Below are 72,089 nucleotides of genomic sequence, written 5' to 3'. Positions count from 1 at the left end.
GATATAGAAACAATATGAAGTATTTTACATTTGTATCTTGCCATTTCGCGGGAGATTGAATACCGTCACATAATCGCAAAATTTTTATATGAAAATCTTTCCAATATCCACTCTATATAATCTTAGAACTCTTTGATTGAGTGAAATCTAGTTTTACCATTATCAATACTTTCATCACCAACCTCTTTGTATTTTACAAGCACATCATTTACTATGAAAAATAAATATTTTCCTCCAATATCGGAATATATATTCTCCAAACGCGTTAACTACATTGTCGCCCTACGACTACAAAGGCTTAATGTTTCCGTCACCTCCATAAACGTTACAGTTCCCTGTTACCTCTATAATCCATTACAATGTACTTTATAGGTGTACTTAAAACATGTTTTTTTAGTATACTCGTATAGGTAGGGATTGAAATTGTGGTCTGAACTTCCTTTGCTGTCTTTTTTGGATTTTATTTCTAATAACACATGTACACACTCATGCTTTTTATTGTCGAAGGGATAGGCAGAGGCGCAACTGGTTTACAACTTTTCGCCAAGCGTATTTCGTCCCATGATGTGATAACAGGGCTAAACTATTGCCACAACGGGAACAGAACGAAGAAGAACGAGAACTAGACATCGGGCTAAAACTGAGTAAATAAATCTAATATCAATTCCCCGACTCTAGAATCGACCAAGTAGAAACACCTATATTCATTGACGTATAAACGCGAACGTCCATATAAACTATTTGTTCAAAATCTGAACTAAAATAGCAACCAAAACGTCACTGTTATAACCTATTTATTCACTTTAACGATTAATAATTTTACTTATTTGACTAATATTTTTTATTCAAATCCAGGTTTACACGTAGACTCGCATTTTTATATTATGAGCGCTCCGTACACAACCACAACATTGACCATCCTAAAGTCAGTTTAAATGTATTGCAGTTCAATTCAGTTGAACACAGTGAATGTTCGGAACGCCAAACTTAGTACGTGCTACATATAAATTGATGCCTACATCATTTTGCCCGACCCGGGGATCGACCCCGAAACCTGAGCACTGCAGTCGTACCGCAAAATAACTACGTTAACGAGAGAGTCTAGCTATAACACACAAATATTTAGCAAATAACATTGTTGCTATTTCTAAAAACATAAATTCTGAAATGGTCACAAATTCCATGTATTTTTTCATATATACTCCGAAACCTGTGACTGCCTGTTGGCTGACTGACAATCAGTTAACACTGAGCTAGGGTCCGAATAACTTGCGCTTTTGAACCCCAGCCAAAACCCGTACCCATTTTTGAGGTAGGTACAATTAGGGCACGTGTCACGTGGTCTTTGTATAATACAAAATTTTAAAAATAAAATTATAATAACATTTTCAGCATAATTTTTCCTGTGTATATAGACTTTGATCTTGTATAAATAGTATATAATATTAGTTACGTATTATGTGTATACTGTCCTACTGCTGGGCCTTAGTCCACCACGCTGGTCTAGTGCGGATTGGTAGACTTCACACACCCTCAATATTCCGAAAGAGAAATTTTAGGTTGCAGGTTTCCTCACGATGTTTTCCTTCACCGTTAAAACAATCGATAATTATTATTTAGTACCTACCAAAATAAACTAAACACACATATATGAAATTAAATAAATTGTATGTAAATAATAATAACACTACACAATAATATTTAAATCTAAAAATAAATGCAAATTATCAGAATAATAACATAAAACCAAATTATGTAAATTGAACAAACCAATTATATTTATTTACATTTTGCTCACGGCTTTCAATAAAAATTATAGAGTTCCAAATAATTTAATTCCTTAGACATTATTTCATCAGTTTCATAGACAAGTGACTGAATGAAATTAGGACCTGAATCTAGAAATTAAACTATTATTTCGTGAAATAATCACATGATTAATGTTTACATAATGCCTGTTAACATCTCAAACTCCCTGAAAGATATAGAGAATTATCAGACAAATCTAGAATAATAAATACATTAGAAATCTATCAATGAAATAATATCTCTAAAAAGTAGTAGTTAACTGGTCTCTCTTATGTGAGAGTACGCCTGGACAGGTACTGCAATGTCTATTTCTGCCGCCAAGCAGCAGTGTGTAGTCACTGTTGTATTCCTGGGTTAAAGGACATAGTAGCCAGTGTAACTGCTAGGCAAAAAAGAGTTAACATCTCATGTCTCAGGATGGCGAGCGCAGGGGAATACCAAACTATACTTTGCAATTTGTTGGATGGAGTTTCTACTGTTTATGGGCGGTAGTATCGCTTACCATCAGGCGAACGACAAGCTCGTCTCGTCATTCAAAGCAATAGAAAAAAGTAAATATAATTCTCAATTAATAAATATATCCAAATGGCTATTAAATGGCTTTCAATCGAAGCCAAACCAAATACTAGACATTTATTAATTTTTACTGCTGAATACAATTTATTTTTAGTACGAACCAATTTCGTTCACAATTCTTATTCAGATAGTGTTCTCGTAGTAAATCTGCTCCAGATTGTATCTGAGATGAATGGTAATCCATTCTATTTCAAATAACCCATGAAAATTCATGAGATGTTAAGTGTGGAAAGATCGTGTACTACACCACACGCGACTGCAAGCGACCGCACGCGACTGTAAGCGATATTATTGTACATGAGACTAGAGCCACGGATTCAAGTAAGCTAAAGAGCTCATCACCGCTCCATTCAAGAGTGGTTTAGAGTGATTCATCTTATTTAACGCCCTCTGAATGGAATCATTAAAATAATTGCAGGCAATGACATAGTCTTTGCAGTTACCCCATCTTAATTAAAGCTCTCCCCTCCGTCTCAAGGGGTTAGAATAAATTATTTTTAAATTGACGTATTACGCTGTAAACCCGTTGTTGCCATTTCTAAATGGCATTACCAGTTCTTTAATGTCTCCAAACAATAAATGTAAAAATGTAAATGACACTTTCGCTCTCAAAGGATTTTTATATGTTTAATTCAATGCTTGTTTTATAAATTATAATTTGTGTTTAAAATTTTAATGGAAAATGAACGTTTAACGAAATTGTCTCGATGCGAATTAAGCGATAGGGACAATGAGGCTTTTGAATTTTATTGTGTTCGCGGCGGCTTCAGAATTTTAAAATATTGCAAATGCAATTTCGTTTATATAATATTGCTAGTATATTTTATTGAATGGTTTGACCGCATAGGATTCCGTGGTTGAACAAAAGGCGTTTATAGAACATAACTGGCGATACGTCTCTTATATGCGAGGAGACGTCTAGGTAATCGGAATGTCTATTTCTACACGCAAGCACCAGTACCCATGCACTGTTGTGTTCTGATAGTCAATCTATGTCTAGGCATTATGAGACATCTTATTTCAGAATGACGAGCGCAGTGGAGTGCCACGCTGTATGTAATTCAAAGTTCTATTTGGTGTTGCTAGTAATTGGACGTTCGTATCGCTTACCATCATGGCATACTTGTTTTGCCATATAATTCCAATATAGAAGATCCAGAAATCAGCACTTTGAAACAAAAACTCCAAACAAAATATCTTTAAGGATTAAACGATACTATTCATGTATTTATCTAGGTACTATCACGTCGTTAATTCTACCTTTAAAGCTCTATTGTTAGATATAAAAGTCAGATTTTGCACTCGTATAACAGTTAAAAAAATATATATAGTATTTGATTGAACTGCTCTTAACAATAATTAAATTGGAATGATATTTATTATCGTAAAAAACAGTATTTTTATTTTTCTCTACATCATGCACTGATACCTTGAACTGATTTTGAAAAGAGCAATACTAGATTTTCCTAGCCGTTCTCTGGTGAGGACTACTTTCCGAACTAGTGGTAAAGTTAATATTGATAGAATCTAAATAATGTATAACATTTTACAGATTCATATCAGTCTCATCTCTAGTCATGGGATCATCATAGATTACACAATCTTTAATTAAATTCTATGACTACTATATTGGCAGCGGCACTGTCAGGCGAGCAACTGTCTCGTTATTCACTGAAGCCCGCGGAAACCAGCTAAATATATAACATTAGGTCATTGTCTAAAAGCTGCAAGGTGAAATAAACAATGGCGTTTGTGGGACAAACCTTCGCAGTTGGTATGACTCAGTGAGTCAGGGAATTTAAATCGTAATATTTGTACACTAAAATACATTTTACGATGGTAGATTTTTGTCGAAAATGCAGATTAGTTTACAGATTAAGTTCTGCGAAGATTCTAATTATTTAGTCATGTATAATTTGTGTCCGTTTATGTTCTAATACGACTGTTATGAAGTAAAACTGTCTAGTTTATATAGAATGCTGCAAAGATTTGTTCTTTTCAACATTGCCATCATAGGAATCGAATCTATTTCGTAAGTCTTTGATATAAGACACTGTAACTGGACCAATAGTTTTTTTTAACTGCTTCGGCAAAGTAACCCCAGTACACCTGATGGTAAGTGGAATGGGGTCCAATAGAATGTCGACTGACGAGAGATCATTACCCCTCGACAGTCGACACTATTATGCCGGCCTATTGGAACCGGATATACACAGGCTGATCCCGAAAAGCGACACACTTACATGAGCCACTATGGCGAGTTTTAACACCCTGTGTACGGTGGTCGATATTCCCGCGGATATAAAATATATCCTACCACCAGCAAAACAATGTTGTATTTCTAGTAAACAATGTTTTCTTTTTACACTATACAGGGCAAACGGTTTTCCAAAAATCATCTATACATAAGGTTATCTTTGAAAAACTACAAAGAAAAATTCCTCCCAAAGATTCGACACATACAAAGTTTAACCCAACCTGAAAATCGAACTTTTGTTTCCTTATAAATAGTGCAATACTAACTTTAAGCATAGCAAAGTTAAGACTTGAATACAAATTCGATATCTAATTAGAAAACTTTTCCAACTCGCGCATCGAACCTAGCTATTGCTGCCCAAAGTCTTACCCATATGATCTTTATAGCAGTATTTCTTAATAAACCGATTGAGTCAAAGGTATCATTTCCTTTTGATAGGAATTGACCACTGCCCGTTCAAGCGAATGTGAACCTTATTGTTAAGTAATTAAGAGTGATGGCGACGTAGGGGATTCTTTTAAAAATTTTCATTACTCCTCGGCTTCATTCTGGAGCCACGTTTGTTTTAAATGCGGCGTAAGTTATAAGAAATGTGGTTCATATTTTATTTCTAATTATAAAGTTGAAAGTTTAGGAAGCAGTTTGTTCGTTTGTTTACCAGATGTATTTGAAATTTGTCACACATATAGACCAAATCCTGTACTATAAGTTCTCAAGATCATGCCTTTCTCATTTAAATTTTAGAAAAAGGTGCATCCTCAGTTTGCCAACAGTCAAACTCCATGAAGTTGTTTGTTCAAGCTGGAGTGGCAGTAGGCGAGGCATATAGCTCGCAGAACTGATGATGCACGAAGGCTCAGGAGTGAAGGCCATAAACTGGCAAGCGCAACGTTGGACGTCCACCCACGAGGTAGACAGATGACCCAATAAAAGTCACAGGAGGTTACTGGACGCACGTCGCTTCCCATAGGTCGAAATGGAAATCTTTGGGGGAAGACTATATTCAGCAGTGGTCATCCTGCGGCTCACGATTATGATGATGAATCGGAAACCTTACTTTTCCTTCATATTATGGGCTACTTTTCACTCCGGGAAAATATTTTTCATGAAACTTCACTCAGGCAGAGATGGGCAATAACTAGTCGGGAAAATATTTCTCCCGGAACAACACACGGGCAGAGCTGCTGGCAAAACCTAGTTTAATAAACAACAGCTCTCGCCCATCACTTCGTCCACGCACTGTTGGCCGTGAGCCAGGCTGACCGAAGCGCTCCGAGCCTCGTCTTCACTTCATTGATTACTCACAAGTATTTTCGCTCCGGGTATGATGGAACAACGTTTTTCACGAATACTAAATATTTTAGTTTTCGGGGCTAACGGTTACCGACGTTTATCTCTGAAGGGGTAAGCAGAGGCGTCCAGTGCACCCTATTTCGCCGCGTCTATTTCTAAGAATGTCAGCCCTATAAAACATAAATTCCAGACTTCAAGCTTCTATTTTGCAGGAAAGGAAGTGTCTTAAATTGCAATTGAAAGTAGAGTCCCATTTGAAGTAACAGACGCATGGTTTGGTGTCAAAGCTCGTGAAGGGGTAGGTATCTCAAATGTGAGAGTCCGCCTGGATAGGAACCACCGCAATGTCTATTTCTTCCGTCAAACAGCAGTGTAAAGTCACTGTTGTGTTGCGGTTTGAAGGCCGTTGTAGCCAGTGTAACTACTGGACATAATAAGACTTAACATCTCAAGTCTTAGGATGGCGAGCGCAGTGGAATACCAAACCATACTTTGTAATTCATGGTGTTGGATGATGTTTCTATTGTAGTTGGGCGGTCGTATCGCTTACCATGAGGCGCACGACAAGTTCGTCTCGTCATACGAAGAAATAAAAAAAAGAAGTGGCACCCTGCTGCTACACAAAATATATGGAATTAACTAGAGATTTATTGACCGTACACACGATTTGTATTATTTTGGCCTACGTAAGTTTTGCGAACCGATATCAGCCTGCGTTTACCTTGTTTTGAATAGGCCAGCATGGTGGTTACTGGCGAGGGATAATCATCTGCCATCAGTCGATTCTCTGGACATCATTCCACTTACCATCAGGTGCACATTCATGTTGCCGAAGATAGAAAAAAAACCGGCAAAATGATATTTTTATCCGATAGATACAGATAAACGACCTGGGAATGGAACCCGGGACCTTAACACAGTAGTCATACATTTTATACGGTACACAATACAACTACGCCACCGAGACAGTCTTGAGTAGTTCCAGAAAAATCTAAAAAAAATATGTTTATAAGTATAAAACGAAAAGTAGATAATGAAAAGGTTTCTCGTTAAAGTTAATTTATTTAAAGTACATACTCAAAACATTAATAAAATTACTTGGCGCAAATTAATGTATTTTTAGGCTGGTATTAAAAATTATTGAGTCATACTTTTTATTTAATGAGGATCTGAAGTAACTTAACTAAATTCATTTGAAATTAGAACTAGTATTTAAGTATTTTTTCAAATCGAGAAGAAATACTTTAATTTTAACACATGTAAAAGTTTTTCATTCGACTTTTTCACTCAGTATGTCGTTTTTTTTTATTGCTTTCTATGATCAGACGATATTGCCGTTCGCCTGATATTAAGCGATACCACCGCCCAGAAACAGACGAAATACTAACACCTTGAATTATAAAGTATTGTTTGGTATGAGACACCTACCACTAGTAAAGAAAAGTAGTTTTTTTTTTTTAATTAAAATACGAGTAAGCCGCTCCCTTCGTAGTCAGCGACATCACCACCCATTAACAATGCCAACACTATTCAATAATCTGAATCATGAATATCTCTCAATATAAACGTACGTAACGAAATAGCTTTTACGAACTACATATTAAAACTAAATTTTCGGCTTCACATTTTTTTGTTTAATGATTCTAATACATTTAGTTTATATATGATTTGATAGATCGAATGTACAAAAACAAACAAAAGAAGACAGATGAGACAAAAAAAATATATTTCATTAAAAAAGCTATATCGTTATGTACATATATTTTGAAATATACTCTTATAAACCAATGTCACTTGCTACAATCTGAGACAAGAAAACAACACATCACGCCTTTATCCTCTAAGGCGTAGCTTGAAATTCAACCATGGCTCTTACATTTCCCCATGTTTCCGTCCCATTGTATAATGGAGGCCGGGCCTGTCGCTATATCGGGCACTAATCCAGACTCCGGGCTGATACTGAGTAGAAAAACCTAATATCACTTTACCGAGGACCCGACGCCATTTTGCTAGTAGTAGGATATATTTTATATCCGCCCAGATAGCGACCACTGTACCCAATATGTTAAAACCCGAGTGGCCCACGTAAGTGTCGCGTTCCAAGATCAGCCTGTGTATATCCAGTTTTAACAGGCCGGCATAATTATGTTAACTGCCGAGGGGTAATCATTTCTCCTCAGTCGACATTTTATTAGGCATACTCAGTTACACTGGGGTCACTTTGTTGTGCGCGTATAAAAAAGCATGACATGTTAAGTCTCATAATGTCTAGAAGAATGAATATGATGTCCACCACACCTCCAAATAGCTTACCCACTGCTACCTAACATAAATAAAGTAATGGTATCTACCAAAAGAAACCTACCATTTACCAACTAAAAAAGAAAGCCAGTCGACGGCCTATTAAAAGTTTTATTCGTAATTTGATAAATATTTCACTCGACAAATCCGAACCCGGGACACGGGCGCCACAAATGTCAAATATTTGGGGCATTTAAATAAATAATACCAAGGCGGTTAGCGTCAAAATAATCGTTCGTGGAAGCATTCGAGACGCAGCGTTTATTTATAAAAGGCGACCTACTTCCTAATACAACGCTGAATGTTTTAGTTGATTTCCAACATGCATTTCATCCGTGTAATGAGCAAGTCGCGGTTTGATGTCATTTTATGTGGAATAAAATTAATATTTAGTAACGATATTTTTTTTGACTTTACCCTTATTATTATAGGGGTCACTTTCCCGTGATATAAAAATGTGACGTCATCCAGTACGTCATTTGGACAAATCGGATATCTCAACTTTATAAATACTTAGACTAAAAAGTCTACAAATATTATTATCATACCTAACTACATATTTTTACTTCTAAAGGGATAGAGAGGTAACTGATGCGTTCGTGATTTTCTATCTCATTTTCATTAAGATTTTAAACTTATTTAATAATAATAATAATATCAGCCCTGTATTATATACTTGCCCACTGCTGAGCACGGGCCTTCTATACTACTGAGAGGGATTAGGCCTTAGTCCACCACGCTGGCCTAGTGTGGATTGGTAGACTTCACACACCTTCAAAATTCCTATAGAGAACTTCTCAGATGTGCAGGTTTCCTCACGATGTTTTCCTTCACCGTTAAAGCGAACGATAAATTCACAAAGAATACACACATGATTTTTTAGAAAAGTCAGAGGTGTGTGCCCTTGGGATTTGAACCTGCGGACATTCGTCTCGGCAGTCCGTTCCACACCCAACCAGGCTATCGCCGCTTACTAGGCTGTCGCCGCTTATTTAATTAAACTTATTTAATTAATTAAAATTCAAATTCAAATGACTGTTGAGGTTAAGAAACTACCTATCTATGAATTATTTATTGTTTTTATTTTAGATTTAAGTGTTTTTTTCGCAATAATAACTCTTAAAAATATATTATTTATATCGATCTAAACATTTTATGTAAGTTGTAAATACATTCAAAAGGTAAACCTACAAAACATACGCTCTTATACTGAATACGTTTGTATGAAAAAAATGTACTGCATGTATTATGTAATGGCATTTCCAATAAAAAAATTAAATAAAAAAAGATAATTATGATAATATGATAGGAGATCCCATCAACAAATCTAGCAATAATACCAATCCACTCACTAAGTAATTTTTCAATTAAATCGCCTTTAAATATTCCTTACCGAAAACCCCACAGGTAAAATAACACTCCCTTTCACAAACATTCACCACAAAGCACATATTTTGACTTCTGATCATCGTACCGCACGAAACAAACACTTCTGTGTAACCCTGTACCCAATCGAACTCTGTAGACATGCGTCTAGTCTACAGAACAAACAAAGGTTTCGTATTCACGCGTCAATGATACGATTCAGAATTGGAAGAAAATTGAAGGTGATGGAATACGTAAAGGCCAGCAAAGCGAACTGGTCAGTACAGTTACTTGCGCAAGTTATGCCTCAGTCAATACACACACACACACATCACGCATTTATCCCCGAAGAGGTATGCAGAGGCGCAACCACGGCTCCCACTTTTCGCCATGTGTGTTCCGTCCCATGATGTTATAGGGGGCGAGCTTATAGCCATATCGAGCACAAATTCTAGACTCCGGACTGACCACATACAGTCCACAGTCATAACATAATATTGAAAGGTTTTTTAAAGAAACTAGGTATTGCTCGCGAGTTCTCCTAGGTGAAAAGCCTTTCCCGCTATACCTAAATCACAAAATTGATCACGCGGGCGGAGTCACAGGCAAAAGTCAGTGTCTTATATTTATAATAGGGTACGAACCAATTACTATTTATTGGCAATTCCCGACTCCAGGTGGATACTAAGCAGAAATCTCAATATCACTACCAGACGCTGAAACTTGCGACCTCAGCACGAGATAATAAAAAAAAAATGCAAAAATCACACTCCCGCAAATCTACCTAAAAAAAGTCCCTAAGCGACCCAAATTTCCGATGACATCACATATAAAATTTCAGAATTCATTCATTTGAGATATTTCCACCGCGATGACGTGAGGCCTTGGGTTATATACAGATCGCGTCATCTACATTATTGGGAATACGACATATTTCTACAATATTAATATCACATCACGGTATTACATCAATGTTGGCAGTTTAGATTTTCACTCCAGAGTCAGGAATTTGCACCCCATATGGTGACAGGCGGACAGCGATAGCCTAGTTGGTTGTGGAACGGACCTCCAAGACGAATGTTCGCAGGTTCAAAACTGAGGTATTTTTATGATTGAAAAGCCCAGTCACAATATTATTGGGTCGACTGGGATTCGAACCCAGGATTTTGCGCGATAGTCCTACTCGTACCAACGCAGCTACGCCACAAGAAGAACGAAGAATTAAAACAGTATTTACTAACAATTCTATTCTTAAGCAATTCGTGTAACCGACATAATTTTGAACGCCATATAAGTCGCGAGGGCACTGGCGAAAGATCCATGTAACCCAATTCCTATCAGCTTCACTTTCGTAATTTTTATAAAATCTAATTATCAGAAGAACTATTTGCCACATTTATGCCTTTTAGAACCTATAAGTTGTATAGGGTTCGCATTCCAAAAAAAATCACACTTCGCCACTGCGCGACTGACTGCTTTCCTGCCGCGATCTGACCTTGTGCATTTGTAGATTATAGAATATAAATGTCAAACTATCGTACACATGTGAATTTTGTTAGTTTTGAATTTGATCGCATAGTTTGTATCTAAAAATCAATCTACTATAAAATCAAAGTTCCACTCAAATTCAAAACAATGTTGAAATAAAACAGCTCTCAGAACAAAAAGGATTGACGCAAACAAATTCAAAACATCGAAACTAAAACTGACATCAATTTAAAGCCGACCATTCACTAGCCAATAATAGTCGCGCCAATCATCAACTTTACAGACAGCTTTATTCCGTCACTACAATGCCACTTTAAATGTACAACGGATACTTTTAATTAAATCCTTCAATTTGTGATGGTTCGGTATTTTTCAGTATTTTTGAATGTAAATTTGTAATATGAACTTTGAAGGTTTGTTCTCAAATTTAGTAACAAATATATCGCACTCTTAATAAAATAATAACCCATTTCAAAATTGACAATTTGTGGGAATCGTCAAACAACCAATTTCTGTTTGCGACCTTTTAGTTTTTTTCCTTTTTTTCATACTAAAGGTTTCATTTATTACCTATCTTTAATAAGCTGAATTTTATAGCAACTTCAAAAAAAAATGTAGCAGACAATAATTAGTTTTCCGACGACTGCCACAAATTAACAATTTTGAAATAGGTCATTATTTTATTAAGAGTGCGAATTATTTTCTTCATGTATCTTTTTAATGTATGTTTTTTTAAAGACCGGAGTAATCTAGATTATAACAAGTTGAAGAGTTTATTTGTTTTCTGAAACGAATGACTTAATTCTGAGTTAGTAAGCAACTATATAGTTCTTAAACGCAATTTACTTTAAATTAAGCCACGTATAAAAGCCAGTGACAGTTGCATTATCGAAATGAATAATATGAATAAAATTAATAATAATACGTAATGGGGATGTTTTTACGCGGTCTTGTGATGAGTTGCTTATTCCTTACCAGTAACCTGACCAGGTTAATAAAAAACCTCGCTATGTGGTAAAAGCTGGAATTAATTTCTTACACTAATAGCGTTATCTTTACAAGTGAAATTATAATAGTGGTGTCCTCAAAGCAGGTTTCCTATTTTTTATTGATTCTAGATACACACCCATTTAGATTAATGGTATAAGAATATAATAAATTTACTAAATTATTTTTTAAAATTTACTAAATTAAATTTGTCACAATAATTTTCAAAATATTTACTGCGTAACTTTCCTAAACATAATTTATAGTAAGTAAAAATCTGTAATAATCTTGGCATCAGTAAATTTTTTGATCCCTTAAAATAAATTTAAATAAAATCATAACTGAAATAGAAAAAATTGTTTTAAATTTTAATCTTACTAGTATTTATTATACTACTGATTTATTCACACAAAATCCACTGAACTCAAAATGAAATATACATTACTGGACCGCAAGCTATTTGTCTAAAAAACACAAAAATCCTGTGAAGATTTTACTCTTTCACACTGACCGCAAACCGTTGCCCACTTCACTCTCGACCCATATAGCATTATACTCTGCTGACCCACTTACGATAATTAAATAGGCTGAGAGACATTGTCTTAGGAAAATCAATCTTACGGGTTTAGACTTATGGATACATTTATTATGTTTTAATTAGAGTAGAGGTATAAAAGATTGATAAGTTGGAATAAAATTAAGAAATTATTTCGTCTTAGATTTTTATTCTAGGAAATTATGAGGCATACGGATATTAGCTTTTCTCATTAAGCCCGGAGTCTGGAATTTGTGACCGATTTGGCGACAGGCTCGCACGCTATCACATCATGGGAAGGAACTCACGTGGCAAAAAGTAGGTAGTCAATTATATAGCGTCGTCAACATACCCTAAATAAATTAAGCCAGTTTATTTATATCTAAATCCCTATAATACCTACAATCAAATCCTATAAGCGTTTTCTGGAAATACTAAAATTAAACAATAAGAAAAAATATTCCATCGAAAAATATTTTCTACAAATTCATAGGTCAAAATAAGTAAGTCACGTCTAAATTAAAGTCAATAATTGGCATTCTTAAAACGTCGTCAGCAAAGTGGCCCGTTTCGACAACAATTAGATTCTGTTAATTTCTCAACTTAATTACCTAATTTATGAGTTTCACAAAGTTCGTGACACGCGAAGTATTTTAATTTGTTGTTTTGTTATCGAAAATTAGTACAATACGGCTATATTAGAGTTTTTAAATAACAATTCTTACTCCGTATACAGGGCTATTTTACATTGCATTTATAAATTAAACCAAGTATTCTTTACCTTTGCTACCATTGCCAAAAATCATAAATGTATAACCAATAATTTCACCAAAAATCCCAGTTTAATTTTCTGATTTCCTATCATTTTCTAGTTTAGTGTGAATATGGCGTGTGCGTGAGTCTGTTTCTGACTGGAAGTGTGATGTTGCCGATGCGGCAAATTCTCTTAGAGTAGTTAGTGGAAGGGACAATAGGGTGCGTAAAATTAAAATGATTTCTATCGATATTTGTTTTTTTTTTTAAAACGTACACTTCTTTATTTTACATCTACGGTTCGAGTAACTTATTGTAAAGTTTTATATTCAAGAAGATAAGTATGTGTTTTCATTTAATAACGCGATGTAAAAATGACCCTTTATTCGGAGGTTAAAATTAAGCTAAAACATTATGTTTAGCGGCGATAGCCTAGTTGAATGGGGAACGGACTGCCGAGACGAATGACCGCTCGTACAAATCCCAAGGGCACACATCTCTGACTTTTCTAAAATAATGTATATTTTTTATGAATTATAGCTTGCTTTAATGGTTAAGGAAAACATCGTGAGTTTACCAGAATACCTGAGAAATGCTTTATTGGAATTTAAGGGTGTGTAAAGTCTACTAATCTGCACTAGGCCAGCATGGTGGACTAAGGCCTAATCCCTCTCAATAGTAGAGGAAGCCCATGTCAACAGTGAAGCAGTAAATACCTACAGGGCTGACGTTATATATATTTTTTATAATAATATTATGTAAATCTTGATAATATGTTAGGGACTTGATCTGTTAGTGTTTTTCAACCAAATCAATTCAGTGGATTATGCGCGTGCTAACAAAACGATGTATCATTACTCATTATACGAATGTAGTCTCTTTTTCCTCTTTTCATAATATTACAGACAACACACACACACACGCATACATACACATACACATTTGCTATTGGTAGGATATATTTTATATCCGCCCGGATAGCGACCACCGCACACAAGGTGTCAAAACCCGCCACAATGGCTCACGTAAGTGTGTCGCGTTCCGGGATCAGCCTGTGTATATCCGTTTCCAACAGGCCGACATAATTGTGTCGACTGGCCAGGGGTAATCATCTCTCGTCAGTCACATGCTATTGTGACCCTGCTCCACTTACCATCAGGTGCAGGAGAGTCTGCCGTGGACGTAAAAAAAAACATTCATCTATACCACGAAAGGGGAAGGCAGATGTGCAACCAAGGCACCTACTTTCGCCATGTGTATGCTTATAAATATTATAGTCTACTTAACCAAAACAGCAGGCAGGAATCGAACAAGTGACCTCCCTTTAATACGCCTCAAATGCAAACCATAAAAATTCCGATAATTAAAACTTATAAATACATTTCCATTCGAAATTCAAGATACCATTACAAAATGACGAAATGCGCACAAACATCGTACATTGCGTGCCAAACATAACATTTGCGGAGGATTATCAAAACAAACAGCGCTATGTATGCGTATATGTACCGCCCATTGACCTAGTTATATTTTAAAATGATATCTCATTTTACGACTGTATTATAAGATGGGTTTTTGATGTGGGGATTCTAATCATTGATGAAGACTATTTTATCCCTCCTATAGTTATAAATTTCATAGCTGTCTCGATGGTGTAGTTGTATTTTTTTTATTTCTTTGAATGATGAGACGAGCTTGCTGTTCGCCTGGTAAGCAATGCGACCATAAATAGTAGAAACACCATCCAAAACCTTGAATTAAAAAGTATTGTTTGGCTTTTCACTGCGCTCGCCATTCTGAGACATCAGATGTTAAGTCTTATTATATCCAGTAATACTGGCTACAATGTCCTTCAAGCCGGAACACAATAGTACACACTGCTGCTTGCCGGCAGAAATAGACAGCGGTGATACTCACTCAGGCGGGCTCTCACATATGAGAAACCTACCAGTGAAAAATTAATACTTTTGTCAGGATCTGGAGCGATTTTGATTTAAAATAGAAATAACTTTCACAATTATTTCACCAACCAACCGACTTATACTTGTCAATGACCAATGCCCAAGTCTGTCTAACGCTTAGTGATTTAAAGCAAAAAGTATAAGAAATACCCTAATATTATTAATGACGTCAGTTATATTTTTTGCATTTAACACATCAAAATGTAGTCTTTTTCCCTCCTAGAGAATTCTTGTGCGCTCGGACTCTCCACACCGAAAGCATGCCCATGCATAGTGGTCCTAGGCACACAGTTCAGTGTATATACCTCATGGTTGCCAAATTACAGAGGTCTATGAGGGCTCGCAAACATTTCTTGGCCTTCTCCCCGCCTCCCACCCTAAGAGGGTTCCTTCTCCTCCCACACACTTTCTTCTCCAGATATCCCCTTTCAACTTTCTTCCAGGGCCCTGCAGTCGCTAAGGCAGGAGATTCCAGTATTCCATTCGCAGGTTTCAATAAAAAAGCCTAGTGTTTTTAAACCAATGTTAACTCCAACAAACGAATCCACATTAACATTGAAAATGCAACTCAACTAACCGGCAGTTTCTATCGAAATATTGTTTTAAACTTTATTTATTTAGGTCCACATTCCGGTCACCGCCCGCAGGAAAATTGTTATAATTGTGCGAAGCTACTGGAAATTGCGTTCATTATTTAGTTTAGCAAAAACATAGCGCCTATACCTTGTGGGGTGGGTAGAGGTTTTAACCACATTTCGCTAGCTATGTTAGATTTCATGAAATAATAGTTAAATGGCACAATTCAAATACACTATTAATATTGATAATAATCTAATATTGTTTCACCCAACCAGGGAATGAAACCCGATACAATACGACAGTCATAACATAATACAACTATACCGAGGTAGTCGTTCATAAGGCAATGTTTAAATATAATAAAAATAGTATGTATTAACTGAGTGCCTGCACATTACGTATTTCATTCGCGTCTACAAGCATTTTCGATATGCGTTCTTTGCGCCTTTTCAGCGCGCAATTGCAGAGCTTTTGGACACATGACCTCACCTAGAGGAGCCAATGACTAAGTATAAAACAACATGAATTAATTTATGTCGTTAAAATCATCAGACCTCAAGATAACTTTAAAATACAAGTATGATTTTTTTTATAAAATAAAACATTGTTTACAACAAATGTTAAGGCTTATATTGGCTACATTGTCCTTGCTACAATGTCCTTCAAACGGGATCCTGGGAGAGTCCCGAGGCAATTGGGTTTTTCTTCTCAGTATCACCTCGGACTCTGGAATTTGTGCCTGATAAGGCGATAGGCTCGCTCCTTATATCATAGAATAGAGCACACGTGGGGAAAAGTAGTGTAGTGTTTTTATACTGTCTACAATGTGTTTGTTTAATATCGCTCAGTAATTTAGCGGACATACTGTCCTCCAAACTGGAACACAACTGTACACTGCGCAGACGCGGCAAAAATATACACTGCAGTAGTATCTGACATACTTTCACATTAGAGTCCTAACTAATATGTACATTGCTCTACAATTTCAAAAATGAAAATTAGGCACTCTTAAAAAATACACAATCAACTTTCAATTTTATTTCTTAGAACTTAGTACTCAATCTGCCAATTTATTCATACAGTGGCAAAAAAAAATCACCCCAAAAAACCTAAAAGTTCAAAAGTGGCGTTATTATTCAAACTCGATGTTACGGTACATTAATCATTAATTTTCACCGTCCGGGCTTTCCACTGCCCGGAGTTTTCAAAAGAAAAACTTTGTTTTCTTTTCGTATAATTTTTACATAAATTTTTGTATCGGCTGTCGATTTTGAACGTCACAACTTTTCTATTGCGCCCTTGATAACAATTTCTGTCTGATTGTTAAAAGTTTTGGGCCAATTACAAGTGATCATTTATAGTTGAGTGGAGAAAATAGGTGATATTGTCTATGACTTTTCTGTTAGGACCATACTAAGGTTTAATGCGTTAATAATAATATCAGCCCTGTATTATATACTTGCCCACTGCTGAGCACGGGCCTCCTCTACTACTGAGAGGGATTACGCCTTAGTCCACCACGCTGGCCTAGTGCGGATTGGTAGACTTCACACACCTTCGAAATTCCTATAGAGAACTTCTCAGAAGTGCAGGTTTCCTCATGTTGTTTTCCTTCATCGTTAAAGCGAACGATAAATTCACAAAGAATACAGACATGATTTTAAAAAGTCAGAGGTGTGTTGGGATTTGAACATGCGGACATTCGTCTTGGCAGTCCATTCCACACCCAACTAAGCTATCGCCGCTTCAAATTGCGTAAATTAAGGCATAAATGCTAAATGCCAGCCCGAGCTGGCTTCTTTGTTTACTTTGTAGTCTTTCATTTGTTTCATATCTAATATAAAATGTCTGTATATAAGCGACTTAATTGAAGTAATAATTAAACATTCTCATGTACCTTGACTTATCATAAGCGCAACTACGTTCGCCTACGTGATGAATAAAGCATTTTACTTGTTTATTTATATTTTAAACTTGTACAGCAAAAATGTAGTATTATATATATTTTAAATACAGCTGAGAATTACCTTTTCTATTGTCAACAAAAGAAAACTTCACGTTGCGAAACATTTGTTAAATTCCACACTTTAGCCATAAATGGCAAAAGTCACATATCCCTAATATTGTTAGCGAAACTTGTCACGCGACGTGACGTTTGCGTGTAACGTGACAACGACTTGTAAAAATATTTGAAAACTTAAAGCTAACAGCGTGAATCTTTTTAATAATTATATTTACTCAGTACTATAGTTTAAATTTATCTGTATTTTATGGAAGTATAAGAGATATGGGCGCAATCCTAGGTACAATTTAGAGTTGGTAATTATTTTTTTTGTTTCGTTAAGAAGGTCCCTTATTACTTCCGCCCAGCCTTTGCGGGGGGCGACTGTGTGGTTAGGTAGGGGTTAGGGCAATCAAAATTTTTGTTGTTATTAATAAAAACAATCCAATATTTGTGACCAATATTACATTATGTTCCTACACACACTCGCGCATTTTATCACCAGAGTTACGCAGAAGCGCAACTGAGACACCCACTTTTCACTGTGCGAACAAAAATGAGACCAAATTTGCCCGACCCGGGGATCGAATCCGAGACCTCAGCACCAATCGTACCGTAAGACAGGTACGCTACCGATGCAGAGGCAATATATTACTATTCAGCCAATTATGAGTATTTGCATCTCTACCTACCCGTCTAAAATTAAACCAATAATTCACAGACATATATATTATTTATGTCAACAAACAATTAGCGTTTTCCTAAACAAAACAACTAGAACAGAATGTCAATGCAGTTAAAAGGCACAAATGAGTGACAGTATTACATCAGTCACAATCACTATGCTGGACTAAAAACGCGCTGGACACGCTGGCCGAACGCCAACGAAGCGAGCCACCGAATGTTATATATAATACCGCCACTATCCAGTACAGTAAACGGGAAAGATTTTGCTAATAATATTATTGTACTGGCTTTGCCAGTCTTGCGAGTCTTTTCTCAGGATAAAAGGTCTCCTTATCCCACTTATTGGGATACGTAGAGCACTTTTTACGTATGTTGTAATGTGACTTAGTTTTTACGAGAGGTCTTACGTCAATCCTGTGGAAATCACCAAGCGATGATATCAAGAGCTTTAGGTGATCACAAAAATCAACTCACAAACCCTACACAAGGAAAGCCACTTTGAAAATCGAACCTTGGACCTCGCAAACGCTAACGTCACTAATACTATACGTATAACAAAGTAATGAAACGCCCACTCATACAAATAACACGGCGTAACATTATTTTAAGCAAACAGAGAAATTAATATCAACACATTAATGTGGGTTTGCATCGCATGGTCGACTCGTAGTCGTGGTTTTGATATACATACATAAAAACAAATGCTCACGCCTTTATGCTTGAAGGGTTAGGCAGAGACGTAATTAGTACACCCATATTTGGCAAAGTTTATGCCTGTCGCATGTGATAGAAGGTGAACTACTACAGGTAGTTCAGATATGGTTTTTCAAATTAAATATTACATAATTTTTTGTTGCTCATTTGGGGATCGAAATCAAGACCTTATTTCTGATGAGCTACGATCCAGGTTAGCCGGTGTACAGTAAGAGATATGGTCGCATTACTATACAAAAACAATAATAATATACGAAAGTTTAACCCACCATCATATGTGACCCGTAGAAGGAAAAAAACTAATGTGTATTATATGACTGTTTATAACGCTTAATAAATCGTTGTACAATGCCTGTAATGATCTAATAAATTGCATTCAATGGAACCGTGTAACTGCAAAACAGCATGATATTTGTCTGTAGCGTGACATCAACTCATAACAATATATTTTACTCCAAATACGATAAGCACAAAACTCATAACACGGACTTCCTAAAAACTTGATAGTAATGTGACAAAACTTCCCAATTGACGTGTTTACGAAAAGCGTGACAACTCATAATAATCGATACTTAAATTGGCCACACATTTCCTCCTATAAAAAATATCGTGCCAAAACTTGCCAATCGACGTGACATCGACTCATAACAATCTATTCTTATAGCCTACTAAACGTGATCACTTTGTTAAAATATAAACAAAACTATGTATCATGCCTAACAGCGTGATATTGGCCTATAAAAAAGTTTTAAACATGAGAGTGATCTTTGCAACACGATAGAAAATAGAAAAATACCGTCAACAAAATGTGTCACGTAACTAGTGAAACAGCGTGACGTTGACACGACATATTTCTTTTATACACCGAAGTGATCTTTTCTTCCTTTATATAGAAGGATTTACTCCTACAAATCCTTTAAAATATCTTCAGCAATACCTAACTAGTAAAATAGCGTGACATTTTCACGCCCTAAAAACGTTCTAAAGATTGTTAATTATCAACTTTTATACCTTGATATATCACTGAAGTAATACATATCGAACTATATAGATTTAGTCCCAGGTTGACTTCATTAGCCAAAACTTAAAATAGGAATATAACAGTATAATTACAAAAGCAAAGTAATTAATTATAAGTACAGTGTTCGGTGGTAGATCTGGTAGAGCGTTTTTTATAATGTAGTATTAAAATAAACGGTTTCTTTAACTATTTATTATTTGATTCTCCTAAAGAAGAAAATTATAATATAAAAACCGTAATATAATCCGCCAAATAGTTTTATTTTAATATATAACAATCGCGTTCGTAAACATAAAAAATCATTATTTGATTTACATTTTATTGTAGCACCCTTCTCCTTAAACGCAAAAAGTAAAAATAGCAAAAAGTGTCACGTAAGCATACAGCGTGACATCGTGACATCCGCACATAAAAATAACTTCTCATAACATTATGCTAATACGACAACGCAGTTCGCAAAGTGTCGTCGATATTGTCCACCATTATTATTGATGAACAGTTCCATTTTCGAATAATGTCACGCTGTAGACAATTTTGTCGACAATGGGCTGCCTCTACCCGTGTCAAAAAACGTGCCATTTTTTAGATATAAGAATCATATCCGGGACTAAACCCGTGCTAACCTTACTGACTAAACTCGCTTTCAGGACGGAAATTAACAAACTCGGCTTGTTGATCTGCCTACGCCTCTAAGAACAAGCGTGAATGTATGTAATGAATTATCATTTCTGTTCTCATAAAGATGAAAGACGTCGTCGCTACAAGGTCGTGTGTAATACGCCAGTGGAACGGTCATAAAATCAGTTTTATGAAATTATGTACAGTCAAACATGAAAATAGCAACAAACTTGTTTTTTCAATGAAATAAACTATAAATTAATATAGATTTGATGTTCAGCAGCGAATAAAAGTTGAATAGCGACGATAGCCTGGTGGTTTATAAATCGGACCTCCGAGTCGAATGTCAGCAGGTTCAAAACCAAAGGGCACATACCTTTTTTAAAATTACGTGTGTATTCTTTGTGAATTATGGCTTGCATTAATGGTGAAGGAAAACATCGTGAGGAACACATACCTGAGGAGTTCTCTACAGGAACTTCGAGGGTGTGTAAAGTCTACCAATCTACACTAGGCCAGCGTGGTGGACTAAGGCGCAATCCCTTTCAATAGTAGAGGAAGCCCGTGCCCAGCACTGGGACATTATATAATACAGGGCTGATATTATTATAGCTGCTTCGCAGATCTGCATAACTTTGGATTACTGGTTAATCATCTCTCGTCAGTCAATTATCTGAACGCCATACTTACCATCAGATGCAGTGGAGTCACTTCACGCTGTAAAATGTTTTAACTGCAAAAGTGTATTGGTGATTAAAATATGTATGTCAAGCTATTTTTGTTGCTGACTATACAGATTTATGTGCTATTGAAATTCTCTAGTAACTGAGATCAGGTACAGAATTACAGAAACATGTTCGATTTTAGAATTTGGAAGCAGTAAATTATTTCTATACTTGAACTAGATTTTACAAGGAATCCTGGCAGTTTTGAGATTGGCATGACTACCCAGTAAACATAAGTTTGCTGGTAGGATATATTTTATATCGCCAGTGCATCTGATGGTAAGTGGAGGGGGAATGTCTACTGCCAAGAGTCGACAGTCGACACAATTATGCCGGCCAGTTGGAACCGTATACACACAGGCTGATGAGGCTTGCGACACACCTACATGAGCCACTATGGCAGGTTTTATCACCTTGTGTACGGTGATCGCTATCGGGGCGGATATAAAATATATCGTACTACGAGCAATAATAGTTTCTAAAATGTATGTTTCATTAAGAAATATAAGGTTTTATTATTTTATTTATTAGTAATGATAATGTGCAGAAACTGTAATGTCCTTCAAACCAAACAGTGATTGATATATCGCTCCGCGGCAGAAATAGAGGTGCTAATGTAATGACCAACTTTTGCCCGCGGCTCCACCTGCGTGAACAAGTATTTCCGGGATATCCCGCTTTATATCAAAGATAAAAGTATCCTGTATCTGTATTCCCCTATAATTATAACCTGGGTATCTTCAAGTGAGGAGAGAATAGGTATCTTCTATCCAAGCTTGCTCTTTAGACCACCTTATCACTTACCATCAGGCGAGATAGTGCTCAAACGCAAGCTTATATAATATATAATATCAGCCCTGTATTATATACTGTCCCACTGCTTGGCTCGGGCCTCCTCTACTACTGAGAGAGATTAGGACTTAGTCCACCACGCTGGCCTAGTGCGGATTGGTAGACTTCACACACCCTCGAAATTCCTATAGAGAACTTCTCAGGTATGCAAGTTTCTTCACAATGTTTTCCTTCACCGTTAAAGCAAGCGATAATTCACAAAGAATATACACATAATTTTTTAGAAAAATCAGAATTGTGTGCCCTTGGGATTTGAACCTGCGGACGTTCGTCTCGACAGTCTGTTCCACAACGAACTAGGCTAACGCAAGCTTATATGCAATTAAAAAAAAGCACTCGGGAAAAATCTAGGCTATTTTAATAAAAGAATTTTCAAAATCGTGTTAGCCTAAAAATATTTTTGTAAAGGTATGTGTGACACTTTTTCCTATAAGAACAGACTGGGGCAATGGGTCGTTGACAGTCATACTGGTCGGTTGGTTGGTGAAATATTTATGAAAGTATTCATGTAGTCAGTGATATTTCTTTTTATTTTAATCGAAGTAGCTTCAGTATCCTAACAATCAGTTCAGTAGTTCTCGAGATTAGCCCCTACTTTTTCTTCTTTATAATAAACTAGTTGACCCGACAGACGTTGTCCCGTCTTGATTATGAATTTGCAGCGCGCGTTCTGTCAATCGCTGACAGTTATTTCAAACAATTGACAGTTATATAAAATTCATATTTTCGTCGTTTTTAAATTTTCTAATTTCCGCGCAATTTTTTGAATTTTTTCTTTCATAAGAACCTTCTCCTGTCAATAACAAACGCAACAAAAAAGAAATAGTGAAATCGGTCCAGCCGTTCACGCTTAATGGCGTGACCAAGGGAAATAGTGATTCATTTTTATATATATAGATATAGATTTGTAAAATTCAGATGCTTCCTAACCTATGATGAACCGTTTAACACTTTTTTATTAAGCCTACAATGGGAAAGAGTCCATATAACTTCATGTCGGCTTCCCATTCAAAATTTATGTAAAATCTCATTATCATTAGAACGATTTGCAGACTGCATTGATGCATATGAGTACTTATATGTTGGGTTATCTTTCGGAAGATTCCACCCTTCGCCACTTTAAGCGCCGGGAACCTTTTACGATTATTTATTAGGTTTTCGCTGTCATTTATCATTATTTTTTATGCGTATAATTTATTGACAAATTACTGCCGTGTGTTGAAATAGGTCCCTCAACTAAAAATACATACTGAATGAAAAAAAAAAAAAGATTAAATCAGGTGGTAGGTCTCTAATATGTGAGTCCGCCTGGATAGGTACCTCTGCAACGTCTATTTCTGCGGCCAAGTAGCAGTGTGTAGTCACTGTTATGTTCCGGTTTTAGAACATTGTAGCCAGTGTAGAAAATATATAGCTATCACGGAAAACTCCTTCACGCGGGCAAAGCCACCAACAAAACCTAGTTGTTGAATAAATATAGAAACTTAATATAAAGTCTTTTAAGCTTGTTTAGTCATAGGTCAGAGGTCACTATGAAAGGATTTTAAAATATTTCCAATAAGGAGTTTATAGAATTAACGTGGGTGAATCTGTGCGCAAAAGCTACTTTTCAATAATTAATGTTACTTTAATATTTACTTATATTTTAAAAAGTCAAATACTGCCTGGGTGGCGTAGTTGAACTGCACGCAAGGTACAGCAGCGCTCTGAGGTCTTGGGTTCGAATCCCGGGTTGGGCAAAGTGATATTTAGGTTTTTCTGCTCAGTACCAGCCGGGAGTCTGAAACTTGTGCCCGATATGGCGATAGGCTCGCCCTATCACATCATGGGACGGAACACACTGGTCAAAAATGGGTTACCTGGATGTACGTCTGCATACCCCTTCGGGGATAAGTGCGTGACGTGTGCGTTTAGATTAAAAAGATTATATATATTTTCTAAAAACACGACACAGAAAAAATATTCTATCAAATGTATTTTCGTTTTTCAAATCTCGGTCAAAGAGTGACACAAATGAGTAAGAAATAGACACAACAGAATCCAACACAAAAACATCTCTATAAAGTCACAGAGAAGCAAAATACGCAATTCCGTTTACTTTGATGACGAACTTATAACAATTAATTTAATTTAAAGACATAATCACCTGAATCAATTTTGATAGGAATCCTATTGAAATGTGTAAGAATATACTTACAAAAAGTTTATTATGGAATTCCGAGGTAAACAAACATAAAAAATACACTAAGAATGAAGAAACTTTCCCCCTTTTTTAAAGTCACTTAAAACCAAGAATAATATAAATACTTGTACATTTAATCGAAATCGAATTTCCACAAAATTAAAGTATTTTAATTTAAAAAAATCTAAAACTAACTAAAAGACTATCATCAAAGTTCAAAGATAAATCCATTGTGTTGAGGTAAAGTTTACTTGTAGGAGTAATCTTAGGAACAACAAGACTGATTCTAAAAATAAATTAACTAATATTGTACTACAAAAAAATCACAGTGAAAACAATAATATATTTTAAATATATATGTTTTATTTTGAAAAAATTAAAACAATAATTTATTTTATACATGTGTTTTATAATATTATTCCGAAATTGTTTGCAAACGGACGCAATCTCAAATATTTTAATTAAAAATACATATTACCTAAGAAATCAAATCTTGGCTCTCATTTTAGAACGGCAAACCAATAAACAATAAACTTGTAGAATAAACAAAGCATTTGTAAACATTAGATCGTTCCTAAAAGTAATTTACGAAGATATATTTGAGTCGATTGTCACTTTGCATTATACGTGAAAATATATTTAGTAATCATTGTTTCGTACGTTTTAATTTATATATTATGAGCACTGTACTAAGTCTCAATTCCGCATGGAACGTTTCAAATGGTATATCTATTATGCGAAAACCTTCGAAGATATTTTAAGAATCGAATCTCGCTTTCTTAGAAAAATTGTAGGTAATAAAGTATCTTTTCCTATAAATAATTCATGAAAACAATTTTCACAAAATCCAAGAATATTCTATCGACACACGTGATATTTACGCGAAATGAATTTCGTGAATGCGAAACGAGAATTTTAATGTTTAGACGATTATAGCCAGTAAAGATTTGCACACGCCACGTCTGCACTAAAATCAGACTTTAATGCCGCTTTGTAATACGAAATTGGAGTAATATGTATTTTATGCAATTGGACAAAAATAAACGGGTCCAAGAAAATTTGGAAACCCTTTATTGACCTTGGCATTATGAGACATTATCTCTTAAGGTAACAAATATTTCTCTCCTATTTCAAGGTTAAATAAAATTTGGAACATCCGACGGTGACCACTTACCACCAGCACCCACACTGAAACCTCAAAAACAAGAGCAGAAAAAAAAATCATCAACGGGACATTACAAGAAAATACCAGGATATCATAAACATGAGCCGTCATCCAATCACATACACTTCACAACACAGCACAGAATACTAACAGTATGCACGAGGTTATGCGCTCCTGGTACTGAGGCGACGCGTGTGCTCGCCACGGATGCCGCGCGGTTACTGCCGTCCCAGGGTAGCTGGGGTGTGTTAGGTCACGAGATTTCGATGAAGACAGCGACGGCCCGTTTCGGCCTTTAATTTAGGTAAGTTTTTGTTCTTGCCACGTGGGTATGCCATAATTATGTTTTGTTAGTTTGGACCTTTGATACTGAATACATAGAATTATTGATTTTTCAGAGAGGCATTAAATGCTGATGGTATTGCAGTTCTTAACATTTTGTTATATTTTATAAATAATTGAGGAAAATCCATGAACTCTCATCATTTTACACTTAACTATTCCTGTACTGATTTTTCTTAATTTCTGCAAAACATTACGGTAAATAGAATTTGTAAGTGAAATTATTTATAATTTATACGATACAGAATTGCTTCTAATTTGTTGAGCAAAAATAGCCTTTATTTTACATTGATTTCATTTATATGTAAGCTTATACGTGCTAGAGCTTTTCAGGCGGCTCCGCGCGTGCGAAAACTTTAGAAATAAGAATGCCCCTTGAACCTTGCTTTCGCCATTTGTTTTTTATTAGCTAAACATCTAAACGTTTTCACTAACTTTTACATTGCTTTAATTAATAAGATAATAGTTTATTTTCATTAACGGTGAAGGAAAACATCCTGAGGAAACCTGCTCATCTGAGAAGTTCTCTATAGGAATTTCGAAGGTGTGTGAAGTCTATCAATCCGCACTAGGTCAGCGTGGTGGATTAAGACCTCTCAGTAGTAGAGGAGGCCCGTGCCCAGCAGTGAGTCAGTATACAATACAGAGCTGATATTATTATTATTATAACTCTTGAGACAGAGCTTTTATAGGTTTCGATGGTGTTTTTAATGCTTTATTACGTTACTATGTATCGAGTTGATGAAACGAGCTTATGTTCTCAACTTTGCCTGTATGACAAGCCCTTTCCCGTAGTAAATTCAATAGAAAACTTATTCGTAATTAAATGCTTATATATATTGTGATACGTAGATCTTCGGTGATAGAAGTTACATCGAAATTTTTCCAGCAGTGTTTGCGTTTACATCTAACTAACATACGTAGTATCACGCTATCCCATAGGGGTAGGCAGAGACAATGGATTGCCACTTTGCACGATTCTAGTATACTTCTCATACTTCCTCCACCATCTTTCATGCATTCCCGCCGGTTCAGAGTAATTTTGACCTGGCTTTTACTAATAATGTCAGATATCTGACATTTGAAGGTTCGACCGACCCCTACCGGCTCTTCCATCTACATTCGCCTTATATATCCTCTTTGTCAGTCTCCTATCATCCATCCTCTCCAAATACATAAACCACCATAGCTTTCTAAAATCTGTTTGTATGGATTTTGTTTGAAAATACTGACAGCTCTTCGACTCAATTTTTATGTTTTATACAAGCTCCTTGAAGCAAACAGCTCCAAGAACTAGCAATATCACTCCATCAAACCTTATTAACTCATTGATTGCAATCCCTAATTACAATAATTATGCCTTTGAACCCCCCACTAGTTCATAATATAATTAATCAAACTGTTTGTGAATTTACGCGTACGAGCTGTAACATTACGTAATTGATATTACGTATTCACGGAACTAGGTTATTGGGTAAGGGGGATCTGTAGGTCTATGACCTAGGGTCCAATATATGCGAATACTATATCGATACAATCTATCTAATATTATAAATGCGAAAGTTAATGAAAATGTTCGGATGTTTGTTACGAGTAAACGCAAGATTCAAGATTCTTTATTTGTTAAACATGATTATACACACAAAGCATGCAAGTTGTTCAGTATTATACTTATATATAAAATGATCTGTCATGTTTGGCCTTTATGGCGTACAATTTTTTTTGTTTTTTGTTAGTCTTTAATTACAATTCAATATAAGTTTGCAAAAACGGCTGAACGGATTTGGATAAAATTTAACACCCAGATATATCATGTCCTGGATTAACAAATAGGTTTTTCATCCCGGTAATTTACTCCTATGATAAATTATGAGATTTTTAATCGTGTTCTTTAGAGAGACGGCGCTGGTGTCGTAGTGTTTAAGGGTCTTTTGTAACAGGAAAGGTTTTTGACAAGACCTAGCTAATTATAAAAAACAAAACCACATATCACAAATCATGCCCTTATTCGCTAAGCGATAGGCAGAGCTGTAATGACGCAACCCACTTTTCATTAGTGTCTCATGATGTGATTGGAGCGAGCCTATCGCCATATCGAGCATAAATTCCAGACTCCGGGCATCAGCCCGGATAGTGAATAAAAAACCCAACTCGACCAGGGGATTGAACCCAAGACTTAAGCACTGCAAACGTACCGTAGTACAACTAAGCCACCGAGGCGGTCCAGTCAGTATTTGTTACAAATATATGACCTTTAAAATTGAGATTTAAATATAAGAAAGTATGGTTGAATTTCGAACCTTCGTTGTCCACTAGTATAAATAAGTACACAATATACTAACACAGGCATCTTTGCAAATTTCCCACAAAATAATGGTGAAAGTGAACGCGAAGAAATTCTGCGGCACAGTTCACGCGTGACGTCATACTCGAACGTAACGCCATACGTTACGTTTCGTACATGACTTGGCATCATTTGAACATGCCGGCATGGTTGTGTCCACGGGCATAATCATCTCTAGCCACCTCACTTTACTTGGTGCAATGGAGTCTTTGTCATGCAGTAAAAATTAATTCATATTGATCATTGAAGGATTAAAGTTTCGTTATCAGAAGTTATTGTGGGATTCACGAATGAGACTGAAGATTTTTTTATTGCTTTGAATAACGAGATGTGCTTGCTATTCGCCTGATGGTAAGCGATACCGCCCATAAACAATAGACACCATCCAACACCTTGAATTACAAAGTATTGTTTGGTATTCCACTGCGCTCGCCATCCTGAGATATAAGATGTTAAGTCTTACTATGTCCATTTACACTGGCTACAATGTCCTTCAAACCGGAACACAACAGTAACAAAACACTGCAGCTTGGCAGCAGAAATAGATATTGCGGTGGTACCTACCCAATCGGACTCTCACTGAGAGACCTACCACTAGTAAATAACCAATATTATCGTGTTTGAAACTCAAAACGCAACGTCACAATAAATAAACATATTCCAATCCCACATTCATCCCACAAAAATATCATCTTACATACCCTAGCATCTGAACACTAATCCGCCTCTACAACAAATGAACCCTACAAGCGATCACGTCTCACTCCCACAGAGCCCGCAGTAAACGGCAGCTCATTGGCTGCGGTCGGTGATTGACACATCCATTTGCGAGCGTCACAACAGTGCAGTTTACAGTGGAGGCTTTACAACTATTCTTGGGAATCAACTTTGATTTTTTTGTTTAATGGAGTTATATAAATGCGAAAGTTTTTGAAGATATTTTGTTAATTGAAAGCATTGGTGTTACTGTACACGCGAAGGCCTTTAACAAATCCATGCAATGTGAATTATGGTAAATTCTAGCGACGTCTTTGTTAAGGCCACAACATTTTTTGTGTGCACCAAAACTTATCTATAAAATAGCCTGAACGCCGAGCCGGTGCTCTTCCTATAAGGAATCACTCGAGGCAGTACCCGTGATATTTTGCCGTCACTCTATAGTTAAGGCCTTAAAGTTATCAGCAACCAACGGGTAGATATGGGGTTGCAAACAGACCAGTATTATAGCGAGGGTAATCATGTCTCGTCAGTCGATAATGTCTTGAGCCTTCTCCACTTAAGTGCAGTGAGCTCATCTTATCATGCCGGATAAAAAAAAACATAAATTATTTTTATTCTGAACAATTGCAATGCTATTTTTACCCCAGTAGAGAGACAACTAGAGTTGAAACAGTAACACTAAAGATACTGCACTCTCTAACTCTAAAGTTAACGTCTATATAAAACTGACCCACTTATTTGCCACCCAATGCCATAAAAATAGCCCAAATTAAAATAACGGCGAACCTAATCTAAACGAAATTATCAAAATAAAAAAGCACATGACCCCTGCCTTGAGAGAGAGACAGCGCTATGCCCCGCTAGCGCCGTCTCGTTCACACACACCTGTCTAGCAGGTGTTGTGACAGTTGGCTCGCGCTTCCCGCATGTTTTACGGGCAGTGAATTCTCTACTAATAAATACATTTGTCAGTTTGTACTTTTAACTAATATATTTTTTTTTATTACTAAATTAGGTGTTGCTTACTTCTTCGACTGCGTAAAAATCCTTTCCCACAATTTCTCATGGAAGCAAATTACTGGAATAACAAGATAGCCTATGTGTTAATCCAGAATATGGTCTAATCACGTGCCAAATTTCATTGAAATCCGTTCACCTGTTTCTACGTTAAGTTGCCATTTAGAAATATTAGATTTTTCTATAGAATATCAGCTTGAAGTCTGTTATTTGTGTCCGATATGGGAATAGGCTCACCTCCTATCACATCACGGGACGGAATACACTCGGCGGATAGTGGGTGCACCAGGAGCGCCTCTGCCTACCCCTACGGGAATAAAAAGTGTTCGATTGTTGCTATTTAAGTGCAGAAGATCAAACCTCATTGACCGCTTCAAAAATATAATACAGGTGAATCCGCGTGCCGAGGCTAAATGAGTAAATGTGTTAGCTTTTTTTCTAAGACATGTGGCGCGTGCAGTCATGTGGAATAGTTTTTTTGACAAAACTATTGTTATATTATAAGACGTTAAATAATCTTAGTATCTTGTGTAGTAAAATGTATAGTAAAAATAATACTACTTTTCCCGCTGACGAGACATTTTTTATGTTACAAAAATATTAATTATAATGATTTTTTATGTTTATGCAAATGTTAGATGTTGAAATTATACTATTTTATGAATTGTATCGTGGTTTTTTATATTATAATGTTCTTCCAAAGTTGAAGACTTTAGTGTTCATGGTTGATCGATAAGGCGATAGGCTCGCCTCCTTAGACATCATGGGACAGAACACATATAGCAAAGAGTAGGTGCACTATTTGCATCTCTATCTACCCCTTTGGGATACTATAGTCTACCACAAATCACACAAACTAGTTAAATATAACGTTCATAAAATTGCTTAATTCGAGAATCGAAGCCCCTATCCTTCGATACTTGTTAGGAAATGGATTTAACTGCAATACATATTACACCGTAGCGCCACCATACGGACGTCTTGAGAAATAAAATTAATTTAAATATATGTTACAGCGCCATCTCTTAATGATTATTGAAAACAAAAATTTGCAGAGAACAACGGGAAAGTTTTCAATAGCTTTTATTCATCATTATTATTTTAATTACGAAAAATAAATAAATAAGGGATATATACGGGGTAAGATATTTTAAATATACAGTACGGAATTATAGTTTATATGCGACAAAGCTACGCGAGTTAAAATTTTCATAAATCCTACATGAAATTATGGACACAACACGTATTAAGTAACAAATAATATGTATAAAGATTTCTTATGTTTACGCGAATGTTAGACATTAAAAACTATTTTTAGGATTTGATCGCGGTTGTCCACCCCGTGACCACGAAAGCAGCAAAGTCTTCAAAACGTAGAGAGAAAATTAACATATAGAAACCGCGATAAAATACAAAAAGTAGTAAAATTATAAATAATATGTAGGTCCCACTTCAAGAAACGATTATTTAATGAATATCAAGACATAGTAAACATTATCAAGCCGAGAGACCATCCACCTAGCAGGGACCCGACTAACTTAATGCTCGAAAGCTCCACTCCTTAAAACCATGTGGTTGAAGAACGCCCATGACCACAAAGACATTAAAAATATATAACTAATTAAAACTTTAACTGCCTATTAAAATAATGGCCATGGTTTTACAAGCCAGCGTTTCTGGCATCAACTGTTTTGTTATTAGAATTATATATAACTTACAACATAAAGTTAGGGATAGCCTCCAGCTATAATTTTGGCTAAAAAGTAGAGCAAAAAGAATAAAAATGTATAAGCTGCTAACCAAATATTGTAGAGAAGACAAGGTCATCTTCACTTCCGAAATACGATCCGATCTCTCAATGCGACGTCACGTAATGTTTTCTTACAAACGACCGTCTATTTGCCTCTCAAATTAAACAAACAATTGACAAGATTGAGATTTCGAAATTGGAAGTATATCCTAAGGATAGGCAGAGTTTATTCCCGGTGATTCTTGTGCTATGATGTGATAGTCTATTCGTTAAATAAAACATCACTTACTTAAGTTAAACTACTCTTTTGTGTTCAATTAGATTTTAACTAAACATTACTCTCCTTATAAATATAAAGTATAAGTATTTTGCCGAGATTAAAAAGTAGTTCATGTCAATCTAGGTTTAAGTTTATGTGTAACATATCTTTCAGTCGTTTAGGACTATCGCCTTGGCATTCCGTTCCATTCCCAACTAGGCTATCGTAAAAGTTTTACTCAGTCAAGTTAATAGTTTTTTTATACTGCCACGACAAAGTGACTCTACCGCACCTGATAGTAAGTAGAGTGGAGTCCAACAGAATATAGAGTGACGAGAAACGATTACCCCTCGACAGTCGACACAATTATGCCGGCCTGTTGCAACCGGCGGATATACACAGGCTGATCCCGGAACGGGACACTTACGTGGGCCACTATGGCGAGTTTCAATATCTCGTGTACAGTGGTCGCTATCCGGACGGATATAAAATATATCCTGCCACAAGCAAATGTATGTTATAACAAACCAGTTGTTAGGTATTAATTTAAAATTGTTGGTATTTATAAATTGTAATTTAGAATTGTCAGCATATATTTAAAATGCTGTAAAATACTGGCAATATACGATAACCTACGATTTTAAAAGTGTAACGTTACAACGCTCTTGTTCGGGAGTCTTCAATAGAGATGGATGGTTGAAAGTGCCTGGAAGTGATATAAGGTAAATTAAGAAATTATTATGTTAATTTTATAAACCAAAATGTCTTAGTGTTGAAATTATAGTGAATGTTTATAGTATTATATACTTAGGTATTCTTACATTTATTTCACTATGAACGTTAAGAATTAAAAAATATAACGATTAATAATTATATTTGCCGTATGTTTTATTAGTCTGTTGTTTAATGTATAATTGTTTGTTGTTTTTGAGAATATTGGCCTAAACTATGTAACTGAACATAATAAGACTTAACATCTCATATCTCAGGATGGCGAGCGCAGTGGAATACCAAAACAATACTTCGTAATTTAATGTGTTGGATGGTGTTTTAACTGTTTATTGGCGGTCCTATCACTTACCATCAGACAAACAGCAAGCTCGTCTCGTCATTCAATGCAATACAAAAAATCTTTCTACTAAGCATAGCCTAATTGAAGGAAGAACGAGGTCTGTACTAGGTATATTGTAGTGTAATACAACTCAGTGTATGCTATAAAACATGACATTTACATTCTATCTCCCATCATACTCAACCCAGCTAAACTCTCCCGACTATCCAAACACCAGACAGTCCCAGGTCACCACTTGCCCGTCATCTCCTATTTGAAAGCCGAGTGAAACTGGAATATTCATAATGGGTTCCCGCGGGATTTGGCCAAATTAAACTGAGCGCTAACTGGCTCCTTACTAAAATAGGGAATAATTTTTGTGTTGCCAACTTTAATATTTAGTTTAGTATTTCTGAGCTGGTTATTAAAACTTTTACGGAATGTATACATTATATTTTTTGTAACATTGGTATGGGAAAATACCTTGTAAGTTAGGTCTTGATGGCGTCAGTGTTTTGCGAACGCTATAAGACAACGGCTTTTAGATTTTAGGTTCAAATCCCGTGTCGAGAAAACTGATATTTCGTTTTTCTGCTCAGTATCAGCCCGGGGTTTTAAATTGGTGTCTAAAATGGCGACAAGTTGGCCCCCTATCACATCATGGGACGAAACACAATTGGCGAAAATTGCAATGGATTGGTTGCACCTTCTGTCTATCCCTTGCGAGATGAAGGCGTAGTTAGTGTTTTGTTTTCAAGCAGAGTTGCGTCGAATCAGCATGATTGCAACTAACATTCGATAGTTACTTAGTGTTGCAATTTATATTGGTTAATAAAAACAACATGAATCCAACAGGCCGGAATTATTGTGTCAACTGCCGACGTGTCTGCCGACGATTGAATCACGCAGTGAGGGTCCCGATTCGATTCCTGCAACAGAACAAAAAAAATCTCATAGGAAAATAAAACAGAACATAAAAAAAATCAAAACAAAACAATTATATTGCAAATAGGTTTGCCCCGTTACATGGCATATAACTTTGCGAAATATATATTAGAATCCTACCTACCCTTAAAAATGTATACATATACAATTTCGGTTATCCTTTTACTTTGAACACATAAATCCATTCTAAGTAGGTATAGAATATAACAACTAGCCCGCCGCCCCATCTGTCTGTCTGTTCGCGCAACCAAGAAGGATCGTTGTGGAAACCGCTGGCTAAGGTGGGTGCTCACTATCGGTGTCTTGAGGAAGGTAACTTTTTGAAAGTTAGAATGTGACAGTGCAAAACTAGCCTAACCCTGTGACTAAACAAAACTGGACTGTGCGATTTGGACTCGCGTACTAAGGATTCCGTACAGCTTTTTTGATATTAAAATATTGTTAGAAACTGAAGCGATATTGATTAAATAAAGAGAACTAACACTGACTACAGATATACATTCGTGAATATTTTACCTATCACACAATCGGTACTGTCATCGACTTACTGCCTCGGTCTGTCAAACCCTCAGAGTTTTGATAGAAAAACGTATCAGAAATTCCTTCAGCAAAATATTTTATATACGAAAAGTAAATATTTATGATATTCAGAATTTTTGCTTTACATATGCTGTAAAGCTGCGGTAGACTATTTGGGTGTGGAACGGACTGTCCAGAGGAAAATTTGCAGGTTCGAATCCCAAGGGCACACACCTCTGACTTTTCTAAAACGATGTGTGTATTCTTTGTAAATTATCGCTTGCTTTAACGGTGAAGGAAAAACCTCATGACCAAACCTGCATACCTAAGAAGGTCTCTATAGGAATTTTGAGGGTGTGTGAAGTCTACCAATCTGCACTAGGCCAGCGTGGTGGACTAAGGACTAGTCCCTCTCAGTAGTAGAGGAGGCCCGTGCCCAGCAGTAGAGCAGTATATAATACAGGGCTGTTATTATTGAATTTGAATGAAATTTGGCACACAGATGTAATTTTATACGTAAGCCTATTCTATCCCTGAAAAGTACATTTGATTTTTTAAAGTCTCAATTATTTATTTAAATACTTAAGAACAATTAAACGTTAACAGATAAAAAATAATTCAAAATGACTACCAAAAATGCATTTATATCTCCACTTATTCCTATAAAGGTATGATAACAACCGACAAAGGACCCAAAATTATAATTCCATTGTACACCTACCCTAGGACCGTTCAGATTGCTGAGAGCAACAAATTACCGGATTACCCGTATCTGCGCCGGGCAGGTCGCGCGTAACCTCCTGATAAAGATACTAATTATCACAGTGAGACCTGGGCCTCGTAGTGTTGCGTACAAGTAACTACAGTCTTGAGTTCAGTACCCAAGAAGGATCTGCTCTTCTCTTGAAGCTATGCAGTGGTGGTAAACGCACTTCCTCCGCTAATAGTATACTTTTACTCCGCGACGCGACGTCCTCTTAGCACTCGCCCCTGAGGATGATCTATTTAATAGGTCGAAACTGGTCGGCGATTCCGATTACTTTTTAACGTGAGTAAAACCATATTGTTTTCGACTAATTTAATATTTCTCGCGTAAGTTTTAATAATATTAATAGTATACTTTGTTAAAATTAAACTATTTTTCGGATTTTAAAGTCAAACTTACAATATTTACTGACTGTAGATATTGTAACTTTAATTTTGCTGATGAACAACACCTCAGTCCCCCCCGTGACCATGAAGGCTGCAAAGTCTTCGAAACGTCAGGGAGAAAAAGTAAGATATTAAAAGCGCGATAAAATCCGAAAAATAATTTAATTTTAATTTCTTATGTTTACGCGAATGTTAGAAATTAATATTAAACTATTTTTCAGATTTTATCGCGATACTAATGTCTAACATTCGCGTAAAAATAAGAAATCAGTAGTCAGTAGTCTAATACAATTGCTGAGGTATCAAAGCTGTTACTAATAGGACGTCAGCCAAGTCTAGTAGTAGTTTAATATGTGACTATTTTTATAAGTAAACGGCAAAATGCCTGACGAGAGATAATTATTAATTACCCTTCGTCAGTCGACATAATTATGCCGGCCTGTCTAAAACCTCATTTTTCATCCTACGAATATGACTAGACGAGCTTCATGGTAAACCTCACGGCGATCCCTAATCAGCACCAGCAGTATTAAATGACCTTTAAAGTCTGAAAAATGTATTAACGTTACATTGATTGAGGACCTCATGTCCCCATTTAGCATTAATTCAATTAAACAAAATTATAAAGTACAAAATCAAGCAACAATCTGGCGAGGGGCAAATGTAATTAAATTCCTTTTTTATCGGATAAAGTTGGAAATAGGGATGGGAATGCATATGCCCGAATGTCCGAATGCCAGAAATTTAAACGACTTGTAGTTTGTGTTGATATCAGTGGCGAAAAGTGGAATTTTCCGAAAATGAACCCGACACAACATACAGGTGCTAATATTTATATGAATGTCAGCGAATCGTTCTAATGATAATTATATTCAACATAAAGGTAAGCCGACAGGTATCGGATTATATGGACCATTCGCCACAGGTTGATATTCGTTGTAAGTATCGTATGGAAGATACTGTTTTATTTAGTTTTTCATTTCTATACGGGCAAGGGAAAATGAACCCACGGGACCTGATGTGAAGTAAAGTCCAGATAAAGTGTCGACTGACGAGAAATCATAATCCGTTACCAATCAATACAATTACGCTGGATAAACAAAGGCTGGCCCCGGAATGCGACACATACGTGGGCCATCATGGCGGGTGTTACACCTTATGGATGGTCACTATCCGCACGAATATAAATATCTGCATCAGTTTTGATTATTACTGAACGGCTGGACCGATTTCACATTTTTTTTTGTTGTGTTTGTTATTGTCCGAAGGGTGTTATGAAAGAAAAAATTCAAAAAATTGCGTGGAAAATTAGAAAATTTAAGAAAACTTAACGTAAATATTAATTTTATATAACTGTCAATACTTTGAAATAACTGTCAGTGATTGACAAAATGCGCGCTACAAATTCACAGTTAAGACGGGACAACGTCTGTCGGGTCAACTAGTCCATTATATTATACTGATTTAAAACATCGTAGCCAGTGCAATTATGAAACTTAAAGAGATTAAATCTAATGCATTAGACGAGCATAGTACGATGTCATCCAGTGTTTGTTAATTAAAAGTTCTAGCTGGTGTTGCTAGTTGGAATTCTGGTGCACACTCCACATAAATGCATAATATAGTTATCTTAATATAAACTACAAGAAATAATTTTAGAACATCCAAACTCGGAACAAGTTAGCGGATTGTTAGTTTTTTAAACGTGCATGACAAAGTGACCCCACTGCACCTGATGGTAAGTGGTGGGGGTCAAATAAACTGTCGATTGACGAGAGATGATTACCCCTCAAAAGTCGACATAATTATGCCGGCCTGTTAGATCCGGATATACACAGGTTGATCCCGGAACACGACACACTATGGCGGGTTTTAACACCATGTACACGGTGGTCGCTATCCGGGATATAAAATATATCCTACCACTAGCAAAATTGCACCCGCGATCTATGTATTATATTCGAAAATAAAAGTGTGTATATATATATCTCCTATAAATAATGATTTCTTATGTTTACGCGAATGTTAGACATTGAAATTAAACTAATTTTTTCGGATTCTATCGCGGTTTTTTGTTTTTTTTTAGTTTAATTTAATTTTAGTTTAATTTCAATCTCCTATAAACTTCAAAATGGCTGGACCGATTTAAAGAAAAATGTTATATAATCATCAGTTGATTCATCTTGTGAAGTTTGGTGGCCACCAGCAGTTATGTGACTGTAGATAAATACCCGTACGAAGCCGAGGCCGGTCGCTAGTATTTTATATGTTTATAGCCGAAACATCGCCGATAAAATTTTAATCACAAATTAAATCGGTCGAAAATAAAACCGAAATCGTCACAACACTACACTTAGAGGTCCAATATTCCTATCTAAATGAGAGACTTCAAAAAGAGAAAAATCTTTGAGGCGGCTATTAATTCAGTAAATAGGGTAACTTAATCTTGTGATAGCTATCCTTCTTAATTTCGCCTTTGTCTAGTACCGTGGGCTGTGAACCGTGAGGTCTCGGGTTCGAAAAGGTCATTTAACATTTAACAGTTGTTTAAGTACAATTTAGGCTCGGATTACTTTTCATTCATGTGTGGACACACGGATGATTTTATGTTGTCCCATGATGTGATAGTAAACTCTAGGTATTTAAATCATGGGCAATCAAGGTGATAGGAAAAACCACAAAAAAACTGTTAAATTAATTTGTGAATGCCAGAATGATTTCTTATGTTTACGCAAGTCAGTGTGTAATCACTATTGTGTTCCGGTTTGAAGGACATTGTAGCCAGTGTAACTACTGGACATAATGAGACTTATCATCTCACGTCTCAGGATGGCGAGCGCAGTGAAATACCAAACAATACTTGGTAATTCAAGATGTTGGAAGGTGTTTCTACTGTTTATGGGTGGTCTATCACTTACCATCAGGCGAACGGCAAGCTCATCTCGTCATTCAAAGCAATAAAAAAAAACGCGAATGTTAGACATTAAAATAAACGATTTCTCGGATTTAATCGCGGTTATTTATATTTTTACTGCCTCGGTGGCGTAGTTGTATTGCATGTCCGGTACAATAGCGCTCTGAGGTCCTGAGTTCGAATCCCGAGTCGGGCAAAGTGATATTTGGGTTTTTCTGCTCAATATTAGCCCGGAGTTTGGAATTTGTGCCTGATATGACGATAGGCTCGCCCCTTATCACATCCTGGGACGGAACACACTTGGCGAAAAGTGGGTTGGTTACGCCTCTGCATACCCCTTCGGGGATAAATGCGTAATGTGTGTGTGTGTGATTCCGGAATGCAACACACTTACGTGGGCTACTATAGCGGGCTTTAACACATTTGTACGGCGGTCGCTATCCGAGCGGATATAAAATACATCCTGCCACCAACAATCCGTTGTGACTTCATTAAACACCCATTAAGAACATGAATTTGGGAGGTAAAAATGTGTAGTGATTCAGCGCTGCGGCCGCAGGCGTTCATGAATATTAAAACGATTGTAAACTGAGTTATGACGATTAAATGGCCGAGCTGCACCAGATTTCTCTGTAATGGTGTGATAGAAAATGTAGGTATGGTCGTATGATTATTACTGTTAAAAAATACTTAGTTACAGATTTTCCCTCTTATTCATAGACGTTATTTATCTAAGGACGGAGCATTGATGTAATAACAAGTCTGTTTCTCAGTGCTGACAGCATGGCAGCTTTCACAGTGCTTAGACATGGCCGTTGTGATTGGCTAATATTGAGATACAACTTGAATCTAATTGGCTGTCAGATAAACAAAGCTGTGAAACAGACTTGTTATCACAGCAATGCTCCGTCCTTAGATAAATAAGGTCTATGTATAAGTGGGTCTATGTTTATGCAAATTTCGACTTTAAACTAAAAGTAATTTTTTCGCTTTATTTTTTTTTTAGACTTTGATTATTACCCTTCAACAGTCAACACAATTATGCCGGCTTGTTAGAACTGGAATATCGGAAAAGTTGTTATAATTTTAGCAATACTTAGCAACTTTACTCAGAATTCTTTTACGCGGACAATCTTCGAAGGCGGCAGTGCGCGCAGAAACCTGTTCCTATAATCACAAACAAAGCCTCGATGAAAATTCATCACGAATGGATGTGTATTCATTGTAAAAGTTTGCCCTTCACCGGTGACGTCATCACAGCCCTCAAGCACGTAGACTTTGAATACACACGACTTATTTTCTCCGCAGGCGAATATTAAACTATCTATATGCGTCTTGCTTGGGTTTACTTGTCATCTATATATATAAAAATGAATCCCTATTTCCCTTGGTCACGCCATCACGCGTGAACGGCTGGACCGATTTCATTAATTTTTTTTGTCTTTGTTATTGTCAGGAGATGGTTCTTATGAAAGAAAAAAAAAATTGCGAAAAAAAATTGAAAATTTAAGAAAGCTTAACGAAAATATAAATTTTATATAACTGTCAATTGTTTGAAATAACAGTCAGCGATTGATAGAATGCGCGCTGCAAATTCATAGTTAAGACGGGACAACGTCTGTCGGGTCAACTAGTTTAGATATAAATGACATATCGCTGGCTGTCTATTACTTTGTCAAAAAAATTTAAAATATAGAAAAGTAAGTCACGGTTCCTCCTTTATTTCTCTTTCGGAATTGTTAGAATGTTTTGTGAATATAACGTAGAATTATGTGTTATTTACAATTAGTGCGAAAAATATAACATAAAACCTTGTTATAGTAACGTAAAACAATTTTATGAAACGATATAAATAATTTACAGAAAATGATTTTGGTAACAAAGTCAGAGGATTAAAAAAACGGCTAAGATAGAATACCATACTGCTAAGTCTTAAGTTAGGTAACTCTACATAAAATAATCTTCGTATTTTTTTTAAATTGCAAAGTCAAAAATCTTCCAGTAATTGCTTAAATTTATTCCAATAATAAGAAAAAAAAATAAGCCAAGTAATACTTAACGTTTTTCACCAATTTAAGCGCCGAATAAACAACAATTTCAATAACAATGTTAATTTTTAAAAATCGAATTTATAATCTCTCCATATTATCGCTTCATTTAACTTTTTAATAATCCAAAGTCGTAACCCATACAGCCAAAATCATTCCCGCCGAATATTCACTAAAGCCAAGGCAATCAAAACAGACAGCCAGACATAAAATAAATGTAGACGAACGTTATTGGCGTCTGCATACAGCGATTATCATGCACGTAATGTATGGAAATTCGTTCTATAACTAAGTATACGGTCAACCTTCGACATTAATGTATGTAGATTTTATTCAAATTTGATAATTCTGTCAGTTTAGATGGCGTTAAAACAATAGGGAATGCTGGGGCCACACTGACGTTTAATAGCATTAAATATTGTATTATTCGAGACGAAGCATTGGTACAGATGATCATGCGATAATTTTACGGCATTCATTGCTATCAAAACGGCGCGCTACCATATTTTTAGAATAGTATTTCTCAAAATAAATATATACGAAATATTGTGATAAACAGATAAGAGACAATTTCGTAATATAAATTCATAAAAATTATTTACATACATTTATTTTGAGGAATAATCGGAAGCTATCTCTTTGACATTAATAATATTATTTCTAAAAAAAATATATATCATAATATTTATGCAATACATTGTCCTAATAAGGTTCATTTTTATAATGGGCATATATATTTTTTATTTTATATTAAAAATATCAACCAATTAAGTACAACATTTAGGTTTCAAATATGAAAAATAAAATTAAAACAATTATTTGTATATATTTGCATATTCCGCCAGCAACTCGCGCCGCAAATCTATGGAACGAATGTTCAAGCCCGTTTAAAAAGAACTTAGCATCAATAACAAACATCCTAGTATACGTTGTATTTTATACTTTGCGCATACAGTTACAAATGGAGTAAAAATTCGGCCTAAGTTAATAATTAAAATTATTATTAACTTTTATATGGCCCCATCTTTATAGACAGGTCGGCCATTGCGAAGTCAAGGCACATGTTTCTAAGTTATACCACCCACACGTCACTGCAACTCCTGTCAACCTGACAGAATATAGTAACATCGAGCGACGTCTCAACGAGTCGACGAAAATTTTACGCAGCGAAATTATACCAATTTATATATAAGTATATATATATTTTTTTATTGTTTTGAATAACGATACGACCTTGCCGTTCGCCTGATGATAAGCGATACGACCGCCCATAATGCAACACCTTGAATTACAAAGTATTGGTTGGTATTCCACTCCGCTCGCCATCCTGAGACATGAGATGTTAAGTCTTATTAAGTCCAGTAGTTACACTGGCTACAATAGCCCTCAAACCGGAACACAACAGTGACTACACACTGCTGCTTGGCGGCCGAAATAGACAATGCGGTCGTACCTACCCAAACGGAGTCTCATATGAGAGACCTACGACCAGTAAAAGTATATTTAGAAGGTAACTGGTTAATGAAGGGAATTGCACGTTTGACACAAAGATAGATTATGTCCTGAAAAAACTTTAAGACTACTTTGTAAGTGATTTCAAAAAAACGATTTATTCAATATATTTTTACACGTTTATCCCCTTCACACATTTATCCCCAAAGGGGTATGCTGAGGCGCAACCAGAGCTCCCACTTTTCGCCAAGAATGTTCCATCCCATGATGTGGTAGGGGGCCAGCCTATCGCCATATCGCGCACAAATTCCAGACTCCAAGCTCATACTGAGAAGAAAAACCCAAATATCATTATACCCGACACGAGATTCAAACCCAGGACCTCATAACGCTACCGTACCGCGCATGCAATACAACTACGCCACCGAGGCAGTTAATAAGGAATATTTGTTCTCTAATACTTTACAAAAACCTGTAAAAGTACATATCAGTGCTTTACCTAGGAAAGCATATACACGCGGGCGACTACGTGAGCAAAATCTAAAGTATCTATAAAGAATTTCATATAACCTTATAAAAGATTGAAAACATGTACTAATAAAAGATATTCGATGTAATATGAATTGAATATTTTCATTGAAATTCGAATCTAAATGTCCGATCGTTCGTTTTTACGTCGCATATTATGAGCAGCGATAGTCTAGTTGCCAATGCAACTGACTGCCGAAGTGTAGATAAGTAGCAACAAAACCCAAAGATACCTCTAACTTTTCAAAGTTACATGTAATAAAAAATAATATCAGCGCTGTATTATATACTGTCCCATTGCTGGGTACAGGCGTTCTCTACTACTGAGAAGGATTAGGGCTTAGTCCACCATGCTGGCCTACTGCTAGTTGATAGAATTCACACACCCTCAAAATTCCTAAAGAGAACTTCTCAGGTATACAGTTTTCCTCACGATGTTTTCCTTCAAATGTCAGCATGTGAATAATATTATGTTTTCGTTTACTGTTATGCTAAATAAAGTTTTTTATTGTATTATATTATATGTATTTTGTCAAATATAGCTCGCTTGAACAGTGTACGAAGACATCGGAAACCTACATACCTAAGAACTCCACCAAAAAAATTTAAAGTCTGCCAATCCACATTAGACCGCCGTGGTGGATTTAGACCCAAACCTTCTCAATAGTATAAAATGCCCCTGCTTGGGAGTGGGTTGGATATACATCACAGCACTGGTATTATTCATGAATTTTTTTACACATAATATGCTCGCGATTCATCCCTCGAGGGGTAAGGAGAGACGCACCTAGCTTAAGTAGAGTTCAACCCTTGAGATAATGACCCTATTGTTATCAGCACAAAGTCCACTACGAACCTCAAATATTATATAAATTGAATTACAATCTTTCATTCTTATATTTTTCAAGTAAAAACCTTCATAAATTGTCCATTTCGACCTGTAATTAACCAATATCGGAAAAATGCTTACACATTGCTTAGCAATAATAAATACGACTCAAATAGTCCTACCACATAATAAAATGTATACCTAACAACCCTAAGCACAGGGTTGTAAGATCTAATAAATTATATTTGACTTTAAAATAACCCGACGTTTAAATACGTCAATAAAACTTTAATTCCACCGAACGATCCCGTTAGAAAGAGATAGGTATATGAAGTTAGTTCACACATCGACGATATTAAAGTTTTAACTCAATTGTGTTTTTTTTTACTTTCCCGCCCTCACACCCACCACAACTCCTGTAAGCCAGGATCAGCAGTGGAACGCATTTTATGACACCGAGAGGTGAAGCTTTGCTCTCAAAAGTACTTTGTCATCACCTGTGGTTTGACGTAAACAATTATTGTTGTAAAATAACACATACTACATCTTTGCCTTCGAAGGGATAGGCGGTGGTGCAATTAGGGCATCCACTTTTCACCAAGTGTGTTCCGTCCCATAATATGACAGGGGGCGAGCCTATCGCCATATCGGGCACAAATTCCAGACATAATTATAGCTTGCTTTAACGATGAAAGAAAAATAGTAAGGAAACCTGCATATCTGAAAATTCTCCAAAAATTTTGAGTATATGAAGTTTGAGTTTAAATTAGTTAAGATTTTATTGAATGAGAATATAAGTGTTTTGGTGTTAATACTGTTAACACCAAAACACTTACACTGAATTTGTAATAAATCTGCCAATACGCGCTAGGTCAGCGTGAAGAACTAAAACCTAATCCCACTCCATAGTAAAGGCCTGTACCCAACATTAAGACACTATATTATACAGGGCTGATATAATTATTATATATAAAGACAACAACATAAGATCTAACTAGTTATAAAAATACATCCGACTTCGAAACGACATATCGTGTCGCCACCGCATCGTTTACGTTCCGTACGCACGGCTCCAAACCCATGAAACGGTTTTATGGCTCGTTTTACTACCTCACGCATTGTGCGGACAATTGAAAATTCTATGAGGATAGTGGAAATTCTTTCGTTAATGCAGAAAAATTTAATCAGACAATCGATTGACTTCGCTTCCTTAATTTAATTATGTATGAATGCGTATGGGTGTTTTTGAATATTCGCTTTGTCTATTTCTCTTGCTAAGTTACAATGTATAAGTACTGCAGTGTCCCATATAAGAGACTACAATTAATGTTACAATTGTAGTGTATGCCTTGCATAGTGATATTTTCGCTCCCAAAATATAACAGATAATTTTATTATTAAACCCTTTTCTTTGTTACACGTAAAATAAGTTAGCGTCATTCGAAACAGCTGCAATGAAAACTTGAAATTCTAATTTCAAATTCAAAAAGACTATTAAAAGAACACAATATATGTAAAAAAAACATATGATAATTAATATTAACAGAAAGTCATTTGTTAACCATATAAATTAGACTCCTACCCACTTTCTACAAGAGAAAAGTAAATAAGCATCATTCCAAACAGCCACGATGAAGACCAGAAATTCTAATTTCAAATTCAAAAAGTACTGGCCATTAAAAGAACACGTGTAAATAAAAACACACGGCACAACTCGGGAGGTTCCTTTACGCTGTAATTGAGAAAGTTAGTTTTGCGACCAAGTTGAGATGTTTTCATATTCTGTATTCGCGACGTTTCCAAAAAAGTATGAGATGTATAGAAAATTATATAACGAGATAGAATAGGTTAGGGATTCAGTAAATTACTATCTTTACAATATAATATTAAAGTGGTATTTTTAGATATATACAGGATGATTTCAAAGACATTATTCTTTGAAAAAAGATATAACTCATTCGGAGTTCCTTTAAAAGCATTACAAAAGACGATATAAGCAGACAACTTGCTTCAAAGTGTCTGCTCATCGTCGCAAAATTGCCAAATCGAAAAGAATTTAATTCGCCTGCCATACTTCTATATATATATAAAAGAAAGTGGTGTTAGTTACACTATTTATAACTCAAGAACGGATGAACCGATTTGGCTGAAAACTGATGGAGAGGTAGCTTAGAAACTAGGAGACGGACATAGAATACTTTTTATCTCGTTCCCACGGGAACGGGACGTGACATAAGACGTGGTATAAGAAAGCAAAATTTGGTATGGAGATAGTATAAGACCCTGGGAAGGTTATAGTGGGACTTTTATCCCGGAAAACTCCTTCACGCGGGCGAAGCCGCGAGCAATAGCTAGTTTAATATAAAAATGCATTCATTAGAGCCAAATCAAATCACTGCGCATACGAAATACCTAAATGGGATGCGATTCAACACCTATCCAAACTTGCAAGCATAGTCTTGCATCAAAAATAGACTGTTACATACAAGCCATTAAGTCCAGTACAACTAGAGGTATTACCAATGCTATACGCAATAAAACGACGGTGGCCGCAGCCGTCGGCGGTTTGCGGTCGCCCCGCACTCCTAATACATTCCACATCGCTAATCTGCTCCAAATACCTCTAATTATAGTCGGTTTGAGCGAATTCGGTAATGATAGATTCCAGTAAACATTGCTATCACCTGATACATATAGGTCGATTAAAGCTAATACACACACACACGTAACTCGCGTGTAGTAAATACGTCAGTCGTCATGGCAACACGCGTCAACGTCAAAATATACAGCATGATGTTTTATTAGCATTCCCTTAAATATAATAAGTTTTTTCTTTTATATTCTGGGTAAATTGTATTGATGTGACTCTGTGAGTACTATGTGCCAATTTTAGTTAACTGATATATAGGTCTACGCAAGGGTCTGGCTGGGTAGTATAGTGCAGTAAATAGGGCTATGTCAGGTTTCGAGCTCGGTTTTTCGAGTAGAGCAGAAATTACCAGTCTAGGACCAAGTTTTGGGTTAAACATGAACGCTGTTGTAAAATCTCGCACCGAGAGCATTAGAGAGCAGTTACGATGGATTTCTCGCTGTCAGCCGTGCTCGCTAACATGGTAGACAGCCGAAGGTCCTGGTATGCAATGCTGTACTTCTTCGTGATGGTCATTTCAGAGATTGAGAGTGCTGACAAGGTCGAAAGTGCGAAGATCTCTCCCACCGTCAGAGAGCACTGCAAGAGCCGCCTTATGGACAACTAATTGTCGCGTCTCGCCATGGATTGGTTGCGTTTAGAGAATTTCATTGAACTATCTCCTACTCATTAAAAAGGCAATTAATATAAGCCATCAGAACCCGCAGAGTCGCGGGCAAGCGACGAAATTTAAAATCGTCTTTAAACTTTACTCCTTGTGTACGGTGATCGCTATCCGGGCAGATACAAAAATTCAATCAAATAATTCTTTAAAAAAACTGGATTATACTTTTTGGCTACATACAGATAACTCTTGGTTCAACAACTCGATTAGCGTAAAACTAATGCCTTGTTAGTTCCTTCGACGTGGGTATATCATTATTTTTTCATTCCCTCAACTTACAGATACTTGGAGTAAGGAATTCATCGGTGCGCAAATTTAACGAGATATGTTCCGAGTTTCTAATATTACAGTATCACGTGTATTTGCTTGCATTAGTATGGTTATATAATTGAAGACATAGTACATTGGTTGCTTAGCATTTAGCATGCCATGGACGTATAATGCCAGCCCAGGGCCTTTATTCTGTATGATAGTGTAAACGCGTAACGCGGCCGTGTCATGTTATCTTCGAGAAATGTGCGTGAAATGGTATTCTGTAAGCCAAATTTCTATAGTCCTAAACATGATGTGTTGTGTTACGTGCTTGTTACGCACTGTCAAAATAACGTGCGGCATAGAGAATAAGGCCCCAGTACGCTATCCCACTCTTGGTTACGAATCTACTTTAACTTTGGTGGTGGTAGGATATATTTAATATCCACCCGGATAGCGCCGTACACAAGGTGTTGAAACCCGCCGTAGTAGCCCACGTAAGAGTGTCGCGTTCCGGGATCAGCCTATATATATCCGATTACAACAGGCCGGCATAATTGTGTCGACTGTCGAGGGGTAATCATCTCACGTCAGTCGACATTCTATTGGACCACTCCACTTACCATCAGGTAGGGAGGTCCGTTGCCATGCCTGCATATAAAATAAAAATATAATACCTGAAAAATTCTCTATAAGAATTTTAAGGGTATGTGAAGTCTCCGCACTGGACCAGCGTGGTGGACTAAGACCTAATCCCTCAGTAGTAGAGGAGGCCCGTGCAGTAGTGGGACAGTATATAATACAGGGCTGATATTATTATAATGTATAATCATGTATTATTAATGTTGGGTTATGACTATATTTAAATAAAATTGAGTAAGATTTTTAATTCATATTTATTAATTCGTACGCTAAACAAACTTTTCAATATATTTTGATACACGGCATAACAACGTCACACGGTGGAAATCAAAAGAAACAAAATACTTTTACAAGAACACCTTTAGATTCACAATATGTTAAATGCGTTTACAAAGACATTATACAAACCTTTAAATTTATATTTATTCAACAATTAAGAATTCTGATTAAAACATATTTTTTAACCACCAACAGACTAAGAGGGGTGCTATAATTTTAAAGTGTGTTTGTATATCTGGCCGTATAAGCGTACCTCTCAAACGAATGGACCTATTTTGATACGTTTTATTTGTTTTTATTACTCACTAAACCTTACCTTTTAAATTAAATCGAACTTCGTCCCATCAAAAGCGAAAACTCAACACAAATCAACAGACAGACATTTTTATATACACAATAAGGAAAAGGGTTATCGAATGGGTTATTGTTATTTCACTTAAGGGCAGCTAAGCGAGTTCAAAGGGATCCGCGTCTTCATCCCTTTCTCAATGAGGGTAGATAGACATGTATCTTTACGATATATTGATGCGAAAGAATTAAATTTGGGAATTTATTAGCCGTAAAATTACTTTTTTTTATTCATAATTGTCATAGAACCATTTTTATACAAACCTAGAAGCCCGTATATAACATGCATCTCGCTTTTAGACCCAAACGGATAAGTAGAGATGCAACCAAGCACCCACTTTTTTTAACATAGTTTCCGTCCAATGATGTGATAGGGCGAGCCTATTGTTATATCGAGCACTAATTCTAGGCTGATACTGACAAGAAAAACCTCGTATCACTTTTCCCGATCCGGGATTCGAATCAAGGACCTCAGAGCAGTGATCGTTAATAATGTATGCTCGTAATGCCCCAAAATTGTTATTAAATTATGTTTCATCAGTATCCGGGTAAACCATTTTTTTATTAATTACTAAACTATTGTCTGTAGTATTTTTTTATGCTTTGAATGACGAAACGAGCTTGCCATTCGCCTGATGGCAAGCGTTACGACCGCCCATAAACAGCAAAAACACCATCCAAAACCATGAATTACAAAGTATTGTTTGGTATTCCACTGCGCTCGCTATCCTGAGACATGAGTTGTTAAGTCTCATTATGTCCAGTTACACTGGCTACAATGTCCTTCAAACCGAAACACAACAGTGACTACACAATGCTGCTGCACCAGAAATAGACATTGCGGTGGTACCTACCCAGGCCGACTCTCACATATGAGAGACCTACCACCAGTAAAAATAATTATTATAGTGATGAACACTATCACGACAGATGTATTTGGGGACATTTCCAAGCTCTAAATAAACACTGATAAATACTCACAGCAAATAAAGTCAAACCGGAATCCGATACAAAAAGATCTGACCAATGACAAAGCTGCGCATACGCCTGCTGCGCGTGTCCACCAATTAGAGAGGTTTAACGTTAAATCTGTGATTGGTTACTTATATGGGAGGGATTGACAACCAGTTTTAGTATATTTGTTTGTATACGAAATGTACACAGACAAGAAGCGAAGATGGTAAGTATTCCTCAATTATAAGTAGCGCAATATATTGTAATATTAAGATTCTCCCCTGCGCAAAACCTGGCACTATTCTTATTTTTATTTATCTACTCGAAATTTTGTAAAATATAATATAGAAAAAAAATAAACATCGTATTTCTACTAAATGTTATCTTAACTTTGGTAGCTTAAAATATTTTATAATGTGGATATGCTGTTCATAATAAAAATTACACAACTATTATTTATTCCGTCTGCTAAAGTATACATGATTTTAATTTGCAACTATCATTATAAAATATACTATTTAATAAGGAATATTTTGTAGTTTAAAATAAAAGAAACATAAAATTGATTTTTTAAAAGACATTTTTCGTAATTCCTTACATAGGCCCGCCGAAATAAGGGAGCGAATGTTCAAGGACGTTTGCTCTGTGGAGAGTCTTAAGTGCCTAATACGACCTTTTATTTAAATTCTTTGGATGTCATCAACCCCGACTGTCATCGAATGCAATCGCTTCGCCACTACAGTCTTATTTGGAATGTGTTTCTTATTTTATACTACTTTTTTTATTGCTTTGAATGACGAGACGAGCTTGCCGTTCGCCTGATGGTAAGCGATAGGACTGCCCATCAAACACTTTGAATTACAAATTATTGTTCGATATTCCACTGCGCTCACCATCCTGAGACATGATATGTTAAGTCTTATTATGTCTTGTACCGGCTACAATGTCCTAATATTTCATTGCAAAAGTTTATGAACATGTTTGTATGTTAGAATCAAACGCAGAAACATAATGACTTTTGATAAAATTTAGGAAAGTGGTAGACAATATTTTAATTTAACATAGGCTTATTTGTATAAAAGTGCATAGCAGTGGCGACCGGTCTGTATGACAAGATTCCTGTTGGCTTCCTTTTATGTAGAATTTCTGAATCTAATTAACATCAGAACATCATTCATGCATATTAGTACCCTATATATTGTGTCGAGTTCCTTTTCGGAAATTTTCATTTTTTCCCACTAGTGCATAGACGCGTGAGAAATACCTAGTGTTAGAAAACCCAACAACTCGGACATTTGAGACCTAAAACAACTAAGATAAAATGTAAAGTACCACAGACTTTAAGTTCTCATTAGTGAAATCCATTTACCACAAACCTGAATATATCTTGGCACCACTTCGCGTACAAAGTGCTTTGATTTAGGTGTTCCGCACACGAGCGGAATTAACTGACGTTGCGCCTTTTAGAGCTGTCAGTTAGAGTAATTGTCAAACAATTTATTACGCTTTACACGTCACAACACAAAAAAATTACATGAAAATCTGTATTCGTTAGCGGCAAGGCACCAGTATAATTTATGCTCATTAGATTTTAGTTTTAAAGTATATTCATTAAGAATTTGTAAAGTACAAAAACTAATGTCGGACTTTGGCATCAGTTTTGGACATCTTCGGCCCTTGTTCGGACATAAATAGGGTATTTAACTTATTTTTATTTATAACTTGTATAAAATATGTACCTCAAACAGAAGAAATCATTGAAATCAAGTGAAAAATTCAGCAATTATAATCCATTATAATTAGGTGAAAGGTTGTAGGGGTGTATCAAAAAACGAAAAACGGACGAAATACTTACATGTGACGTCAGCAGGAATTACAATGCTTGCGAAAGAAAGAAATGGGGCGATATCCCTATTGCACGCCCACTCCTGCACGTAGCAATACTTGAAATTTGAATTACTGCCTCATTTCTTCTCGAATTATAATGCTGTTTTCACAAAACGATGTATTTTTTGGACCAATTGCCGTTACATATTAAAAAATGCACAAAATCAAACATAGTTAAATACACTATTATAACATTTATTGTTAAAACATTAATATTCAATATCAGCCAATTTGTTTTCAGATGCAAAAGCAATAAACCAATGAACTCCAGTAACCGATAAACGTTTATTAGTCAATAAATAAGGATTACAAACATTCGGTCTATAGTTTAAATAAACCTAAACACAAATTACAGCTGTAGTTAATGTAAAGCGCAGTCGAAGACGCGGTTCGATGCAAATTAATTGGTGACCACGAGACGCTACGTTTGTCTCTGCTATATATTATGTCTATTTCTTCGATTTCGTTAGTTTTTATATGGAAATTAAAGCTTACTAAAGGCAATGTATATAAGCAATCGTTCGTAAAGTTTTTACGATCAATTTTATTTATTTCAGACATATTTGTTTTGGTATAGTCAATTACGATTTCGGTTTTGATACAGTGAAGTTTTTTATTTATTTACTGTAGGCTGATAATACCAGTTCTTACTGACAATCCTACTTCTGGGAACAAATTTCAAATTTGTTTTGGTAAAGTCAGTTAGACTCTCGCTTTGAATAGAGTGTGGTTTTGTATTTATTTACTGTAGGCTGATAATATCAGCTCTGTATTATTGACAACCCTACTTCTACGAACAATTCTCCTTTAAAAAGCTTTAGGCCTAAGTCCACCGCTTGCCTACTGTAGACTTTACATACACTCGAAATTCATAGAAATTTGGGTAAACAGGTTCTAAGAACGTCACGACGTTTTCTTTCACCGTTATTTAAGCGAAGGATCTTTGATAAAAAGTAACTTTTAAGTCGGACATATTATGTTTAATGATTTCTTTAACATAATATGTCCGACTTAAAAGTTACTTTTTATCAAAGATGTTAAACATTCCAAATTAAATTGTGTCCCCGTGACCATTAAAGGCTGCAAAATCTTCGAAACGTCGGGAGAAAGTTAAAATATAAAAACCGCGATATTATCCGAAAAATAGTTTAATTTTAACATATGTTACTGAAGTTTTGGACCGCCAGACCTTCATCTCTTCAGTCCGATCCATTCCTAATTACAATTGTATAGGTACAAGAAATGCTCTTTCTGTGTTAAATGAAAGAATTAGCACCATTTGAGCTCCTAGAATTATTTCAACATATGCAGCTATCTCTGCTCTGGTTTTCGACTTTTAAAAAATATTTTTAATGAAACATACGCTCAACAAGATAGGGATTGATCAGTGCAGTCATAAATAACACGTCGTTGTTATGTCACGATTTATTATACGGTACGTTGGACGTGCTGTACTGCGGACTATGTATGTGGTGCGAGCGGAAAGCGACTAAATCGAATTCTTAATAAAACAATAACCTATTCCAAAATTATTAAGTTGTATTTTGTGGGAATCGTCAAAACATTAATTTCTGTTTGCGTTATTGCATGCGCGGTACGACAGCGCTCTGAAATCCTGGGTCCGTATCTCGAAAGCGATATTTGAGTTTTTGTGCAGTATCAGCCTGGAGTCTAGAATTTTTGTCCGATATGGCGATAGGCCCCCTATCACATCATGGGACGGAACATACTTGGTGAAAAGTGGGTTGGTTACGCCTCTGCATACCCCTTCAGGGATAAATGCGTGATGTGTGTGTTATTATGATTTAAGGGGTTTTCGCTCCCTCTCTCCACTATGTCCTCTACCTTAATAACTGACAATGTCTGCCATAACATTCTTAGTGCAAATTGCGTTACTGTTCTAATAACAGCGTCTTTGTGCCTAATAGCTTTCAGTTCTATATTATAAACGGAAAAGTATGCTTAGAGAGACAGAGCATAGAGCAGTTAATTTCATTGTACATTTTTATTAATTCAAAACGTGTAATAAATATAAATGTTGCTCGCGGTTACGCCCGCGTTTATATCAAGACAAAATTCTTGCTTACTATTTTTTCAGTTAAAATGTATTTTTTCATTATACGGCCACAACAAAGTGACTCCACTACACCTGATGGTAAGTGGAGTGGGGTCCAATAGAATGTCGACTGACGAGAGATGATTACCCATCGGTAATCGACACAATTATGCCGGCCTACTTGTACCAGATATACACAGGCGGATCTCGGAACGCGACATTTACGTAGGCCACTATGACGTTTTTTAACACCGTTGCGATGGTCGCTATCCGGGCGGATATAAAATGTATCCTACCAACATATTTTTTTTTACTTTTTTTATTACAGGTGAATGACAAAACGAGCATGCTACTCGCCTGATGGTAAGCGATACAACCTATAAACAGTAGTAACACCATACAGAACTTTGAATTACATACTGCGGGGCACTCCACTGTGCTCGTCACTGTGACAAGATGTTCAGTCTCACAATGCAGTAATTACGCTGGTTGCAATCCTTTAAATCGAAACAAAACATTGCTGCTTAGCGATAGACATACTTTCCAGAACCTTCACTGACGACCCTTCGCATTCGAGAGACCTACCAACATTAAACACTCAAGGATATAGACTAAAAATAAATTTATCTAGATCTGAAAACTGCCTATTTGGAATTCAAATTTAGCGCCTTACCATTTAAACCTCTCTACACACACTACACACACATTCTCTACACACACATAAATACAAACAAAAAATAAGAATAAAAAGAAAAAAAACACACACACACACACACGCACACACACACACAGTTAACAATACCAGGCGCACAACGGATTCCTTGCATGTTGTGTGGTAGAAGATAGATACCAGCTCAGTATACGCTGTAAAACAGCACTGATTTTCAGCTGAACTCCACTATTATCATAGCACAACAAATCTTTTTGGGCGTGCGGCCAGCTACATCATACAAAGATATTATACATATATTGGAAATAGTGCAACATCAACAATTATAGATCACGAGTCACAACTAAACTCACCTATTAAATCTTGTTAACAAATGTCTAACATTTTTTAGAAAAACATTCCACAGACATGACATACAAAATCATTTTTAACTAAACGATTAACAATTCAATGAACAAACTGCATTCTAAAAGCAATGCATCGACCGTGACATGATGTCCAAATGTTAGGGTATTAGTCATTAAACAAGTCTAAACATACAATGGAGGGCCTGAGGGAGAGGTCCCTATGACATAATATGTTCATAAATAAATTTTGTATTACTATTTGGTCTGATGATTACTTCCTAGCCGAATTTCAGCCACGATATCTCAGCGAAGATCTGCCAAGAACGCGGATGATTTATTTATTTATACATATATTATAACACCATAACAATTAATACAAATGCGATGTTATACAGACATCTTACCAATTGATTTTATTACATATATGAGCCATTTCTGTGAATTCCCGCAGGTTGCAAATATTACTTATAGTATACAAGTGAGTGCGCAATACACAGGTGCACTCTCTGTTTCTTCACTCTTAAAGTCCAGTGAGACGGTAATTCGACATGACCGGAGAGAGATCAAGTGCAGGACCCTTTACGTGCTTTCCGAGACACGGAGGTATGACACCGCCAAGTTCCTGACTCCGAGCCGCGATTGAGTTATTTTATAAGATGGAAAAGTCCAGTCACAATTATTTTGGCTCGACCCGTGATTTGAACCCAGGACCTCAGCGCGGAAGTCACACTTATACCATGTACTATTACAACCACGCCACCGAGGAAGTCATCATCAGACAAATAGGGAATAACATGAAACAGACTAAAGAAGTGGTAGATCTTGTATGCGGGGAGCTGTTTGGGTACCTATGTAATGCCTATTTCTATTGTCAATCATCAGTACGCAGCACTGTTATATTCTGTTTGGTAGAAAATATAACCAGTGTAATTACTGGCCATTTTAAAACTTAACATCTTATGTCTCAGTGAAGACCGCAGTGGAGTGCAACACAGGTTTTCAAAGTTCTGTACGGTGTTGCTACTGTTTATGGGCGGTCGTATCGCTTACCAAGAAGGGAACAACTTACCTATAATTATTTGCATATTAAAAGTTTTTAAACAAATCATAGATGATACTCAATCGGACTCAAAATATATTCCACATATATCACGCATTTATTCCTGAAGAAGTATACAGAGGCGCAAACAGCGCACCCATTTTTCGCCAAATGTGTTCCGTCCCATGGTGTGATAGGGGGCGAGTCTATCGCCATATCGGACAAAAAATTCAGACTCCCGACTGATATTGAGCAGAAAAACCCAAATATGACTGCTCGGTTCGAACCCAGGACCTCAGAGCGCTGCCGTACCGCGTATGTAGTAAAACTACGCCACCGACACAGTCAAAGTATATCCCTCTCAACAATATATCTAATGTTAGACGAGACCGCTGACAGCGCCGGTCACCTCACCAGTTAGTTTCATGCCGTTTGTTAGTTATTTGCAACGTTTATTTGTAATAGTATTGGCTGTTATTTGCTAGGACACCACATTTTGTGACGCATTTTCAGTAGTGATGCCCGTAGTATTATCGATAATTTGTTACATGTAACATAAAAATTATACGATATTAATTATAATTTTGATTTAGTTAATAATTTTTTATTTTACATATATTAATTTACTTTATAATTAACAGAATAAAAACGACTTACTTTCATACAAATGTAACGTATAAAACTTTAGCCTGCCATGATTTTAGTACTGTAGGTGTTTATGGGCAGTAAAAATATTCATATATCAGGTGAACTTGCTAGTCTGACGGAATATGAAATAATAAAAAAAAACTTGCCATTTTTTAACAGCGTCCTAAATTATATATGATATTAATGGGCCGAATGGTAAATGATTGTCAAAGTTTTTCTTTTTAATGGTTTGAATAATGCAACGAGCTAGCTATTCCCTTGATGGTAAACGATACGACCGTCCGTAAACAGTAGAAGCACCATCCAACACCTTGAATTACAAAGTATTGTTTGCTATTCCACTGTGCTCGCAATCTTGAGACGTACGATGTTAATTCTTATTATGTCCAGTAGATACACTGACTACAATTTCCTTCAAATCGGAACACAAACACTGCTGCTTAACGGCCGAAATGGAATTGCGGTGGTACCTACCCAGGTGGGCTCTTACATATGAGAGACCTACCACCAGTAGTAGCAAGGTCTAAACAACTTCTTGTCCACCGCAATCGTTATTTATTACCTTAAGGGCCTAAAAATCGCTTACGTGACTCGCATTGATCTACAAAATAACTTTATTTTTTATTTTATTTTATTTATTTGAACAGCCAACAAAACATACACCTTAGATAGTTTTTTTTAACAATTCAGTAAGTAATTGCTGCAGTTCTGTGTTAATTACAGGCTGTCACAGCATGAACATATTATTACATAACGAAATGTACAACATAATTTCAAAATATCAATAAACAGTCCCGCAACGGCATCACTAAAGCATTTCAATAATTAAGCTGTGATAGTAGCCGGAGCGTTGCGGCATGTCCCCCCCCCCCCACTGTCCCCTCTCCCCCATACCTCACCCATAGTACTTGCACCAAATTGTACACCACATTCCAAACATAATTGTTATTATATTGATTGAAATTTGAATGTAATTATTTATATTAATTGAATCGTTGAAATTTGATTTTAGTTGAGGTCAAGATGAAGGCTTGAGAGATAAGGGTGGTCTACTGGTGGTAGGCCTCTCATATGTGAGAGTCTACATGGGTAGGTACCACCACAATGTCTATTTCTACCGCCAAGCAGCAGTGTGTCACTGTTGTGTTCTGGTTTGAAGGGCATTGTAGCCAGTGTAACTACTAGATATAATAAGACTTAACATCTCACGTCTCAGGATGGCGAGCGCAGTGGAATACCAAACAATACTTTGTAGTTCAAGGTATTTGATGATGTTTCTACTGTTTATGGGCGGTCGTAACGCTTACTAATAGGCAAACGGCAAGCTCAATAATTCTCTGAGGATAGGACCAAACTCAATAGTGCTTTTTCTTTAATTCATGTTTGGCAAGAGGATCCTGATGTTGTGAGTGGGGTCCAATAGAATGTCGACAAGAGACGATTTCCCCTCCACAGTCAACACAATTATGCCGGCCTGTTCGAACCGAATTTACACAGGTTGATCCCGGAATGCGACACACTTACGTGGGCCGCTATGGCGGGTTTTAATTGTGTACGGTGATCGCTATCCGGGCGGATATAAAACACATCCTACCACCAGCAAAGTAATGTTACATAAACTTCAGAACGGATATAAAAATAGCAGATCCAAGGAGGTAAGTGTATATCCAATATAGTGTTGGATTGCAGTGAAAAACAAGTTATAATTAAATATAACCTTTTTATTATAAAGAAGACATACAGTGGTCGGAAACAAAAAGGGAGACCAGACTTAAAAAATATCAATGACATTGTTGCCAGTATATAAAAGTTTGTTAGTAATTGTTTATAATATAATAATATATACCAACATGTAAACGAAACTCTTAACACTAAGTTGCCAGCAGTGGTGAAAGGTTCATATAATCAGATTCCTGCCGGCTTTTCTATATGTAGAATTTCTGTAGAATCTAATTATCATTAGAACGATTTGCAGACTGCGTAAATGCATATTAATTCCTAATTGTGTCGGGTTTCTGACAATTTCGCCTTTCACTAACGATAGCAGTAGTATATAGCTATTATAATGGTTCCGAAGAAGCGAAACATGACCGATACCGCTCCGCATATATTTGTTTTCCATTAAAAGTATTTTATTTTACAAATACTCCCGCAATATAAACAGTTTGTTTTCATACAATCAACGTGTGATGTTTCAAGCGAAAAGTAAATATAACATCGAGAATAATCTCACATTTTTATACGGCAAAATGATTGCAGATGGTTAGCAGTGGCGTTATGATAGAATTGTGACTGCCGTGAGATTATTCACCGCGGCCACGGCAGAGTGACAACGGCAATGTGACTGATGGTCAGTGAAGTGGCGTCTAGATAGTATTTTTATTGACGAAAGTCGAGAGTTTATACCTAACAGGCACGGCAAATTGATTCCGGCAAAGTGACTGACGGCAAGTAAAATGGCGTCTAATTCGTATACATTATAGACGATTGCCTAGAGCAGCTATACTCTAAGTGTGTTCCGCGGAACCCTAGGGTCCCGTGATACCTCTGTCGGAGTTCCGCAAGAATTTAGAAAAAAAAATCAATACACCTCTCTCATTAATAATTAGTAACTGTTACATTGTACTTTTATTATGCTGATTAATAAAAAATACACTTATAAAAACAATTGTTTTATTGTAGGGTTCCATCAAGTATTTTGCTTCCCAAAAGGGTTCCGTCATTTAAAAAGTTTGAGAACCACTGGCCTAGAGTATATTCTTTGCGCGTACGGCATAGTGACTGATTGTATACGAAGTGGCAACTAATTTTATTTATTGAAGCGAGCATGCCGCTCGCTTAATAATAACCAACGACCGCCCGTAAACAAAAGCAACACTATACATAATTTTGAATTATAAAGAGCTGCGTTCGCTTGTCACTAAGAAATAAGATGTGTTCAAATCTTAATACATACATACATCTCAAAACATGACATCTTTTAGTAGAAAACAACACAGTTTTACTCACGTTTAAAAAGTAGTCGGAATATTTTTATACGTGAGTAAAACCATGTTGTTTTCGACTAATTTAATATGTCACGCGTAAGTTTTAATAATATTATTTTAATTTTAATTTTTAATTTTATTTATTTGGAAAACAAACAAGTGTACATATAGATGACAATTAAAATATTTTTTTTTTTTTACAAAATTAAGATACTGTACACTCCACAACGTTTTCACGGATTACTTAAAATACTTAATGTAATTACTATAGGTACAGTGAGATTACAATACAATATATTTGCTTTACGTGTTTTGGAGCATCATTAATGCATCTACAATTTGTTTTTTAAATACTATATTTCTGTTAGCGAATATATCTATGTTAGTAAAATGGTTATTATAAATTTTAACTAATCTATGAAGGGGCGCACGTTCACCCGCATTTGTACGACACGAAGTTGTAGCAAATAGCGGGTAATCGCGCGCCTCTCGTCTTATTATGGTCCTGGGCACAATATAGAATATATTATTAATTAATTCTGGACAATCAAACTTGTTGTGTATTAACCCATGGAGCATCATGGCTTGGAGCAATAAGCGTCGTGACTTTAATGTTAATAATTTGTATTTTGACAGCGACTCTTTATAAGGTACAGTGTCTCCCATATTATAGCATTTATATTGCAGGGCCCTAAAAAACTTCCGCTGAATTGTCTCTATCTTCTGATCGTATTTAGCATAAAATGGATCCCATATCATACATGCGTATTCTACCTGAGGGCGTATCAAGGTGTTGAAAAGATAAAGGTATGTTTTTTCGTGTTTGAAATCACATGAAGCTCTCATAACAAGGTTATACATTTGGGACGCCTTAACAACTATTTTATCAATGTGTTGATTTAAATGTAGTTTACTGTCCAGAAGGACTCCCAAATCGCAAATTTGAGTCTCATTAATTAGTTTTTCGTTGCATAACAAATAATCAAAGTTAATAATCTTTTTATTTTTCGTAAAATTAACGTATTTACATTTACTTAAGCTTAAATTGAGATTATTTTTTTTTACAGTAGTCAGAAAGTCTATCTAAGTCATTTTGCAGGAGATAGCAATCATTTACAGATTTGATACACCTAAACACCTTGAGATCATCTGCGTATAATAAGAATTTGCTATTATGAAAGCATGTATTAATATCATTTATGTAAATGAGGAATAATAATGGACCTAATATCGATCCCTGAGGTACACCAGAAGTAGCTAGAAATGAATCAGAGTGGAAACCATTACACACAACAGTTTGGTTTCGGTTACTTATATATGATTGAAACCAGCGCAATAAGTCCCCTCTGATACCATTATATGAGATCTTATCTAACAAAATTTTATGATCGACTCTATCAAAAGCCTTTTTAAAATCAGTGTAAATTACATCTGTTTGCGATCTAATATCCATATTTTTAAACAGATAATTTGTAAAAATTATTAAATTCGTCGTAGTAGACTTTTGTTTAATGAAACCATGTTGTTCCGGTATAATATTTTGTCTTATGAATGGATATATTACATGGTGGACAAGTTTTTCAAATAATTTTGCCAAACTACAAAGAAGAGAGATAGGACGGTAATTTTCTATATTTTGTTTAGGACCCCCTTTGTAGACAGGAACAATATTTGATTTTTTCCAAACAGCGGGAAACGTACCAGCCCGTATACATTTATTAAATATAATATATATGGGTTTAGATATTGTTTCTGCTGTCCATTTAAGGAAACAAGGAGGAATGCCATCAGGCCCCGGACCCTTAGTCACATCTAGCGTTTGTAGTTGCTTGCGGATTAAGGAGAGGCTCAGATGTACAGTTGAAAGAGAGACACTGTTAAAATATAAGTGATCGCTGTCAGGACTCCAATCAGGTGTTATGTTTGTAGGTTCGTAGACAGATTGAAAGAAACTAGAAAATAGGTTGCATATCTCTGGGGGGTCACTGGAAAATTCATTTCTGTAAAACATATTCGATGGGATGCTAGACTTACCTTGACGGTTGGCTACGTATGCCCAGAAGTACTTAACATTTTTTGGAATGGCATCTTCAACACGATCCATGTAGGTATGATAACATTTAGCACATTGTGTTTGGAACATTTATGTTGTGTATGTGTTCATTGTGTATGAACATGTTAGCACATTATGACACCTTTTCTTGGGCCACTACGGTGGGTCTTCTTACATATGCTAGCTACCGAACTCATAGGTCGTCTGATGAAGTGACATCTTACAACACAATATCAGAAAAATCAGGGATGTGTTACTTGCCTTTTACGAAGGGCATAAGGAGATAAGACACACGGAGTTTAGCTGGGCTTTTAGAAATCTTATCTATACTTCTATACTATTATATAAAGCTGAAGAGTTTGTTTGTTTGTTTGTTTGAACGCGCTAATCTCAGGAACTATCGGTTCTAACTGAAAAAATATTTTTGTGTTGGATAGCCCTTTGTTTCTGAAGTGCTATAGGCTATATTGGTCACGCTATGACCAATAGGAGCGGAGCAGTAATGAAACATGTTGCAAAAACGAGCAAAAATTTATTAGTTTTGAGAGCTTCCATTGCGTGCGCTGCGTAAACGGTTAAATTATGCAACAATAATGTATGACGGGATCGTTCCTCTTAAAACTTAATAATGGAATATTTTAACCCGAAAAACTTTATAACGCGGACGAAGCCGCGGGCAAAAGCTAGTCTTGCCTATATACGGGGGTGAATATCCAACAAAATCGACATTAACCTACCACAATAACAGGACTATCTTTACTACTTACTCATTATCTCCTTTCTGGGCGTAATGGACCCTAAACCTAAAGTACTATACGTAATAAATCCAAACATCGAACTTCGGCACACGGTCCTTCAAACAAAATGAAATCTTAAAATTACCCAAAATTTCGCAATATCACTGTCGATTAAACCCGCGAAATGCAAACAAAAGACGTATAAAATGAATAATTCATAGGTATCGCGCAATATATGACAAACAGATAATCGAAGTCGCACCGAAGTTAATAAAAGAATCTCGCGCCGTTGTCTGGTAATTTTTCATTTCCTATCAGAATGCGTCTGGGACAAAGACTTACAAGCGAGTACTGCGACTGTGGAGTTAGCACTTTATTTTAATAGATATTTTTAGTTGTTTTTTTTTTTGCTTTTTCTACCTTGAACTAGCAGCAATTGTAAGCTAGTAGATCTTGATTCGTTAACCAAAATGAGATGCATTGTATCAAATAAATAACGCAACAAAAACATTAATATTTAAAAAACGATCAATGGCAATAAGGTCGTAACATGGGGCAACATAGCGCAATGATGTATACTAGTTGTATACTTGAGGTTAAAATTCTTCCTTAGTTCTTATATTATTTTGTTTTCCGCTTTGCTGCGAAGGAAAGAGGTCGATTAATATTTCCGATAACCTGTCATTCTATATAATTAATTTCTTTGAAGGATAAACACAGATTAGTGTTCCCTGGGACTCGCCGAACTTCACCGCTCGGTGTCATAAAATGCGTGCCACTGCTAATCCTGGCTTACAGGAGTTGTAGTGGTGGGTGTGAGGGCAGGAAAAAGTCTACCCTAAAAAAGGAAAAGCAAACAAAAAAACAAAAACAAACTAACACAACACGCATTTATTCCCGAAGGGGTATGCAGAGACGCAACCAGGGCACCCACGTTTCGCCGAGTGTGTTCCGTCCCATGAAGTCATAGGGGGCGAGCATATCGCCATATCGGGCACAAAAATCCAAACATCACTGCCTGACCCAGGATTCGAACCCAGGACCACAGGGCGTTGCCGTACCGTGCAGTATAACTACGCCATCAAGGCAAAAAGGAAAAGGCCAAATCACTACATAGTATAAATCAAAGTCGCTTTCTCTGTCCCTATGTCCCTTTGTATGCTTAAATCTTTAAAACTACGCAACGGATTTTGATGCGGTTTTTTTAATAGATAGAGTGATTCAAGAGGAAGGTTTATATGTATAATAACATCCATTAAATAGTGGAGAAATACTGTTATTTTGTTAAGTTATACCCGTGCGAAGCCAGAGCGGACCGCTAAGTTTTGATATACAACGTTCACAGTTTTTCTGTAGTGTATTTAGTATCAGCATTGCACCCGTGCGAAGCCGGGGCGGGTCGTTAGTACTATATATATATATATATATATATATATATATATATATATATATATATATATATATATATATATATATATATGTTAAAAGTGTGCCAAGTCCCAACGTTGCCCACTCGCCCACACAAACAACAGTCTGGTTCCCATTACTCAATTTCCGATTTTCCGGCCCGAACGTCGATTGACAATAAAATGTCTGAACAATCAAATATTTTACTCTCACGACAACAAAAATTAGGAAATTATATTCCTTTTTCAATTTTCTTTTCATATTTTATTAATAGAATTTTGTTTGTTTTTTTTTTGTATTTTTATGAACATCATGCTAAGTAGAAAGTTATACTAGCATTTCTCAAAATAAATATACGTAAAGAAAAGTTAAATTTATGTTTTGAAAATATTGTTACGTTTTATCCGTTTATAATTATTTTATTTGTCTTAATACATTCATTCGATATATCTATACTATTATATAAAGCTAACTTGATTTATTTGTTTGAGCACACGAATCGGAGGAACTACTGGTTCGAATTGAACAATTAGTTTAGTGTTTGATAGCCTATTTATCGAGGAAGGCTATAGGCTATATAAAATCACGCTATGGTCAATAAATTGCATTACATCGTTCTTGAAATTAAACTAATTTTCGGATTCTATCACGGTGTTAGTATTTTATTTTCTCCCGACGTTTCGAAGACTTTGCAGCCTTCATGGTCACGGGGGGGACTGAGGTGTTGTTCATCCGTAAAGTCAAAATTACAATATCTACCTACATTTTACAATTATACAACTTTTTTAAATTTTTTAAAATTTTAGCTGTTGGTGGTCCGATCTACGCAGAATGAGCTCACAGTGTCTTGAAGTCTGGCAGCCGGTCTTTTGGGTTCCGATTTAATTTAATGTATAACTGGATCCCAGGCTTGTGCAAGCTTCCAACCATCTTCCCTATTGAAATTAGGATGTTTTTTAATTTCAATAGCCTCGCGAATCATCCTAGGCAGGAATCGGTGTTCTTTGGCAAGGATTTGTGGCTTGTTTAGTCGCAGATAATGATTGGCGCCTCCCTCAGAGTGCTCAGCGACTGCACTTCGAATCGGAAACAGACCCATACTGATAAATATCTGAACGGTGAATCTCATCACCACCCAAAACAGTTAGCTACCGTGGGCAAATCTTTGTTTCAGAGAGCACAAGGAATCTGTGGCGAGAAACACCTGGCCGCTGAGCTGCAACATGTCAAGCAAGTACTGCGAGACAACAAGCTCCAAATTCCACGCCGCCGTCACAGAAACCGAGTGAAACCAGCCACAGTTGAACGTGTTCCGGTGGTATTACCATATGTAAGAGGAGTCACCGACAAGATTGGCTACATCCTGAAGCGTGCTTCCATAAAAACTTATTTTAAGCCGCCTAAGAAGATTAGTCAATTTTACCACCTGTCAAGTGTCACATACCTCTACAAGAACCGGGAGTATACAAAATAGATTGCAACTGTGGACTCTCTTATATCGGGCAAACAAAAAAAAATATAGGGACCCGCGTAAAAGAACATATAGCTGACGTGAAACACCGACGCTCGACGAAGTCTGCAGTCGCTGAACACTCTGAGGGAGGCGCCAATCATTATCTGCGACTAGACAAGCCACAAATCCTTGCCAAAGAACACCGATTCCTGCCTAGGATGATTCGCGAGGCTATTGAAATTAAAAACATCCTAATTTCAATAGGGAAGATGGTTGGAAGCTTGCACAAGCCTGGGATCCAGTTATACATTAAATTAAATCGGAACCCAAAAGACCGGCTGCCAGACTTCAAGACACTGTGAGCTCATTCTGCGTAGATCGGACCACCAACAGCTAAAATTTTAAATTTTTTTAAAAATTTGTATAATTGTAAAATGTAGGTAGATATTGTAACTTTGACTTTACGGATGAACAGCACCTCAGTCCCCCCCGTGACCATGAAGGCTGCAAAGTCTTCGAAACGTCGGGAGAAAATAAAATACTAACACCGCGATAGAATCCGAAAATTAGTTTAATTTCAATGTCTAACATTCGCGTAAACATATGAAATCATAACATCGTTCTATTAATTGATTATGAATATTATTTCAATGAAGACAATATGGATAATAGTTTAACAGTCAAAATTCCTTGCGCTGCGCTCCGCCGTCTATTCGCCGGCCCTTTGCATCGGCAACGTCACACTTTCAGTCAAAAATACACTGACGGACACGCCATATTCGTATCAAACTACAAAATTATCAAATAAGTAAATATACCATATTTGACAAAATAAAATCTTTATTCAAGGATGATTTTTGACACAATAACAACAAAAATAAAGACAAGCATGGGATTTTAATAACGCAATGTCAAAATATCACTGTAGAAGGTACAAAGAATAATCTTGACCATTTTTCGACCATAAAAAACCTATAACTCTGTTTGTACCACTCACAAAGCCCTTTAAGGTAGATCTTTCAAAGACCAAGTACACAAGATATTTTCCAGCGTTCCTAAAATCTAGTATGCACATAACATTAGACGTTATGTCTCCCACACGCGTCCGCACCTAGCACAAGTTATTTATGTTTTACGGAAAATATATACTGGCTAAAATAACGCCCAGTATTCCAAGGCTGAGAACTGTAAAGTTTAGGGTTTGACTCCCAGGTCCGGTTCGCAGTTTGTTATTATAAACTTACGTGCAGTTATAAACTCACCGATTTTTTTAAGTACTAGTGCTCGATATGGCGATAGACTTGCTCTATAATATCACGGAACGGAATAAGTGTAGAGGCAAATACATGTATTAGTTGCATCTCTGTCTACCCATTCAGTCTATTTAGTTCTAAACTGAATACACAGAGGTCTTTTATTCCTATAATTATTAGCTTTTGCTCGTGCCTTCGCCCGCGTCAAGGAGTTTTCCGGGATAAAAGTCCCGCTATATATTTTCCCGGAATAGAAAGTAGCCTATAACCTTCCCAAGGTCTTAAACTATCTCCGTACGCAATTTCATAAAACCCGTTTAGCAGATTTTGAGAAAATCGATAACATACAGACAAGCCAAGCAGCAGTGTGTAGTCACTGTGGTGTTGCGGTTTGAAGGACATTGTAGTCAATGTAACTACTGGACATAATGAGACTTAACATCTCAAGTCTCAGGATGGCGAGGGCAGTGGAATACCAAACTATACTTTGTAATTCAAGGTGTTGGTGTTCCTACTGTTTATGTGCGTTCGTATCGCTTACCATCAGGCGAATGGCAAGCTCATCTCGTCATTCAAAGCAATAAAAATAAAACTCAGAAAAGGTGACTTTGTTTTATAAGTATAGATATATGATACAGACGGACATACGTATATCATCTACTTTATAGACATTTTCCAATACAAACAGTTGAACACGGCCAGTCCGACCCGGGCTATCTTATCTGTGCTTCTGGTCGCTGCGCGCGAGGGTTGATTGACCACCGGTACAATGTGCCGTTGATTTTTCGATACTGAAGGGTTTAAATATACATCAGGGTTACTTTTTATACCTCTGCAAAACGAGACGAGCTAGAAGCTAGCCTGATAGCGATGCGAATAATTATAGATGGTAATTTTGATTTCTTATGTTCACGTGAATGTTAGACATTAAAATAAAGTATTTTGCTAATTTTGTCGCGGTTTTTATAATCTGCTGCGGACTCAATCCACCCCGTGGACAGTAATGTAAGCCATACACGCTACGGTCTACCGGAGAGGTCATCTGTGCAGGTGTCAATTTAAAGAATTGATTTTCGATCCTGCGCCGGTCGCCTGCACAGGCTCAAAAATCTGCACAGATCTATTCCCACACACATTTCGGTCTACCGGCGCAGGCATACCTGCACCGGTGGACCTTTCCGGTGGACCGTAGCATGTATGGCAGCCATAAGGCTGCAGTCTTCGAAACATGGTGGATCATTATAATATAAAAAAACCGCTATAAAATCCGCAAAATAATTTTATTGTAATATTAATTTTGAATTACAAAATACTATTTTTATATGTGCACAGCAAACTGAACCTACTTCATCTGATGGTAACTGAATTGGGGTCCAATAGAAGCCAACTGACGAGAGATGATTGCCCCACAACAGCCACCTGATGGTAACTGAAGTGAGATCCAATAGAATGTCGACGAAAGATGAATGCCCCTTAACAGAGACAATTATGCGTGTTGAAACCGGATATACACAGGCAATAACACTGGCACGACCTGGGAATTGAACCTAAGACTGCGGATTGGTGACGATTGAACCAAAGAGACATCGATGACTTCCATGACCATTTCAATACAATTATCATCATCATCAGCCACATAGGCACTGCTGAACATAGGCCTCCCCTAAAGATTTTCAGACGGACCTGTCGAAAGCGGCCTGCATCCAACGTGTTCCTGAGACCTCTATCAAGTCATTCATTTAATACGATACTTACCCATAAAAACACGAAAACCCCACATTTTGTAAACACAGATAAAACGACTATAATTTTTCTCAGTTTCTTTTATTTTTTGCTTTCCCCCAGTTTTTTGTTATCTTTATTAAGGCTGAGTTCCCCGGTAACAACCCTTGGCCCTTATCTTTAAGGGTGCGTTTAGGGTTGTGTAAAGGGTATGCTTTGATTCGAACTAAATAATTATTTATAATTTTTATGACAGTGGTTTTAGGGAAATATTCGTGGAAACAATGAATCAAGCGATAATTCACAAAGAATACACACAACTTTAAATGTCATAGGTGCGTGCTCTTGAGTTTTGAACCTGCGGATTCGTCTCGGCAGTCCGTTCCACGCCCAACTAGCCCAAATTATATTTTGTGAATTATCGTTTGCTTTAACGGTGAAGGAAAACTTCGTGAGGAAACCTGCACATCTGAGAAGTTCTCTATAAGAATTTCGAAGGTGTGTGAAGTCTACCAATTCGCACTAGGCCAGCGTGGTGGACTAAGGCTTAATCCCTCTCAGTAGTAGAGGAGGCCCGTGCTCAGCAGTGGACAAGTATATTATATGATATTATTATCGTTCGCTTTAACGGTGAAGGAAAACATCCTGAGGAAACCTGCCTACTTGAGAAGGTTTTTATATGAAGTTTGAGGGTATGTAAAGTCTATCAAATCTGCACTAGGCCAGCTTGGTGGACTTAAGGCCTAATCTCTCAGTAGTAAGAGAGACCCATGCCCAGCAGTGGGACAGTATACAATATAAAGCTGATATTAAATTATTATTCACGGATTCAATACCCGCGGAACATATTTGTGTTCTTTCACTAACCCTTTCTACTGTAATGTGGGGTCGACGCAAGAACTTTTCAAGCATTTTTGAAAATCGTTACTAGGTTGTTCAAATCCGAGGGTCCTTCTGGGTGGTAGCACTGCAATTTATTTTCACTATCAACCACCAGAAGCATTGTTGTATTCATTATCTGGCTGACGTAATTACAATAGGTAAATAGACTTAGGGCTTACTTCACAACTTTTGAATAAATGCTATTTGTTAAATGTATAACCCGACCAAATACAAAAGTCATACTCTAATCTACTCTCACAAATAAATGGTAATAAAATGAGTACTATCTACATTAGCCGTTTAATATGATAACTGTCAAACAAAAATGTACTCTGAAGTTTCTATTGTATCCAATAGTTTCACATCCCTATTTTATATTCAAGATGGATGCGTGATGCCTCCATCACTCCTCACACGTTTCATTTCACTTCTAGTTTTAGATTTTGTGTTTGTTATACTAGTAATGACCCGCAGATTTGTTCTTCTTTTATCGTAATAGACAAAATGGCTGCCGTGGAATATATTTGTCTACACCATGATTGGCTGATTTGTTTACCACTGTCACAAAGAGAAAGCACGCCAAAGTGACCCGACTGCACCTGATGGTAAGTGGAGTGGGCTCCAATAGATTGTCAACTGACGAGAGATGATAACACCTCAGCAGTCGACACAATTATGCCGGCCTGTTGGCACCGGATATACACAGGCTGATCCCCGAACGCGACACACGTGGGCCAGTATGACGGGTATTAACTTTGCTGTGCATGACATATATTATTTGTATAACCAAACTTGGCTGTTGGTGTTACTTACAATCTAAGCCGAATTCCATGGCGTTGTATTGTACGGCTTTCTGGCTCATGTTGCTAAGCCGCTTAGCGATGTAATGCGGCGTTTATAGGGTTCACTGGTCACGGGTTCGATTACCGGTGGGGACGCAGGCAAATTAAGGTTGAGCGATGAGATTGCAGCTGATTGGGATAATGAAATAAAATAAATTCGTTTATTTATCACGTTAAATAAAAGTATTTTTCATTTTCATTTTCAACTAACTTAACTAGTAGAGATATTTTTTTGTAATAAAATAATGTTAATTGTATCTCAATTTATTTTAAAATCTATTGAAATTATAAATTAATTACATAAGTGATGTCGGTAAAGTAAGAGTCGATATTTGAACCCAGGTATTGGTCTATGTATCATTCAATGCTATTCATCTTTTCGCGCATTTACTGGTGGCAGGTCTTTCATATGTGTGAATCCGCCTGGGTAAGTACCACCGCAATGTCTATTTCTAATATCAAGCAGCAGGGTGTAGTCTGCTGTGTTCCGATTTGAAGGACATTGTAGCCAGTGTAACTACTGGACATAATAAGACTTAACATCTTATATCTCAGGATGGCGAGCGCAGTGGAATACCAAACAATACTTTGTAATTCAAAGTGATGATGTTTCTACTGTTTATGGGTATGGTATCGCTTACCATCAAGCTAACGGCAAGCTCGTATTTACTTCTATTATGGACATATCTTCCCAAACTTTCGTATTTATAAGTTATAACTAAGTATAAGTTATAACTAGTTGGGAGTAGAACGGTCCACTGAGACGAATGTCTGAAGATTCACAACCTTTGGGCACGTATCTCTGACTATTCTAAAATGAAGAAGAATACCTAAATTCTTGGTGAATTATCAATTGCTTTAATGGTCATTGAAAACTTTGTGACGAAACCTGCATACCAGAGAAGTTCTCTATAAGAATTTTTGAACGTATGTGAAGTCTGCTAACTCGCACTAGGCCAGCGAAACCTCCTTCAGTAATAGAAGAGACCCATGCCCAGCAGAATGACAGAATATAATACAGGGCTGATATTATTATTAAAATAACGGTAAGCCCTTATATTTCAGTTTGCGGTTCTTCCCCAGTGGAGCTGTACACAAAACAGCGCAACTACCAAAAGCAATAATAAACAAACATTTAGTGACACACCGCTTTCTCGTTTCGCAAATTATAAAGTAAAAACGAACAATACACAATTAAATGAATACGTAAGAGTAAATATTTGAGAAGCCCGCCGCGCCGCAATGACCTACTTACCTTGTTGCCTTTTGGGAGTGCGTGACACACAGCTGTGTAGTTCGGGTAACATTTAAAACATCGAGAATTTTAAGATTGTGTTTTTACATAACGTCACGCCTTTTCCATTTTCAGGGGTAGGCAAAAGTGTTACCTACATTTTGCTATGTTAGTTAATTCACTGATCACAATTCTGGTGCTTGGACATATTCAAAGATATGTAATAACGAATTATAAAGAAAATATTAATAAAATCAATTCTTGATCGATTATTATATTACTCCTCCTTGAAATGAAGTTTAATGAGGAAGGAGAAGGGATGTATTACGCTAACAATAATTGTTTCTGATCGTACGAATTGTAGTAGAAACTACGCCATACATGTAAATTATCTAAAACATAACTTTGTCTCTTTAAAACTATTTTTAAAGAACCAATGGGATTTATTAATATCAGACAGATTTTAAAATATGTACATATAATTAATTGAATTTTAGCCCACGTGCCGACCAGCTCCGCCCACGAGAAAGACCTTTCGAAATAAAAGTTCTGATAAACCTTTCCACAATATTCAGAATATTTGTAAAAATCCAGGGTATGGTCTATATGTTTATTCATTTACTAACTTTTGCTCACGGCTTCGCCCGGGTAAAACAGTTTTTTATTTTTTTTTATATTTTTCCGGGATAAAATGGAGCTTATAATTTAAGCAGTACATCGGAGAAAATTGAATTTAATTCCATGCAGTAGATTTTACATGATGCGTGTTCTAAAAAATGTTTTGACTCTAAGAGAAACCTCATATTAATTTATTTTCAATATCTACAATATATATCGGCCTATAACAATTTTTTTATATAGAAGAAGGAAAAATAAATTAATTTAAAATAAATGGTAATCGCTTCAGTCTTATGTGTTTTCTTCTAATATCTTGACATAATTTCGCTTTTTAATAAAGGATTTATTAGATGAAATAGCAAACACTTATAAATATTTTGCTGTACGTTCTCAACACAAAGGTGTCTCGGTACTCTCGTCAAACATTAATGAAGTATTGTCAGGATTTTTTAAACTTTTCATACATACGTTCAACCATACGCCATAAAATAAGAAAGCAAAAACAAACCAATTTATTCACAAACGGACAGAAACACTTTTTGGCAAAATTTGGGCGTAAGGATAAGCTGAATTTATTAGAAGCAATTCGGAAATAAATACGAAGATAATATTTCGATTTTGACAATAATCAAAACTCTTTAACGATGTAGTATATGTACATTTCAAACTTTATTAAAATATATTACTTTAGATAAGGACTAAGTTAATTGTTTGAATTAGTATTA

The sequence above is a fragment of the Manduca sexta genome, chromosome 2 (genome assembly GCF_014839805.1).
Source record: "Manduca sexta isolate Smith_Timp_Sample1 chromosome 2, JHU_Msex_v1.0, whole genome shotgun sequence".
Classification (NCBI taxonomy): domain Eukaryota; kingdom Metazoa; phylum Arthropoda; class Insecta; order Lepidoptera; family Sphingidae; genus Manduca; species Manduca sexta.
This window is presented reverse-complemented; position numbering follows the sequence as displayed.